Below are 72,089 nucleotides of genomic sequence, written 5' to 3'. Positions count from 1 at the left end.
ACTTTACTTACACAAAAAAAAAAAAAAAGAACTAACAAACAACAAAACTACCGGGGTTAAAAAGTTTTCACTGCTCCCCCAGCCAAAAAATGTGTAATCCTCGTCTTTTTCTTTCAACTTATACAGGTTTCCTTTAGTTTTCCCATTGCATTTTTCTTTTTAATGAGAAAAATAAAAAATCCCTATATATAAAATATAAGAAAAACAAAAACAAGAAAAAAAATTTTATCGTACACCTTTGCGGTTACTATAACCATAATAAGATAAATACCATCTAACAAATTTCTTCAACCCGGTTTGCAAATCGGTTGTCGGCTTATACCCGAATTCTCTTTGGGCCGAACTGATATTCGCGTGTGTGAATGGAACGTCACCGTTTCCAGGCATATCCACGATATTCCTTTTCGCTTTCACCTTCAAATGTCTCTCCAAAATATTCACCAATTCCGGCACCTTAACCGGCGACGTGTTGCCCAAATTAAAGATTCTATACGGAGCAGGCCCCCGTTTCTTCCCACCAGACCCGGTGCTTTTCCCGGATGTATCCAACGATCCCAAACAACCTTTCACGATATCGTCAATGTAGGTAAAATCTCGTGCCAAATCAGACCGATTCTTTCCCCGATACATGGTGATCGGCTTCCCTTGCAAAATATTTCTCGTAAACGAAAAATACGCCATATCAGGCCTTCCCCATGGACCGTACACGGTAAAAAATCTCAAGCCAGTAATTGACAGACCGTAAATATGATTATAAGTGTGGGTAATTTCTTCACCAGCCTTTTTGGTGGCTGCGTATAAACTAGCCGGCTGGTCGGTCCGGTCCGCTTCAGAGAATGGAACTTTTTCGTTTAAACCGTAAACCGAACTGGAGGATGCCCAGACAATAGCCGGCTGGGGATTTGCAGACTTGCAGGTTTCGAGAAGCATGACAAGACCGGCTACGTTGCTATGAACGTAAGAGTTAGGGTTTTCCATGGCGTACCGGACCCCGGCTTGAGCGGCCAAATGCATCACGTGAGTAAAAGCCACCACGTCGAAAAGCTTAGTCAATAGCTTGGCGTCGTTCAAATCACCTTCAACGACCAAAATGCCATGGCTGTTAAGCAGCGATTTCCTCGCTCTTTTCAACGAAGGATCGTAATAGTTATTGAAGTTGTCAAGGCCAACGACTCCGTCTCCGCGTTTTTTGAGGGCAAGGGAGACGTGTGTACCAACGAAACCAGCCGCTCCAGTTACAAGAACGGACATGCCACCAGAACGGTGGATCTGAGCGGAGTTACGGACATGCTTTTCCCATTGTATACCACCCCAGGAAGCAGAGAAATAGCGGCTACCAGAATCAACGAAACTCTGGAAGCTCAAATACGACGCCGTCAATGCGATCAAGAAAAGAGCCCATAAAAACATGGTGCTGGTTGAAGCGAAGCAACGGTGGAACTGACGGTTCATATTGTGGGCTCTGTCGATCTTGAACTTTCCTGGCGTCGACGGGAACAGCTCATCCTCCAAAGACGGCATTTTCATACTATTATCTATTTCTAAACTTTTTTCTTTTTCCAAAAATTATTGATTATCAGAGAAGAAAGGGCTACGGGGAGAACTTTTTTAATATATATTTTTGATTTGTAAAAATGATATATATAACAGATGCAGAAAAAAGGGAGGCTAGTTTTAATTTTTCCTGCACCTGCTAATGGAGGGAAGGTGAGGAAGGCTTATATAGAGTGGTCACCCACAAAGAAGCGACAAGTATACGCGTGAACGCGTACGGCCAGATTGAATGGGAGATGTCAATCGAAAAATAACCTTATTCAAAAAAAAAAAAACGTATAAAACTAAAATTTACTTGCCATTTACTATTAACTGTGTATCATGTTGCAGTAGTAAAAAAATTACTGTTGTTTATTTATTATTATTTTTGGGAATTTGGACAATAAATAGATTACTTTTATTGTACGCGGATTTGTTTGAATAACTATGATTGACTTGCTCATTTTTTTTAAGTTACTTTTTTTGCTTTTTCCACGAATAATGCAAGGACGAATGAGAGATAAAGGTTTTTAAAAAAATATTGGTGGGGGTAGTTTGGGAATGTGTAAGTGAGAACATGGGACCATGATATACTTTTTTTTAAAAATAATAATATATCTTTTTATCGAAATGTGGCCAAGAAAGAAAAAAAATTGGAAAAGTGAAATTTGAGAAATTAGTTTTTGTAGGAATGGACCAATTACCGGAAGAAGCGGTCTTGACTGGAAATGTAGATAGGTGAGAGAAACGAAAAAAGACTAAAAAAGGAGGAAAAAACAGCGGGGCAATAGCCCTGCGCAACGGGTGGATTCGGCTGTCTGGCCTTCGTTGGTCATGTGGGAATTGGGCGGTGACCCTTCTTTATTATCAATCTATTTTCAGTTTCTTTAATTTGTCTTCTGTTTTTGGTTTGACTATATCTGCAATTTTCTTTAATTATGTATAATAAATAAAATTTTCCTTTCGCTTTTGCTTCAGTGAATTGAATTTCCGGATGCTTCGTTTAGTAGGTTTTGGATAGCTTGGTTGGCAAATTGCGGTGGTGGGGTCCACTTAGAAAAAAAAAAGGTAAAATGGATGGCAGATGATGAGCCTGCGTGATTATATTCATCCGCTCATCTCTGCCTCTCTCTCTATGCTCTGCTAATGCTCTTTCCCTGTTACACTGGTGCTCCCCTTTGGAACTTTCCTCGATGCTCGCCTTTTTTTTTCTTTTTCATTTCATTTATTTTGCATTCAAAATCCTTGTTTGGTAAATATTTTGCTACCTGTGCGATTGTCAGTTTTCCTTTTGAAGTAGTTGCATAATTGGCATAATGGTAAATACACGTCTTTGGTTAAAATAGTTTGATTCAAATATTTCCTCCATGCATGTCTGGCGTAGTGGTTTTTGCGTAATTGGCATAATTAAGTTAGATGTTTGATACATACTCCCTTAAAAGTATATTTTAAAAAACCAATAAATGAATATTATAAAAAAATACGTAACATTCTTTTAAACTCGCAATGTATGAAATTCTTTCTATTAAATATTGGTTTTGAAACTCTTTTTTCTAATTATATATATAGTAATAGCTTAGGAAAAAAAAGGTAAAACTTAATCGATCATTAAATATTATTATGTTAGCTTGAATGAAATCAAAATAATATATATAATTTTTAAAAATAATAAAAAAGATAAACATTCAAGCATTAATTTGACTTAACAATCTAAATATATATATTTTAAATAATACGATTTGAATTTTTTTTCTCAAATAAAACTAATGAAATGCATAAATTTATTTTTTCTTTAAATAAAAATGCAAAATTTTACTTGAAGCTAAACCAAAAGGTACCGAACTCCTTAGTAACACAAGCCATTTGTGAGTCATAAATGTATCAATTGGTTTAATTTTGATAAGAATACTGATGACCCAATTCGAAATATTAAACAATTTCAAATAAATTGAAAACAAATATTTTATTGACATATAAATAATGAGTTTAAAAAAGAGTTTAAGAGAGAAGAGATTCGACTCGACGACAAGGTTTTTACTCAAATGCCCTAAATGCTTATATTGGATTTAGGAAGATTTGGCAAATAAAAAATGATGTCTCATTATGCAAGTTGACCAAAATTAATAGCATTGTTTTGGGCAGCGTCAGAATCAAAATAATTGCTATTGCTGAATTTTATAATAAGTGGTCCAAATTGGAAGTTTAATGTGGACATGTGGCTCAATTTATTATCCAAAAATTCAATTATCAAAAGCACAAATTGTTATATTACGTTCTTTCCATGGGATCGTTTTCCACTAACTTATAATTAGATGTGAAGGTATTTGTCTCAAAAGTAATCAGAGTTTCTTTTTAGAATAAGTCTTGAAATTCTTTTTTTTTTTTAATCTTAAGTTTGATAGTTCCACGATGTAAAGGTTCTATCTAATTTTATCCTTGATTTATTTTTTCTTTGTTTTTTTTTTATATAAAATTGATCTAGTAATTATAAATTATCATATCTTGAGAATTATTTTATTACAACTATAAATTCTATTTAGGTACATAATTTAGAAAAAAAAAGATAAAAAATGCCGATTTAACAAGACGTCAAACTAATTAAGTATCCAATTAAAATTCATTATCTCTCTTTTCATTGATTTTTTAATATTAAAAATGGACTCATTCATGAACAAATTAATTTTTTTGCAAAAAATAGGGAAATCTTGTTTTGAAAGAGAATAATAAGGTTAAAACAATGTGTAGTTCTTTTTTGAGTGAATTTTTTTTTAAGGGAAAGACATAAATATTTCTTATTTTATATTTATCATATATTTTTTAATTTTTTAATTGAATTAGTGTTATTTGACTCGTAACATTAAATTCAATAAAAAATTTTATAAATATGAATACTAGTTTTAAGATCCGTGTATCATTGTCTAAGATCCGTGCATCATTGTGGCTTTATTTTTAAAAAAGTTTTTGTATTAGTTAAGCAATTGGGATATAAATGTTAATTGTTATAGATATATTGATTAATTTTAAAGAATTTTAAAACTTACAAATAAATTAGCACTTTTTTAAAAATAAATGCTGCACAGCCTAAGAATAAAAAAAAATTACAAGTCTTCCGTTTTGTGGCCTAGTGGCCACAGTAACCTTTAAGAAGATATAAAAATTTTAGTTTCGAATCAAATCTTCTCCTTTATAATAAGCCTTATCTCCCTTGAAGTAAAAAAAAATTACAAAAATTACTTTATTTTTATGAAATTATAAATATAAATTATAATCATAATCAAATATTACATTATTGAATAATCAAACAAATAAATTAATCAATAAATTAAAATATAATAATTTAAATTTAAAATAAAATTAAACTAAATCCATTTAAAAATAAAAGAGATAATTTGATATGATTCTTAAATATAACTTTTTTCTTCGATAATATTGGAAGATGTATAAGGGGTGAATTGTGCCCTGTCAAAAGGAAAAAATAACATTTCAAAAGGGAATATGTCCCTACTTTAAATTTTTTGGGGAGATTATTAATTACTTGAGATCCTAACCATATTTTAAAAATATTTCTGAAATTACAAGATACAAAATATTTTTTACTACTTGTTTTAGGAACTTTGGTAGTTTGGTTATGCTTTTTCATTTATATAAATAATAACACAGAAAAAAGAATGTTTTCTATAAAAAAAACTATAAAAATACGTTAAGCACAAAATTGAATTTTATTTTTATATTCCTTTATAAATTCCAATAAAAAAAAAAAAACACTGATGTAGATATTTCATCAACTCCCACTTCTGCCACCATTTACATTATGCAATGTTATTGAATTACACATTTAAATATGCTACCTTTACAATTGATGCACCATCTAATTTAAGTTTTGATCAATTATTCCATGCACCTCATTCCTTTATTTATGCTGAAATATTGAATGCACACTCGAGTTTCTTCACTTAAGCATAAATCAATAATTAACTTTTTTTTTAGAAACCAGAAGCAAAATGAAGTAATAATAATGAATAGTCAATAATTACAAATAGTTAATACATATATCTATATATATATGTATATACAAATATTTATTGGTATAAAATACCTTGGCAATTACGAAAACAAAATCATGATTAGTGAAAATAAATTGCAGAAAGTCCGCGAATGATGATGTTAGATGGCATTTGATCCCCCATTAATTACTGCTGTGCTGTCTAACTTTATTATTCACATGGCCACCTAAACCTATGCTCACTTTCCATCTTATTTCTTATGATTATAAATATATCAAGTTGCCTAATATTAATATTTAATTGAAATTATATTTAAATTTTGTAACTTTTTTTTTCTTTTTAATGAGAAAAAAAATCATTTTATCCTTTTCTATTTTTCTTTTAATTTTCTAGGTATATTTCCTAATTTCCTTTCTAGTTGCCGGTTGGAGCTCTCGTACTGGGTGCAGGCCTATTTTATTTATTTTTGGGCTCAATTCTACGAGTCCAACAATATTCGTCAATCGTCATATTCTTTTTGGGCTGGAAATAGGCTCTACGTACTCTTTTTTGTACTTAATATTCTTTAAAATTTTTTTCTGTCAAAAAAATATTCTTAAATTTTTTATATTTCAAATTTGTTTTTCATGATCTTTTTTTTATAACCTTTTGATATTAAAAACCAAGGAACATAAATTCAAAAAAAAAAAAAACCATTGAACATAAATTTTATAAAAAATTGAATGTTTTAAGCTAAAATATCCTAAAATTGAAATGTTTTAAACTAAAATCTTAATCTATCTTTTGAATTATTTGACATGATATTAAAGCTGACGTTTGAATGTTGTGAATTTGAATAAAGCTATATGCGTAATGTCATCTTTAATTAGGAGAGTTTAAGGGTAAATTAGATAGTTCAAAAAATTCTAAAATCCAAACTTTTCTTTTTTAATTGTGGTGAAAGTCAAATAATGATGAGGAATTATTTTATGTGAAAATGAGGCATCCATTTCCTAAGAATTTTGAGTACTTTAATTTTGTGGAGAAAGGTACATATGCCATGAAATCAATGGGAAAGATATGAGGTGGGTAAAATATTTTTTATTTTCATTCTTAAATTTTATATTATATTTATTTTTATATTTATACTCAATGGGCGTTTAAAATTTAACTTCAACCCCATCCTTAGTGTTATTTAATAGATACAGGTAATCTCTATATCCATAATTTTTTTTCAAAAATAAAATAAAATTATATTTTTTATTTTTTTAATTTTAATTTTGTATATTTATGTAATTTTTTATAAATATATTAATATAAAATTTAAAATAAAATATATTAATTTTAATTAATCAAAATAATAATATATATTATTTAATAAAAATTTTATTTACTAAATATAAATAAATATATATATAGGGTATGAAATAGATGTTATATTATCTGTTTTCATCTTTGTATCATAATTGATAAAAAAATTTAAAATTATACCCATTTTTATCTCTTTTCTCATAATATAATATATATTTTCGTTTAGGTAAAAAAATAAAATTTTCCATCGAATATGAATAAAATTGACAATGTCATATACCATGCCATAGGAGAGCCTTGAATATTTCATTTGCACTTAATTTTAGAAGTTGGAACACTTATTTTAGTTTTATCAAGACAAATGGTCCATCCCAACTAAACATAGTGGATGTTGAATTGGATTATTTTAGGTGATCATCCAATTAGACTTCTTGTAACAGGTTGCTGTCATTTCTGTTGCGAGCTTGTGGCTCCGGCTCGCCTTTATCTGCAACTCTTCATCCTCATTTTTTCTTTATAATTACTATCAAATAACTTTTTGCACATGATATTATATGTTTAATTCAAAATTAATAAACAATTAAAACGAATTTAGGATTTAATTCAATAAATTTATAAAATCTTTTTTAAAAGATGATATTTAACATATTTAAAATTTAAATCTTAATACCTATAATTGTTTTTTTATTTCGAAATTACAATCTTTTTTGAAAAAAATTGAAACGGAAAAAAATATATTAAATGATCCAAATCTGAAAAATGGAAAGATAATAATAATGTCGTAGTATGTAAATAACGAAAAACTTTCAAGCAAAATTCAATAACTTATATTTAGAATAACTGTATTTTTCTGACTTGTTAATTTGCATTTCTCCACAAATAAATCAAATAAAATCAATGTAAAGTTAGATTATACTTGCACATAGTGAAACTTGAGGCCTACCTAACACCTATATTTGGTGGGAGATTTATAGAAGATTAAATTACACTTGTAAAGAAAATTATTGTCATTAGTCCACGTTAGTGCGATCCACCTCCACCCCATCTGTCTCCACTTCTAATTTCTCATAATGTAGAAATAAAAAAAAAAATATCTGGGTAAAAAAGAAGGAAACTCGTTGAGATTGGGTTAATTTGTTTGATATTATAATTGAGTTACAAATCTATAATTGAAATGTAGTAGCAATGTTTAGAAAGGTATAAACTAGTCAATTTACATATAGGTAACTCGAGTTCGACTAAAGTTTGATTTATTTATTATCGAATTGATTAAAACATGAATTAATTTAATAAAAAGTTAATTTGAATTTGAATACTTTATATTTGATTTAAGAGATTCACAAGCATAATTAAAATTTTTTACTTTTCAAATATAGTTTAATATATTCAATATGTATATATATATAAATAATTAATAAAAAATAAAAAATATTTATTATATTAATATATCTATTTATAATTTTATTGAATTTAATCAAATTGAGTAACTTAAATTAATTACGAATTGAATTCAAATATAAAAATTGAAAAGTTGGTTGAATTTGAATTGTCTGAATTTTTTACTCAAATTGAACTTGAATCGTGATAATGTATCAATTTAAACAACACATAACAAATCTTAAATTTTTAGATCTAAATTAAAAGTTGGCTTGTGTTATAAAAGTGATTCTCATCTTATGGTTTTTGAAATAATAATTTTGTAAACCATAATTTTGCAACCCAATTATAATTCCAAACTGAAATCTAAAATGACAAAACTGTTCTTTCATTAATTATCAATTGATTATCAATGAGTAAGTTTTTGTCTAGACAATTGGACAACAGAATATGCTGGTAGAGTGATATTTTTAAATTAATGTACAATTAATTAATTAATTAATAATTGGCTTATTAGCTCAGTCGGTTAGAGCGTCGTGCTAATAATGCAATGCGAAAGTTGCAAGTTCCAAACCTGCATGGATCATTTTTATTTTTGCTTCATAAATTGAATAAATATATGGGCTACTTCAATTCTAAACTAAATAAATATGAGATGCTTAAGTGTTAGACAATGTCTTGGAAAGGTGCAAACAATATTACGAGTTCAAACAGTCCACGATCCAACTTGTCTTTTAACAAAAATATTCTATGACTGCTTATATGATCCAGCCTTATGTGAATAATAGATTGCTTATAACGTTTATTGATTTTTTTTCCCATATGCAGTTAATTTGAAAGATATTACAAATTAAAAGGAGGAGGAAAGACACAATTAAAAAGTGAAAAAGGAAGATTTTGAGCTGACAATGATTTTTGCCATGGCAATTGACAGTTTTTGACAAAAGATTCTTACCAACACACAAAAGAAAATAAACTCACCATCCACTTATTTATTCATATTATATTTATAATGGTGATGACTGCTTCAGACTTCTTTTTTACTTTGACAAGCAAACACTACTCAAGATCTTCCATTTGTGGACCTGGAACCTAGCCTCTTCCACCTGACCCGGCCCTTGACCCCGCATAAGATCCAGCTGATGAACCCGCTTCTGACCCTGCTCCGGAGCCTGAACCAGAACTTGAACTTGATGAAGATGAGCTAGAACTAGAACTGGAACGAGAACCAGACCCAGAACCTGAGCCAGCACCTGCACCGGAACCCGAACCATTTCCGCCAAGCCCAAGACCAACTCCAATACCCACACCAAGCCCAATACCTCCCAGATCTATGCCAAGGTCTTTTCTTGCCACTCGGTTTTCAGAAACAGAGGCACAGGTTGAAACTAGCAATGCAACAAGTGCTAAACACTTCCAATATTTAGCCATTGTTGGAAACCAGCCTACCTGGGATATCCACAAATGATCAAACAAGTTTCAAAAAACTAGATGATAGATAGGTACGCAAGAGCGAGGGAGGAGCCATACCTATTTATAGCGGTGTATGTAGTGAAGTTGGTTGTAGAGGATAGTATATGAAAAGTAGTAAGCGTGTAGACTGTAGCAAGAAAGAAGTGGAGATGAGGCGCATGTCCTTTGCTTTGTTGTTGGAGAGGTGTGATGTGGTCAATTTTCTGAAATCTGGTTGAGCCAAAATTTCTCGTGGCTGAAAAAGGCTGAGAACACTGGGAGTAGTGGCGATTGCTTTCGGACACTCAGAGTTTGGGCACGTTATCATGAAGAAGGTGCCGACCCATTAATCGATGTCCCCACTAGCTAAAGTGGAGAATGATTGGCTTATATATACGGCCAGCTTTATATTACTAATAATAATATTATAATAACTTTGTTGCTTAAACGTATATGCTATAAACATGCAGATGAATTAATAAAGAAAGTATAATACAAGGGGTGAGAATTAATAAAGATATAGGAAAATTAGAATATACTGGAGAATTCAAGATTTAGTTAGTGTGTTATATACGTGATAAAAAAACGTATAACTAAGCTGTAAATGAAGTTCTTAAATGAAATTTATAATTTTTTTATTAAAATTATCTAACAAAAACGTTAATAAAAAATTCAAATTAATAGATTAATAGAACTCAACAAGAAGACTAATAATATATAAAAAAAATGATTGAAAATATTATTTATAATTTAAATTTGATCAATACTGATTTTATATTAAAAATTCTGTTAAAATTTCAAAATTTTTAGTAAAAATATCTATCTAAAAAATATATCAAAATTTTAAAAAAAATTTCAAAACTTATATAACAATATCTTTCAATCTATAAAATTTTGAGTTTTAATTTTATTAAATTATTTTTAATAAAAAATTTCACAAACTTCTTAAAAAACTTGTCTAAATCTTTATTGTAACTAATATGAGAAAATTATAATACCACTGGCTAGCTAACTACAGCACAAGATCCACTTTCCAAAGTTCAAAACTTTGATAATAAAACTACATACATTTTTCAAACTAAAACTAGTAACTCGAGAATTAATCTTTTATTCACTTGGAGTACGTACTTCATTCTCATAATAAAACTTTTGTTTTACATCTCCTAAATGAAGCAAATAAAGGGAGTACAGAAATAGGATTGTACAATAAGTTTCCCTAATTTTTCATCTTTGATTTTTTTTTTTATACATATTTAACAACTTCCAATAGCATTATATTTCTCTTCATTTGACATGGTAATGTGCAATCATCGTGTTTATGGAAATGTGAGTTTGATTTATATTTGATCCACCGGCTATAATAGTACTTGTATTAATATTGTATTTACACTATTTTAAGTACAATATATAGAGTACTCATAGAGTTTAGGTATAGGTAACATATAAATTAAAACATAAATTAACATAATTTTTTGAGAAAAAAAAAAGATAAATTAAAAGTATTGGTTATCGAATATTGCCAGCTGCTCTATATATATGTTTTAGTTGGACTAAAAATTCTTTTAGATGGATGATGAGAATAAAAACAATAGTGATATTAAAATTTGTTGATGTAATGATAAGATTAAAATTAATAATAAAAATATATATTTGGAAGTAAATGCATTAATATCGATAAAATTAGATATAATAATTGGCCGTAGCAGTAAATAAATATGGTTAGCTTGTCATAATTCAAAAATATTCTATTTTCAATTTTACAACTGGAGGGGTAGTGGGTTTTTTGCCCCAACTGTATCGTTAGGATGTTACTCAAATATATCCCCAAGTATGTGAGAGAAAAATATTAAAAAAATTTTTGGATGTAAGCGTTGGAATCCAAATAAAAATTATGGATATATTTAAATGAACGGTAAAAATTGATTATAGTAAAATTAAAAATAGTAATAAAAATTATTTTAACAGTCATTGAAAAAAAATTGCCTATAATTATAATTAAAAAATTTCATAATAAATTTATATTAAATAGATTTAGCTCAACTGCATCACGCACTAAAAATGCGATGCAATCCAAATCCCCCACTAAATCAATAATTTACACTCATGCAAATACTTGGATGATATATGATGGTTTGGACGGAATTCATGAGGTTATTTCTTCGGTGAATTAACGCGTAATAATTAAGAGCTTAAACCGTTCTAGAATCAGATTATCTTTTTTTTTTTTTTGGTGGCATTATCGTTTAGTTCAGTTGTATATAAAACCGATATGGAGAAAATATTAACTAAGGAAAAGCGACGATGGAGAACACAATACTACTAATTAAGACTTTTAAAACCATGCATTAGCCTTCAACGTACATAGTAGCATATATGCCTCAAAGAGGTGGGACTCATTCACCATTTATTTATTCCTACACAGTACTGACATTATTTTATTTGCATGTTGAATTTTAATTGTCACCACCCCTGCCATGACCCTCTCCATAGCCATCTCCTTCGCCATAACCTTCACCATTGCCTGCACCACTTCCCCTGCCAGACCCCTGACCATATCCCTCACCATGGCCAGAACCTGACCCAGAACCACCTTGGCGTCCCTGGTTACCACCTGACCCAGACCCAGCCCGAGACCCAGCATAAGATCCGGCATATGAGCCTGCTTCAGAGCCTGCATCTGACCCAGAACCCGAGTTCGAATAGGATGAAGATGAAGAACTTGACCTAGAACTGGAACCTGAGCCTGAACCTGAGCCAGCCCCAGCTCCAGACCCAGAGCCACTACCTCCCAGACCCAGGCCTACACCTGCTCCAATCCCAACTCCTACACCACCAAGATCGATACCCAAGTCTTTTCTTGCAACCCTGCTCTCTGACACAATAGCTGACATGGCAAGGAGAAAAGAAATCAAACCTAGGGACTTAAATACAGCCATTTTGTTTTTGTCACTCTTGTATAAGAGGAACACTAAATCTCGTGGGAAGATGTAAACTTAGCAGATGCAAATGCTAATTGAACACTTCAATCTCTTATTTTCTGGGATAGATTGCAGGCAAAGTAAGCTATTTATACAGTTCTTGATTTTAAGGTTTTGGACATTAATTAATAAAAAACGTGTGAAGTTCGAGTTAGTGGAGAAATTAACAGGAGGAGGTCATTAGGTTACAGGACACGTGTTTTCATGTCACCGACCCATTTGATCTCCACTCAACATAGTGGAAGTATGAATGGCTATTATCATGTTGACTACAATTTTTCTGGTAGCTTCTTCAATTATTGTGGGTGGGTAATTAGCTTCCTTTACTGCTGCAGCTGGCTAGCTCACGATCCTTTAGGAAAGGCGAAAAATAAAAGCTCATTATTAGGGCTTGTGTTTAACTGAAAAAGATTGGATGTAGTTGAAGATATAAAGCAGCGCATGCGCATCCATCGCCATGATGCCAAAAGTTAGTGATTTTAAGGATTGCACGCTAGCTAGTTGATGTAGCAAGAAATTTAGAAATGGTCGATCTTACAAATTCGAATTGGCTGTGCATCATTTGTCTCCATGCTTTCCAACTCCAAACCCTCGGCAGAAGTTTGATGATTTGATGAACATGAACACTTAATTTAGCATGTCTTTAATATTTAGTGTTTTCTTTGTCTAATTCCACCGACTCTTTTACAATGTAATTTTATGCTATTAATTAGCATGATTTATGTGTTACTTTTAATAATGTTGATCCATCTTAGACGCTGATTAAATCTTTATTGATTAACAGATAAATTTCTCTAAAAGTTTAAGTACATTCTGCTTTTTACATTAGTTTGACATTAAGCCACGTGTGGCGGTGGCGGAGCCACATACAAGTGATTGGGATCACCGAAATTTCAAAAGCCTTTAAAATGTGTTTAGAAAAAAATTTTAAATTGATCCCATTGACTTGGAAATATTGGGAGTCCATGTATAATATTAAAAATTTTTTATTAAGACATACAGAGGGTTATTATAAAAATTTCCAAATTTAAGATATCTTTCACAATTTTAATATTTAGTGAATAATAAAACTCATTAACCGGTTTGATTTTTGAAATGAAAAATTATTTTTGCTTTTGTTTTATGTCAAATTCAGATAAGGAAACACTACAAAAAAAAATTTATATATTGACGCTTGGTTATATTGACGGTCAAATTATGTCAGTAAAAAAAAAATTTTACTGATGGATTTTTAATACCGTTAGAATATACTTTACCTTTATCAACACTTATATATTAACTTTTTTGACGATATATAACTATTCGTCAGTATAAATATGCTATATATTGATATTTATCTATACTAACGATCAAATTATGTAAGTAAAAAGTATCTATACTAACGAATTTTTGTTACTGTCAGTATAGACAGTGCCTATACTAACATTTTGTAAATTTGTTGGTATAAGTAAATTTTTTTTGATAATATATAAATATCTATCAGTATAAATATGCTATGTACTGACGGTTATAATAGCTGTTAATATAAGCTAAAAAAATATTTATTCCTAAATTTTTTAAAAGATATTAATTCATAATATTTTCCTCTAATAAAAATTTTCAAAAACTATAATTTGATAAAAGCTATAATTATTAGTAAATAAAATCTATAACTTAATTAATTTTAAATGATAATAAGTTTTAAAAAAAAATTGTAAGTATTATATTAATTAATAAATTTATAATTAAATATTAGACTAAAAATTTTTTAAATTTAAATATTATATTAATTTGGTTTCGATTAATATTTCAGTTTTAATATACTTTCATAAAAGTTTAAAATCATTCTAGATTGAAAGTCAAATTATAAATAATCTACATATATAGTAGTATTTATATTCATATAAATATTTTTCTATGTTATTTGTAAAAGTTTTTTTATAAAATAATAGTTATTGTTTATTGTATTAGCAGTTTGGGATTTCAAAGTTTAAGAAAGGAGAATGAATTTTAAAAATGATCACAAGGTGTTTGACAAAAAAAAAAAAAAATGCCTTCAATTTTTTGTAAGAGAATATTCAGGACGTGTTCTAGGCAAAAACATTTTGAATATTTCAAAAAAATTATTGAAGGCATTTTTGATGTAAAACACCTTGAATAATCCCTTCTAAATGAATAATTCATGGATTATTGAATGCGTTTTTGGTCAAAAATACCTTAAATAATCCATGAATTATTCAAAGTGTTTTTAACTAGAAATGCCTTCAATAACCCAATTCAATATTTTGTTAGAGATTATTCAAAGTATTTTCTGGGCAAAAACGCATTTAATAATCTCTTCATAAACGCCTGAAAGGGATTATTCAAGGCATATTATCACAAAAATATCTTGAATGATCCCAATAAAAAAAAGGAGATTATTGAAGGTATTTTTGACAGAAAATAACTTGAATAATCTTCTCAAAAAAATTGAAAGAGATTATTCAAGATGTTTTTTTACCAAAAATGCCTTGAATAATCCACTCAAAAGAAATAAGGGGATTATTTAAGACATTTCTGGCCAAAAATACCTTTAATAATCCTATTCAACTTTTTTGTAAGGGATTATTCAAGATATTTTCTAGGCTAAAACACCTTACTTAGTTCCCTCATAAAAATTAAAAGAAAATTTTGAAGGCATTTTTGGTAGAAAAAGCCTTCAATAATCTCTTATAAAATTTTTTTAAAGAATTATTTAATGCATTTTTTTCCACAAATACCGTGAATAACTAGATGCCAAGATTTTTTAGAGATTATTTAAGGCTTTTTCTGGCAAAAAATGCCTTCAATGATCCACTGTCCTACCTTATGTTCTCACGTCTTGGGAATGAAAACTTTTTTAAAAGATATAAACTTACTAAAACAAAAGTAATGAAAATTTTGTTCCCACCATCCTTACATTGCCTTTCAGTCCTTACTTTGCCTGAAACTTATCTCGTCTCACTCTCCCATGCTTTTGATCTTTTTAACTTTTAAGGTAAAATCCTTGTTTAAATTTTCAAGCTTTAAAACTTTGTCCCTTTGCAATTGTGAGTTATTTTAAATATTTTTATTTTTGTTTTGAGCTACTTTCCTTTTATCCTCTACCTCTCTCTTGCTTATTCAATTGAAACTGATCTTGGTTGTGCTTATCCTAAAAATACATAAGTTTAATTATAAAGGTACATTTGAAATATTATTCTTAATGAAAATGTAACATTATGCTTACATAGTCAAATTTTATTTAGTGCTAAAATTAAATGCTATTGTTTTAATTTAAGTTTTTAAATTAAATATAATTTTATTTTTAGGGCAAATCATCTTACATTCTATGGATAAGGCGTGGATAAATCTTATGTCAAGAGTCAATGAAGAATACATAAAAGGAGTCACTAGTTTTTTAGACTTTTCCTTTGTAATATCATATGAAGATGGAAAATTTTGATACCTTTGTGTTAAATGTGTCAACACATTTAGAGTTTGTAGGAGAGATGCATTTGATCACATAATATGCAATGTTTTTCTTAAAAAGATATGTTTGATGGCTATTTCACGAGAGATCTTGGATGTATGTTTACTTACTAGAACAACTAATGATGAAGAAAGAAGGCTAGATTCTAACATCTAAGATTTATTACATGATATGATGGTTGAAAGAGCTATGAATGTTGATATGGGTAACATACAAGCTGGAGATACTAATAGAGAGCAACATCATGGTCATAAAATTGATAGTGACAAGTTTTATAATTTACTTAAAGATGCAAAGAAGAAACTATATCCAAATTGTAAAAACTTCATAAAGTTTTCCTTTGCAATCTATTTTTCTATATTAAGTGTTTTAATGGTTAGATAAATAAATCTTTCAATACATTATTATAGGTTTTGAAACTTGCTTTACCAAAAGGTAATACATTGCCAGGGTCTTTTCAAGAATTGAAAAAGATGATTTCTGTTTTAAGTTTGGGATATGAAAATATCCATGCTTATCCCAGTGATTACATGTTGTTTTGAAAAGATAAGGCAAGTGAAAAAATATGTTCAAAATGTGACGTTTCTAGGTGAAAAGATAGCTTGAATGATGTAGAAAGTGATCCACAAGCTATAGTATTAGAAAAAAAATGCTGCTAAGATTTTGCATTAGCTTTCTTTAATTTCAAGACTATAAAAGGTTATTTATGTCTTTAAAAATTGCTCCCTTGATGACTTGGCATGAATATGAGCGTACTAAGGATTGAGGTGTAAGACATCATGTAGATTCTCTAGTTTGAAAAGAATTAAATTCTTGATATCCTAAGCTTTTTTTTAATCCTCGTAATTTTTGTTTGAGATTAGCTTCTGATAGCTTTAACCCTTTCAAAACTATGAGTGTGACACATAGCACTTAGCTTATTATATTAATACCTTATAACTTACCTCTATGAATGTGCATGAAATAGTCGCACTTTATTCTTTTCCTACTTATTCGTGATCCAAAAGGTCCTGAAATAATATAGATATATACCTATAATCTTGGTAGAAGAGTTACAAGAACTTTGAGAAATTGGTATTCAGACTTTTGATGCTTTAAAAAATTAAAAATTTTAACTGCGTGCAGCATTAATTTGGACCACTAACAACTTCTCTACATATGCCAAATTGTTTGGATGGAATACTAGGGGAGAGTATGCATATCCTTGCTGTGAATTTGATACTGCAGCTAAGTTGTTACAACATGGTAAAAATTATTGTTACATATGCCATCGTAGGTGGTTACAACCTAATCATAGGTTTCATAATGATAAACACTAATTTGATGAGACTAGAAAATTTATAAGTGCTCATTCACCACCATCTGAGAATGAAGTGTTGAGAAAGTTAGAACAATAGAATGTTAATGAAGATGGGCCATGAAATAAGAAGAGTATTTTGTTCACATTACCTTATGGGAACATATTCTATTGCATCATAATATTGATATGATGTATATGAAAAAGAATATTTGTGACAACATTCTTACTACATTGATTAGGCAAGGAGGGAAGTCAAAGGATAATTACAAAATGCAACTTGATCTTGTAAAAATAGGTATAAGGAGTGTTTTTCATCCAAAGACTTGTCCTGACACTAACACCTAATACTTGTCTCAAACTTCATATCAAATAAGCATAATTAAAAAAAAATTATTTTTAAAGATTCTCAATGAAATGAAAACTCCAGATGAATACTCTTCAAATATCTCATGTTATGTATAACTTAAATAATGAAAACTAATAGGGCTCAAAAGTTATGATTGTCATGTCTTAATGTAAGAGTTTATTCCTATTGCGATATGATGGTCTTTACTTGATAAGGTGTGTTTGGTTATTATTGATTTATGTGCTTTTTAAAAAAAATTTTGTTGTAAAGTTCTCCAAGAACATAAGCTTGAATTACTTGAGTCTCAAGCTGTATCAACATAAAAAAGCTCAAGGTTTTACATGTATGACTGATATTTAGGATTTGAAAGAAATGGAGCATTTTATTGTTAAGGTAAATGATGATGCTAACTTATCGGTGATGGATCTTACTCTTTAACTTGATTCATTGGTAGCATGGTAAGAATGCCTAGCTTTGCACCAATTAATTATACAAATTGACATGAAATATCAAATGATAAGTAGGAAGAAATATGAAAAACATTAGAGGTATCAATACGATAATGTTTTAGTTTCTAGTTAATGCCATGACAATAATCTTTTAGTTTCTACTTAATAGTAGTAATTCATATAATATATATTGACATTTTCTTTCCAATTACCTTTTTCAAATTGTAGTCAAAGTTTGAATTTCACAAATCTGATTCTAATAAGCTCATTGATGAAGAAATATTTCACAAAATTAAGTCTTGGGCACTAAGAAACATAGGTACTAAGTGGAGGCAATGGAAGAATGAACTGAAGTCTAAATTTTATGATGAACATAAGACATCAGAGGAAATAGCTACAAGGTTGATGATTCTCGAGTAGACAAAAGTCAATTCTTATTTTTTGCTGCACATTGGTTGACTAATAAAGCGAAGATCAATGTTTACAAAATATACTATTTACTTGATTTTAACACTATAATAATAATTACAAAGTTATTATAATATATCTTTTTTTATTCATTTGTTTAAAGAAACAAAGTGAAACAAACAAAACAAATCGCTCAAAATTAGATGAGCCTTATTGCACAGGAACAAAATCATTCTCGAGGATCATTCAAATTTTGGTACATATATCAATTTTTCTTGTCACACTCAGTTAAATGAATATAAAGTTTACTTTTTATATATGCGATGTTATTACAATAATTAATGTTGTACCTTTGTTGAAACAAGAAGCTAATGAAATTCCACCGTAACGTGTGGAGGTGTATATTCTTTTTTATATATGTAAAGATGAAAGTGTTGTGAATGACAAGGCAGTTGAAATTATGGTATTTAATTTAGTTATTACTTACTTTTACTTATGTTTTGTTTCTTTATACTAAAATGTTTGTTTACAATTTTAGAAACTTATGAAATAAGGTTTTAGTGAAACTAGTGCTCAAAATTCTGAAGGGAGTTTATGAAAATATGATGTTTATTCAAAAGTTAAAGAATCGGTGAGAAAAGGGCATGTTTGTTGCATAGGTACAATATGTACTTCATCTAAACAATATGATCATTTATCTTCTGAATTGGTTTAGCATAAAAAAGAGGTACAAAAGTTGAAGGTTGAAATTAAAAACTTGAAAAAAACTTTAAGTACTATCTTATCGGTACTTAAAAGATAAATTTTTAATGAGAATATGGATATCTTGAATACTATTACTCACATGATGAATAAAGAGATATATATATAACATCTATTTAGTTTATATATATGTAAATTATTATCTTATTCATGAATCTTGAACCTTATTAAAATTTTTTTTGAATTAATTTTAGGTTTTTGATGCTAATAGTGCTCTAAAAATCATACGTGAACTTTATCGTTCTTCAAATTTAAGTCATCAATCTAATGAAAATGAAAATGATAAACTCGTCATCACATGATATATATATATATATGTGGAAATGCTTTGCTTGATACTTATTTCTTAGATAGAATATCAAAATCAGTTTTGAATCTAAGTTTTGAATCATGTAATTATGAGCTTGAAACATTATCCATCATCTTTGCCATAATCATTAAATTACACTATGATTTAAAGCCTGTTCTTTTTCTATTGAAAAGGCTTTTTTGCATTTTTTTTCCTTTGAAAAGGCTTTCTTATGATGTAAGCATGCTTTATAGTTATAGACTTGAATGTTATAGTGAAAATATTTGTTTAATGTTAGTTTTGTTAACTAAAATAATTTTAGGTTGGTTTAATTAAGTTATTATTTGGAATTAAACTAAAAGAATGAAAATATTACACATGCAAATTAGGTTATTTCTTGTTCATTTATGCATTACACTAATGAATAAGATGTTTATAAAATTATTTCTAGTAGTATATGAATAGATGATTTCCTTCTTACCTTCTATATATATAAGATAATTTACAAGAATTTTAATTAAATTTTTTATGCTATATAGATGCTTCTTTATAAAAATCCATGATGGGATCATTTATTTTAAGAAGTTATTTATTTACTCAGAGCATTATGATTGTAAGGAAATTTGGATTTGTTTTGGATGTTATGCACTTTGTTAAAATAAAGCTATTGTGTTTTGTGATGCTTGATTGGTATATTGAATACTATTAGTGAGCTAGGTTTATTGGGCTTGTTAGTTATATGATGTAGCTGTATTTGTTGACTTTTTAAAGATTTGTGATATTTTTTATGAATTAAAATATTTTGGTTATGGAAAGGGCTTTTAATAGATGCATGTATGTTTTTTCTTGTTAAGGTGGTTTTGCAATTATTTGTTGTTTACAAATTTTTTAAGATTATCTTGTTCAGAGTTCTATTGATGTTTTAAAGTGATAAAATGATCTTTAGGTGTCTGGTGGTGCAAGCTTATAATTGTATTTTTTAGGGTGATGTGATGTAACTCTTTATATATGTTTGTTTTATAAATGTTTGTTTTATCAGATTTGGTACAATGACTTTAGTTTTTCACTTATACTAAGTTTGTGGATTATAAACAAGTTACTTGTAGTTTCAATGTTATTAAATATCTTTTACTTTATTATTTTTTTTTGTTTATATGAAAACATATCATATTATGATTATAAACAAATTACTATTAATAATTGAAACTATAATTTTTAAAAAAATTTACCAATGTCTTAACATTTATATTGACGTATTTGATCGTTAGAATATTTCAAACGATACTAACAGTCTCCAAAATATAATAAAAAATTAAAAGATATAAGTCTATACTGACAATCTCTAACCATTGGTAAAGGTAAGAAAATTAAAGCATACAATTCTATACTGATAGTCTCTAACCATCAGTATAGTTAAAAAAATTAAAAAATATAAGTCTATACTGATGGATACTAAACATCGGTATAGATAAGAAAAATTATAAATTTATACTGACAGGCATTAACCATTGATATAGGTAAAAAAAATTAAAACATATAAGTCTATACTGACGGATGTTAGTCATCGGTATAGATGAGAAAATTAAAACATACAAATCTATATTGATAGGCTTTAAGTGTCAGTATAGGTAAAAAAATTAAAAGTCTATACTGACGACCATAATCGTCGGTATAGGCAAGAAAAATTAAAATATACAAGTTTATATTGATGGGTATTAACCGTCTCTAAAAAGTATAACGGTGAAATATACAACAGATACTATATCAACATATATATATTTACTGACGGTCTTGAACCATAGGTATATCTTTGTAAGTTATTCTGACACATTAAAAATCATTAGTATAGGTCTATACAGATAAAGGGATATATTGAAGGTTAAAAATTCATCGAAATACACATTTTGACTATCGATATAAGGTTTATGGTGCTATACTGATGGATTTTGGGGTTTTATCGACTTTTTTTTAGTGATACTATATGTCAGATTTCTTATACTGAAAAAAGCTTGTCTTTCTAATCAATTTAAAATTACAATAAATATAAAAAAGCTTTTGGCATTTTCCATATCGACAACTTGTTAAAGAATCTAAAAACTTACAAAGTTCATTGAAAAAATGGAGAGAGATGAAAGAAGAAATGTTTAATGTAATATTTAAATTTAAATTTTTTTTAATATGATACATGGATTATGAATATGTTAATTAATATATTATTCATCCCTAATATGATTAGTTTCAAATGATAAATGTGGTAGATAAATAATTCTTTAAATAGCGAATTAGTTAATAAATTCATAATTCAAATATCATATTAGAGATTTTTAAAATTTAAAAACCAAATTAAATATTTCACTATAATTTAAGAGTCATTCATAACATTAATATAAAAATTAAAGATTAAGTCAAGAATAAGACAAAGGTTTTGGGATTTATTTTTGGTGCATTTAAACAAAATCAAAAGAGAGAAATTCTACACTAGAGGCATGTGGGCAAACTTTTCAAATGCTAATTTCAAATTGGAAAATTATATATATATATATATTAATAATTACTTAAAAATAAGTCAAAATGTTATATTTATTATTAATTATTTCTTAAGTTTATTTGTGTAGATCGATATAATTCAATGTTTGATATTAAATTTTGGGTGTTTGTTAGAATGTTGAATTGCATGTTTGTGGACATAGCAATGTAGTTACTTTATAATTTAATTACAATTAAATTGGTAGATAAATTGAGTGTTTGTAGGTTGTTAAATTATTAGACGAAATTAAATTACAGTCATGTCTCCATTGAAATGCATTAACTCTCATGTTTGCATCTACTATTTTTATTTATTTATTTTTTTAAACTAACTAACAAAGATTTTTTTTTTTTTTAGTCTGAGATTTCTTGGTGTTCGGTAGTCATTTTGGGCTTCCATTAATCGGAGTCGAGCCGGGTCGGATCCCATAAAGGGGATAAGCTCTCCTAAGCCTGTTTTTTCTATTTATAAGATTCGAAATCAAGATCTTATTCAAAAGAAACCGAACTCTTTATCACTCATTCCAATAGGCATTAATAAACCAATGAACAAGTTATATACATATAGTAGAGCTTTGAGTCTTCAACATGTATTTCCTTTTTGCAAAAAAGTTCCTATTTTAATCAGCTAAATATTGTAATTCAAAGATACCACTTCTAACTCACATTCTGATAGATAAACAGGACTCTGATTTTATTTTTCCTATTGTGTAATTAAATTAGCTAAATTCCTTCATCTCTTATAATCATTTTTTTTCTTAGCATTAATTTATAAAGTTTTTTCTTTTTTGCTTTTGTTGGTATTTTTTTTTTCCCTTTTTCTCTTTTAACTACCTCATTTTAGCATATTATTCTTTTAGTTGGTTACTACTTTTATCATGTGAAATTTAAAAACTACCCGTTTGACCTAAATTCCAATTAAAAGAAAATACAATATGTCTTTATCATTTTTTTTTTGTTTCATAAATACTATATAGACGGTTTTAATCATTTTCTAATTTATGCTAATAAAAATTTAATTACAATATTATTCTATTTATGGTTTTAATACATTTTTATATATTTAATAATATTATGTAAGACTTTAATAACATTAAAAAAATGTTATTCGAATCCATAAAATAAATTTTGGTCATTGGAACCGAGTATTGAAATTTTTTTAAGCAAGCAACGTGTTGCCTCTTTAACTCTTTCTTCAACTTTTTTTTTTTTTTAATTTTTTTCCCTTTTTTCCAAACTCATGGCTTGACATAAGCAAGAAAAAAATTACAAAATAGAATAATATAATACAAATATTTATCACTTTATATAATAATAAAATAATTAATAAAAATTTTATTATACAAATATGTATAATATTTTGTATTATGGTAAAAAAATTAATTAAAAGAAAATTTTAATTTAAAAATAAATAAAAAAGAGTATGGGCAATTAGTTGACAATTACAAAAGTGATACGATATTATAATAAAATTATTTAGCAATTAATATCATTAAAAAAGTTAATTAATGAAAAAAAAGTCAATTTTTTAAATTGATTTTTTAACTTTTTTTTCTTTTTTAAAAATCTTTTTTATATTTAATAAATATTTTTTAAAAGTACGACTTACATTACACAAAGTTTTCTCTTTTTTTTTGCAAGATTTTAAATTTATGTTTTTTGAATTATAGTTGATATTAAACATATGTCGTGTATATATTTTTTTATTATTTTCTTTTCTAATATAATTAATAAATATTTTTTAAACTTTAAAATCTTTTTTCTTGTCAACTTAATACCAAAAGTAAGCTATCTATCAATTTATTTTCTTCCTTTTAAATTTTTTATCATTTATTTATTTATTTTTTTAAATATTTATATTAAAGGTATACTATGTATTTACTTTTTTCTTTTTTTATATATTTAATAAAATTTTTTTTTAGATTAAAATTTTTTTTTGTCTCGCTAACTTAATATCAAGAATATGTCATGTGTCAAGTTATTTTCTTCTTTTTAATTTTTTTTATCATTTTTTCTATTTACTTTTCTATTTTTTTTCTTTTTAAGTATTTATAAATTTTTATAGTATTTTACCTTGAGACGAGTCAAGTGGGTATTTGATTATTTTGTCCTCAAACAATATACATTAAGATGGATCGAGTTTTTTTAAAGATAATTAAGCTTGGATCAAAAAGTGTATTTAATGTACTTTGTCTTGATCCATTTCAATGTATATATAAAATATATATTTTATTATTTATTTAATTATATATATTATATTAATAAAATTATTTTTTTATTTTAATTTAATAAATTAATATTTTAAACTCACTGTGTGAGTTTTTCCCCCCTTTTTTTCCTTTATTTTTTTAATTTTTGCCATTAATTTTTTATTGAATAAATTTTATGAAAAAAATTGATCAATTAAAATATTATATATCATTTTTTTGTCTTTTTTATATTTTTAATTAAATAAATTTTATAAAAAATTAAAATGAATAAAGATTATGAAATAAAATATTTTTTTTTTACAAAAGCGCAAAACTTTGATCAAGGTTCTCCGTAATCTTAAACTTGTTTCAACAATTAGACCTGACAATTTGTGTTTTTGTATTGTATTTCATGTCGTATTTGCATATCTAATGATATGATTTATTAAAATATGAATACGATACGAATTATAAAACGTGTTTAAATCTTAAATATAAATATGACACGTTTAATATATATATTACACGTAACACGATACATTAATATATGTATAATTAATTCGTTTAAATATGATATAAATAAATATAAATAATATGGATATATATAAATAAATACGACTAACATGAATATATATGAATATACATGTTTAACATGAATATATATAAAAACATGATTAAAATAATAAATAATTATAAACTATTCTTCATTTACAATTTAATAAATTTGGTATATGACATATTAAAAAAAATTAAAAAATTTAATACCCATTTAACATGTATTTAATATATATTTAAATTTAAATTTATATTACATAACTATATTAATTTTAGTACCAAATTCAAAATAATAAACTATTAAAGATTAAATAATAAAATAATAACATATAATACTAATATTAATATTAATATTATATTTATATTATTAATATAAAAAATAATTTATGATTATTATTAAATGAATATGTAATTAAATATTTAAAATAATTTTTATATGATATTAAATAACTAATTAAGTATCACAATAAAAATATTAAAAATTAAAATAATTTTTATATATTTATATTAAATTAAAATAAATATAAAAAATATTAAATGTATTAAATATATTAAGTATATACTCATATGATAAAATTAAATTAAACTTATTATTTATATTATGTTATATGTTTAATTAATTAATGATACAAATTATATAATATCAAAATTTATATCAACACAAATAAATAAAAAACACATGTATAATTTTTTATATCATTTATCGTATTATAAGTTCCATCAACGAGAAGCCAAAACCAATGCTTACGTCCTGTTTCGCCCACCGGGCTGGGTATGCCTCGGCTGATCTCGAGGCCGCTTCTTTATAAACTCCCATTTGCTTTCCTTTTTCTTTTTCTATTTCTTCGTCAGCCCGGTTTCAGACTCTGAAAATCTTGGTATCAGAACAATTGCTTTTGAATCTCAAAGTTTGATTGATAGAAATTTGGTGGGTGAAGTTTGGGCTTTGCCTGGAATTTGAAGGTGGTCGACAACACATTTGATTGAGGAAACCCAATGTCTCCCATCATCCCTTTCTCACTCCCCAACCAAAAGGTTATTTGGTCATTGCAGTTCTCTTTCTTTCTTTCTTTCCTCTTCTTCTTTTTTTTTTAATATTCAATCAGGGGCATTGTTGGTTTTGTAAGTTTAGTTTAGTCTTATACTGAAATTTATTAATTAATGCAAAATGAAATAATCGATCAGCAAACTTGAACAATCAAAACCTTCTTCTTAAAGAGAGGAAGTTTATAGAATCTGCATTATTGTGCTTGCTCTGGGACAATAATTACGGAACATAAATTTTCTCACGTATAGGAAAATGGAATATTAAGAAATGGTGGAATTTCTCCTTTTATTGCTTTAAAGATGGTACATATTTGAAATTATAGTTATGCATAAAGGGAAAGGTTTGAATGTGGATTATGTATGACAATTGCCGCATTTGTTTGATCTATGGCCGATTGGCTTTCATGCCTTCAAGAATATTGAATTTTAAAACCATGGATAAATAGATGAACCCTGTGGAGTTCTTCCCAGCAGGTCTGAGCTGGACTCTACCGCAATAGCACAGCCATAAATCAGTGTCCTTGCAAATCAGGGGAGATTTTTAACTCTGTTTTTAAAATGATGTATTGGCCTTTGCTTGTGGAATGAGGCAGCATCAGTTAGATTCATGCTAAAATCAAATTGCATTTATTCTAGTCATAGCAAGAGGGTAAAATTTCGGAAGGATTAGGTGAGTTAAGGGGTGATTGTTAAAATGGCATATGTAATTGCTCGGTTTGGCTATTAACAGAATGGAGCAAGACTGCCATAATACAACATGATTTTGCATGGAGAAAAGATTGGACTGTTCTTTTGTTGGCTAAACATGTTGCTATTAATTGTTATTGATGTTTGCGGTAATCTCTTTTGGAATGGCCAAGTCAAGAAGGAATGACCAAGTAATAATATTATATTATTATTTTTATGTTTGGGTAATTGTTATTGAAAGAGTACAGTAATTAGAGAAAATAAATATTATTATTGATAAAAGCAGTTTTGGAGATATAGTAAATTATCTTCAGTAATGATGCATGTAGATGACTCCACATGGTGAGAAGAACCTCAGTTTTTTTCTACGTAATGATGCATCATACTATTTTGTCAAAAATCAACATCTCCAAAATGCATTTTAAATGTGGTTTATAATGTTGATAAATTGCAGATGGAAAGGCTCCATTTCCCTTGCCATGATAGCAAAACTGTTCCACATTTTGTGTTTATCTAAGAAATTTGCAATTCATGTTGTTTTTGCTAGATGTATTATTCAGTTAAATTAATCCTACAGCAGTTAGAGAAAATAAAAAAGGACATTCTTCCTTTTGCAATCTATATCAGGGCTTCTCTTTATTTATTTATTTATTTATTTTCTTTTTACATTTGTTTTTTCTTTCTCTCTTTTTGGGAGGAGGGTTGCCATGAGGAGGTGTGGGCTCAGCATTGCAAAATTTTGTTTCTATTTAAGTAGAATATGGTTGTAGTAGGGTATGCTCTTTAATTTCTATCTTTTATGACATGCATGGTCTTGAGGCCTGTGACTGATTCTCTTACCTTTTTTCTTTTTTTTTTTTCAAATAAGAAGGTTAGGTACCCATACCTAAGGTGTATATTCTCCAGATTACTATTTAAGTGTGACCTAGTCTGAGTGGGTTATCAGACTGATGGCTTCTAGACAAATCCAATCATTGTATGAGGGACGTTCCATTCAAGCTCCAGGTGTGATACGACATGGTCCACTTGCTGGCTCAGGTCCTCGTGCTGCCCTTGGGGCTCTGGAGTCACTTCCTCCACCTGAGCTTTTAGAGAACAAGATTGCTTGTCAGGCTGCAGAAGTTGAGCGACTTGCTGTGGACAATCACAGGTTGACAGCTTCTCATGTAGCCTTAAGGGAGGACCTTGTTGCTGTTCGGCATGAAGCGCAGAAACTTAAGGAACACATTAGAAGCATCCGGACTGAGAGTGATATTCAGATCAGGGTTCTGCAGGAAAAGATTGCAAAAATGGAAGCAGATATTAGCGTTGGTGATAGTGTGAAAAAGGAGTTGCAACAAGCACATATTGAGACACAAAACTTGGTCAAAGCCAGACAAGTGTTAATGGCCCAAATTCAGCAGGCCTCTCAGGAGTTGCTGCAAACTTGTGTCGATGTTAAGAGTCTGCCAGAGTTGCATGCTGAACTTGAAGTTTTGAGAAAAGAGCGCCAGAGATTACGGTGAGTCAAACAAGTTAAATTGTTCCTTGGTGTCCTGGAACCCTTCAGTAAATATTAGCATTGAAAATTTTTGTAGCAATATTTGCTATTATTGTGGCAAAATGTTTTATTATTAATGAAAAGGTCTTGTCAAGAAATACCAGAGGACTAAGTGCTGCATTTGTTCATTCAAATCAATGCAAATTGTAGGACCTCATTTCTCATAAATCTGATTTATTTGCTTTCTTGTTCATCCGAATGTTAAATTGCCTGGTAACTGTTAATAAAATTGGCATGTGAATGTGCTGTTCATAATTATTGCCCCATGCCCCAGCTCCAGCATGGCATTCAGCTTTAAGTAAATGGCTGGAACAAGATGTCTCTAATGAGCTTCCATCCATCTCATCTACATTGTGCTCTAGGATGGCACCAAATTTTTATATTGATTACTATAAAGTTCATTCTATGATCCCAGAGTCATTAGTCTTGCAACATTTTCCAAATGTTCAAGCGAGCAAAATAAATATGTTGCGCACCTCAAGGTCTCTTTGTTTCATGTTTCATTGGTTGTATTTTTTACCATAAAGTTGCTAAGAAGTTTGCTCTGATTATTGTTTTCATCTGTTTTATGTCTAGTGTTACATTTCAGTTTGAAAAAGGTTCAAACATTGAGCAAGTGGAGCAAATGCAAGTTACGGAAAAAAATCTAATTGGGATGGCAAGAGAAGTTGAAAAGTTACGCACTGAAGTGTTGAGTGCTGAGAAGAAAGTGCATGGTAACTTTCCTGTAGAGATGGTGGTTATATTAGTTAGGGTTCTGGTTGCTTCTTTTCTTTTGTCGCTTCCTCTTCCCTTGCACTGCTGCTGTGTTCTGTAGCAACAAAAGGTCCAGTACCATATGCTGGTGGCTACATGAATCCTGGTCCTTCACATGTGCCACCTTTTCAAGTTGGCAGCACCTACTTTGATGGATACGGGCAGCCTGTAATGCCGGTGGGTCTTGGCCCAGCAGAGGGCAATATCCCATATGGTAATAGTGCCAATGTTCCAGCTACTACTGCTGCAACCGGCAGTCAAGCTGTTCCTGGTCTGTTTTGGTAGCACCATATGATCCATCACTTGCTCAGAGGTAAACAAGGAGAAGCTGCCATGTGAGCTGTTCATAATCTATCTTGCCTTGGTCCAGTATATCCGGTTTATAAGACACAGTGAGTTAATTAGGTTTCTGTGAAAGCTATAAATTGTTAGCTTTACACTGTTAAATGGTTGTCAGCATTTAACAAAGCATCATAGATCAATATCAGTAGTTACGATATGGTCATTTCTTATTTCTTGCAAATTAGGGTCTCAGAACCCATTGCACTTTTAACAGTTGTTCAATTGAAACTGTGGATGTATGTATGTACCCTTAAGAATCAAGAATGAAGAGTGGTGATGCTGCAATTTTAATCTTGTTTGGATATCCTAAAATCTTTTGTTACCTATTACCACATTTAGAATTTATTACCATGTATTGACCTTGATTGCTTTTCCAATTTGAAGGGATATTTCTGCAGGTTAGATATTTGGTTATATCATGAAACTATTTATTCTTTTTTGGTACATAACTTGAATCTGCTTATAGAAAATTTCCTTAAGATAGTTCTGCCCTAAAGTAAGAAATGGCAATTCATGTATTAGTATTTGCAAATTTCATATAAAACATATGTAAAATACGAAAATTATTACATCATAATTCGTATTGACATATAAAAAATGAAACACATTATTTTTTGTTTTTGTTAAATTAATACTATTTTTGTTAAAATTTTAAATCATATCATTTTTGTGTATTTTTTTTATCATTTTTTGTATTGAATTATCTTATCATATTTAAAATTACCAAACTTAGTTGTGCAATCTTACATGTGAACTTTAGGACTTGGAAGCTATTTGGAAATCCACCTGTTTCAAGTAGGGTTCAATAATCTTCTTTTACTCTTAAAAAAGGGAAAATTATTCCCAAAATTCTTTGTGGTCATAACAAGGTTACCTAAACAATTTAGATTATCGACTAACTTTAGCAGAAGTTAATTGGTAGCTTTGTACAAGAAAGGATGGCCACAACATTAAATAATTTTCATTATTTTGAGTCTAGGCATCTAGCAATTAAAACAAAGTTGACCAGATAAAATCCTAAACATGGAAAAGAGAAAAAGATTCATCAAAAAGCAAATGAGTCAGCCCTTCCGCTTTGCTTTAAGATACATGAAGCTCCCACATTGTTACGAGGAATAGAGATAAATGAGAAGTGATAAGTAGCACAGCCATGCAAACTAGAAACACCCCAAGTTTCAACCATTTGCTCTGCAATGTTCTGATATAACCTCGTCTACAGGTTTGGCAATTGTAGCATAAAACGTCCCTTTCGTTCTTCCATGAATCACAGTCGGCATTATATGAATCAGATTCATTTTCCACTTTATCATTCCTTTTCCAAAAGGTGGCATTCACATACTGCATGTGGCACTCTTGAGGTGGTCTGCAACATCCAGACTTTAAAAAATGACACGATCAAGTACAAACAGAATTAGTATTTCTCACAAAAAACAAAGATGTCAACTAAATTAATACTTAAGAATCAGTTTGACATGTAAAATGATGATACCTCTATCAAGGATAATTTCTTCATATTGAAATCATATGATTTGAGCTCCATTGATGTCGTGGCCAAATCTTGGCAAAGGCCAGTGTCATAAATGCAATCTTTGATGTTGCTCCAAAGACTATTGTCATGAATTTTCATCTTGAACCACAATGGTGTAGCTGGAATCCTTCTGTTTTCCGTGTTGTTAGCCCCAAGGAGTGCAAGACCGACGGTTAGCATCACTGTCAATGGCACTATAACCACAATAATTCCCACCATCGGTAACCGAGTTCTCAAGAAGATCAGAGCACCATTGCAAATCAAGAAGACACAGATCAAACCAATGCTGATCCCAATCTGCAACCTGGGCAACTTGAATAGCCATTCGCAGTCATAGCTTTTGATGTATAGCAGCCAGATGACCGATGCGAGAACTGGAAGAGAAAAAACAAATGAGGCCACAGATAATATACCTGAAATTTGTTTCACTTGAAAAATTTTTCTTGGAATAATATTTTTCTTCGTGTCCTCAGCTTGTTTTAGTTTCTTCTCTTCAATTACTGCCACTGCTACAGCTTCTGGTGGATTAGCATTAGCATTATTATCTGCCATAGTATTAACGAAGAACAAGACTTGAAAGAAGAGATAGAGACTTTGCCCAGATGTTAATTTCACATTAGTACTGTTTATTGCTCTAGCACAGTACCCCAGCTGCTTTTAATACTACTTATTTTTTGGGGATAAATCTTCTCATGTGTTTTTACCAAGTCTTGATATTTAATCTACTCAACGTACGGATATAGTTGGAGAGAAAATAGAAAGAATGGAGAGATAACAGGGAAAAGTTAGGAATCTGTTTTTTTTGAAATTAACTATATACATAGATATGACGTGTGTGTATACTTTGATGTTCAATAATATGATCAAGATTCTAACAACTCGTGGTAAAATTTATAATCTGTTCAAGAGGTAAAGTTATTGGTCTTAACATTAATATTTTAAGCTTGAACTTTACATTTGTTTTTATGTTATGTAAAATATAAAGTTGGTTCAATTGGTAAAGTTTTTCTCAACATTAATAATCTTAAGTCCAAAATTAGATTTAATAATTTTAAATATGATATAAAAAAATATAAAAAATATATTAAAGTAATACTGTTTAAAATTTTAATAAAAATTATATAAGTTTAATGAAAACAATAACATGTATTTTATTTTTGACATATAAATACGAGTTATGATATAATAAATTTTCATGATTTACATTCATTAAACACGAATGAACGAATTATAGAATCTATTTGAAACTTACAAATGATTTATTTTAGTGTTATTATATTAGTTTCAAATTTTGTAAATGGATTTGTCAGTGTTATCTAATGTAAATAACTTTTAATTTTCTTATGTTAACACAAGGATGAGAATAACCTATATGCCAATAAATTTTCTTGATTAAATGAAAAAAAACCCCTGAAGTGGTAAATTTACAAGGAATTCAAGGGGCCAAGAATATACGATTTGATGATATTGATTACCATAGGCATATGCTCTTGTTTTTGCAGAACACTTCATCTCAAAATTAGAGTTGTATGCATGGGCCAAACGATCTGCCATGCTTATGGGCTGAGCCTGTCTACAGATTTTATACGCAAGCTTAGGTTGGTTCCTCTGAAAAATTATTATATTAATTAAAATAAATTTTAATTATAAAAAATATTTTTATATTAATATTATACTATATTAATATAAAAATATTTTTTTCTTTATCTAAAAAAAACTTTAATTTGAATGGACTTAACTAATGGACTAAACAAATCCAACTTTAAATTAAACTTTTACTGATATCAATTCGAACTGATTCCTACGCAAGAACACTTTCATTCATTTTTTTTTTTTTTTTTGCAAAATATCTGATTTAATTTGAAAATTTTTTTTATTGACAATTGTTTATTATTATAATAAAAAAATAAATAATTTTATTAAATAATTTTTTATAAATATCACAATAATTAACCGATGCTAATCACCAACATTGAATGAAATTGATTATTTTTTTGCCAATAAATGCATTTGATTTACTTATCTTTCTATTATAATTAATAATTAATAATTATAAAAGGAAAATGGTTTACATATTTTAGTATAATTTATGTAGGATTTGCTTATTTGAGGACGTGGTGTGTTCTTATTGGTCATAGGACGAACCGTAGAGAATTAACTGGTCCTTTTTGTAAGCCTATTTTAAGGTCCCCCGTCAAGAAACGTTTCCGAATTTTTCTTCTTTGCTCTCCGATCGGATCAGTCATGGCAGACGAGGTAACCTTCATTTTCACTTTCATTTTCGCTCCCCCGTTTATTTTCCAATAAACTTCCAGAAATAAAAAGAATATCGAAAAATTTTGTTTGTAGAAATTAAAATTTCGTTAGCGATTTCCTTAATTGATCTCAAATTTATTCCCTGTTTTCTTATTTATTTAATATGGGCGATTATTTTGTTTTTTGTTTTTAAAAATACTCTCTTTTATTAAATTTCTAGGTTTTAGTTGTGAAATTTTCATTGCTTGAACAAAAAGGAGAATACTATCAATTTTGATCAGAAAGTTATTGCTTTAGGGGAAACAGAAGAAGCCTTTTACATGTGATAGGTGACTTAACTTTTAAGCTGAATATTATAGAAGTTTACTGCCAAAAAATTGAGAGATGTTTAAATCTGAAGGGGTCAACCCTCATTGTTAAAGAATTTGTGTGTCAAAGTAGAATATTAAATTCTTTCTATGTTGCTGGTAATTGTTGTTTATTGTAGTGTAGCAAGTTCAAATCCTTTTGTCCTATGAAAAGGAAATTAGTTTAGGAATTAGGCGATTGTAGTTTTGCCTTCCAGGTTGTTTTGCCTAATTAATCTGAAACTAGGATATAATTTGAAAGGCAACTCCAACAGTCACTACTTATTTGGTACAAAAGCTTGTCTCTGCTACTCTTTTTCACCTTTATTCTATGATGATAAGATATAGAGTAAGTGTTATCAAGGCCGAGCTCTTATGTTCTCTTTATAGCAATTATGAATTAATGTGTCGCAAGGTAACTAATGAAGACACTGGAGAGATTATATACTTACTTATAGATAAAGTAACAAATGATGACATTAAAAGTCATACTGTAGTAAGCGTTATGCCATTAGCAGCATAAATTCTGAAGTACTTGAAGAAAACTGGATTAGAGTAGTGGACTTATGCTGCTGAAAGTTTATCTAAAGGGAAAGTAGGATATTTTAAAAGCAAAAAGTCAAGTTTAAATATAAAGTTTTTTTTTTTAACTTAAATATATCTCTTGATTTCTTTTCTATACTGATCTTGAATGTATAGAAGACAGATCAGAATAATTAGTATGCCTTTTTTAATATCTTAATGAAGTTACTTTCATGTATTTCTTGGATCATCTATGATTTGAGGAAGTTTAAAGGCTGTTCTGGTATTGTGAACAATGTCTGTGAACATTAATTGACGGTTGGGGGGAGGCCAACTTGACAGTTGCTTTTGAGGAACTGGTAGAGTTTGGTAAATGACTGTTCTTGGGTTTAAGGAGGTAATCTGGGGATGGTTGTAAATGTAAACAATGCTGGAAAATAATAAGAATAAATTATATAGGCTTTGGCCATACGAATCACACCAGAGGTTGATTTTATTGGATGATCTAATGCTGAAAATTTTCTCATAGTAATTCTACCTTTCAATAAAAGATTACATATAGAACCTGACACTCCTGGGCGAGTAAGAATGAGCACTCTGAGTGCAATTAGCTCTTTTAACAGATTCTTAGACTCTAATTAGGAAACCAACCGATTGACAAACTAACAAAGTTGACTTAAAATGACATACCTAAACTATAAATAAAAACTAAATAGCATAAGGGAAAGCCCAAAATAGGACTCTTTGGCATGTAGAGCTATAATTTCCAGGAAACCAGAAAATTATGAAATGTCATTTCCACCTAAAATGGTAGAAGACAGAATGGAATGAGAACCTGCAATTTTAACACAAATAAACATAAGGCTATCATTCAAAAGAAAATAATAAAAACCTGCTGAGTCTCCAACTAATCTCTCATGATTGGACATGTACCAAATTTAGGGCTGGGTATTACAAGCTACTTTAAGACTCCTCCTAACCATCTTTGGAGGCTGCTGCCATATGCTCCATCAACTTGTTTGTGAACTATGAATCTGAAGACACTTTGATTCTGCAGTAAGAAATTTCAGATGCCCTATTTATGGCATTTGGAAACGGCAATAGCTTGTCTGCTTCTCATGGAAGCCTGTTGGCTGCTGCAAATGCTATATGCGTATTCTTTCCAGTTGGCTTCTAAAGTTATGAATGTTTATTTTCATTCTAATGCATAATTTCTTTGAATGATTAATGTGTAACCTCTGCAGGATGATTTCAAATTCATCTCTTTTGCTTTGATAAATGATTCTGAAGTGTCATAGTTGAATGTTTTCACTTTGAACTGATAAGTAACAAATTCACTTCAAGTTATCATCTATTAGTCACATTTCTTCCACACTATCCTTTTTCCTTGTATAGTCCCAGATTGAACTGAAAACAGCCCCAGCTGACTTTCGTTTCCCTACAACAAATCAAACTAGACATTGTTTCACCCGCTACATTGAGTTTCACAGGTACATTGCATGTTAATTTTCAAATTCTGCTTATTAGAAAACTATCAAATGTATTTTTTTAATTTTAAAATCAAATAGGTGCTTGGCTGCAAAAGGTGAAGAGTCTAATGAATGTGAGAGATTTGCCAAATACTATCGTTCTCTTTGTCCCGGTGAATGGGTGAGTATAGCTAGTTTTTTATATTATCATAAGTAAACAAAGTTTGCCTTGTTGCAATGTAATGTTGCTGTATTTCTTATAATCTTTATAATCATGTGCTCATTCTTTGGCTTCTAGTACCAAGTTCTGTTGTTCACAAGATTAAGTATGCCTTGTATATTTCATGGTGTCAAATGATACATCTTGTGACATGATCTATGGTTTTAGATACCAAATGATGCATACACATTATAATAGTTGTAAGTAAGGAAATAAATTATTCTGACGTTCCATTCCATATGTAAATTATAAGTGCTTGTTTTTCACTCTAAATGCTCTATATTGTGTTTATGTGGAGAATATAGATTTTTGCCCCTGTATTTGTTCCTAGTGATCAGCAGTAGACCTGGTAAATCTTGTTTTCATGTAATGTCTCGTGTTGTGTTTGACATGTGTAATGACATAAATTATTAAAACACGAATATGACACGTTTAATATACGTGTTACACGCAACATGACACGATTAACACGTGTATAATTAATTTGTTTAAATATGACACAAACAAATACGAATATACACGACTAATATAGATATATACGAATAGACATGATTAACACGAATATATACAAGAACACGAATAAAATAATAAATAACTATAAATTATCCATCATTTATAATTTGATAAATTTGGTATATTAATAATATAAAAAAGTACTTACATATTAAAAAAAAAAAATTTAATACTCATTTAATATGTATTTAATATATATATATTTAAAATTTAATTTATATTACACAACTGTATTAATTTTTAGTATCAAATCTAAAATGATAAACTATTAAAGATTAAAGAATAAAATAATAATGTATAGGACTAATATTAATATTTATATTGTATTTATATTATTAATATAAGAAAATAATTTTGTAATAATTATTAAATGAGTATCATATTAAATATTTAAAATAAATTTACATAATATTAAATAGTTAATTAAGTATCATAATTAAAAAATTAAAAATTAAAATAATCTTTCTATATTTATATTAAATTAAAATAAATATAAAAAATGTGTTAAACATATTAAATGTGTACTCGTATTACAAGATTAAATTAAATGTATTATTCGTGTCGTGTCACGTGTTTAAAAGAGTCAATATATATACAACATGAATTTTGTTGTATCGAAATTCGTGTCGACACAAATAAACACAAAATACGTTTTTTTTAAACTTAAACGATTTTTTTGTATCGTTTTCGTGTGGTATTACTATGTCGTGTCTGAAATTGTCAAGTTTAATCAGCAGAAGTTCTGTATCATATCAGCATACCACAATATCTAAGTGTACTTTACAATTTGTTGATAGGATCATGATTAATATTGCTGATGATGATAATTAACAATATAAAAGAAGGGTCTACTTGAACTTTTTATTAATTTATGGACAGTTCCGTAAAGTTATCAAGATTTTAGATTGTCGGTAGGGACTTATTTACTTCTAATTGTTCCTATTCTACTGTGGGTCATATGTTGACATAGAAGGATAAGTGATGAAAGTCATGAAACTAATATGTGATTTATGTGAACTGAATTTAGGTTTAGGATCTCTAGTGCTTGTATCAGAAGATGAATAAGTTGGGCATTGTGTATTAAACTCATGTTTCTGTTCTTAATATTTTGGATGTCACTTATTGCTGCAGGTTGAGAGGTGGAATGAGCAGAGGGAGAATGGTACTTTCCCGGGACCTCTGTGATGGCAAATTGGAAATAGGTGATCCTTCTCTGGCATATGGAGAACTCATATTTTTATCTTGATTTTGTCTTTAGCTAGTTTCCGTGTTTATCCTTGAATTTTTTGAATTAATAAGCTACAAATGGAGATTTGTTGAATTTATTGAGCATTGATGCACTATGGTCGATGAGCCAGTGAAAAACTGGAATGTGCCCTGATGTTTTTTTCTGATTTCTTAATTCATGAAACTGCTTTTCAGCAGATTGTTTCATCTTGATTTACAGTTAGTGGTGCGTCATTGTTTGTTTACGTGAGCCGCAAAGTCAGATCCAAACAAGGCTAGTCAAGGTTGAATACCATTTAATCCAAAAGATGAGTATACATGCATACATATATATATATATATATTATATGAAAAAAAATCGATATATAGTTTTTGAATGATGATCATAAAATTCAGTTAAACTTTGAACCTTGAAACCACGAATTCAATGGCAGGTAAAGACATGCTTGTACTAACAGTCAAACACAAATTACACAAATGGAAGCTCTCAAATGAATATTGAGTTTTAAATCTCAAATTATTGAGGTTATTTTTCATAAATCTGCTTTCTGTTTTCAACGTTATTGTTAGAAAAAATATTACTTTTATCAATTTTTTTTATACAAAGGAGGTTGTGATATAAAAATAAAATTACAAGTTTCATATGTTGATATTTGAATTATATATTTATTAGATGTTATTTTTTAGAAGTGATTATATGAGTCAATTTAGTTAAATTTAAGGTTTATCAAAATTTAATTCATATATATTACATTTTTTTTCCCATTTAATGGTAATATAAGTTCTTCAAACCATGGAGGGCGAAATTTTACTTTAACCATAAAAAGCTTACTTTAAAACTGTAATCTCTTCTATTAAAAAAAATATAAAAGTTTATTTTTAAACTGTGATCTTTTTATCATATATATATATATATATATGTTTATGCTAGTCTTTGATCTTGGATTAATTGAACTTAAGATGAGTTAACAATGATGGGGTGGTATATATGTCTGACCATGTAGTCTTTGACTAGTCAAGCCGTGGTTACGAAGAGTTACGTTAATTATTTATCCTATGAAAATTTAAATTTTAATCTTAAACTTGGATTCTGCGTTTCAGGCACAAAATTTACTACATTCTGTTGCTTTCAGCATTACAAATGTCGGCGGTGCAAATAATTGGAATGTTCTTTAATTCTTAGTCTTCCAATGGAAGAACAAAGTAATAATAATAATAATAACAGAATAATTGTTTTTTTGTCCTACATGATTTAGGGATGCGGAGGGATTGGTTTTGTTCCAACTCAAGCTTTTCTTGCATTTTTTAAAGCTTTTTGTCACTAAATCAAGAAGCGACAGGCAATGATATTAGAATAATTTTACTATATGGTAAAATCTTCTTCTCTTCGCCTTGTGATGTAGCAACCATGTGTAGTTGTTGCCGGGCTAAAATTAAAACGCGTTACAATGTAGTTTGAATCTCAAATAACACTTGAGGCATCAAATTTCTTAAACCTAAATAATGTAATTCATTTATGAATGAGGCAGTTATAAAGTAAATATTTTTTCCTTTTATTATCTTTTGTACCCAAAAAAAGTATATACTTTAAATTAAGGGTATAATCGATTAAATTTGAGTTGATACAATATTAAGTTTGAATTCGAGTTTGACTTCAAATTCAATATTCGAAACTCAAGTCGAATTCGATAGAATTTTATTTTTTTAACACGAGCTCGACTCGAAATAAAAATCAAATTATTCGAGTTCATTCGATTAACTTCGATTAATATGTAAAAATAAATTTAATTTTTATATTAAACAAAAACTTAATTATTTATACTTGAGTTCAAATTTGAGTTCGAGATAGTATATCAATTAAAATAATTAAAATATATTAAAATATAAAAACTCGATTAGGCTTGTGAGGTATTCGAATCGGGTATAAGAAAATTTGAATTAAGCTCGATTGATAAATCGAATTACTTGAGTTTGAACTCGATTCGATAATAATTTAGTTGAATTCAAGTTTTATTTAAATCGAATCCAAATAACTTATAAGTATTAATGAATCATTTATACTCCTATTTTAAATTCACAAATATTAAGATTTATTCTCATTCATTAATAGCCTATTACACAAGTATTGTATTCATGAAAATAACCAAAGTTTCATTAACAAGAGAAATTGAAGATTTTTTTATTTTATTTTATGAAAAGGCCACGAGTGCCTTGCTACCATGCCATTATTACACAATTATTAGATTTAGAAATGTTATGAAATCCCCTAGTTCTTTTGGATATCGTCTAAAATTGTAAAACCATGGAATCACGAGACCAAAGGATTTATTTGTGATTGCTTGCTTGATGTTTTCCAAGGAAAGATCTTTGAATTTCAAGTAGCTTTTTTTTCTTTTTTTTTACACTTTCAATTCCATGTAAAAGGTTTTAAAATATAACAAAATAATTTGTTCAATAATGTTAAACTTTGACAATGTTACAGCAGTAAAACAATTTGAAACCTAGAAGAGAAACTTTCGCAAAATTTTCCTAACGTAGGCATTACTAAAGATTCCTTTTTATTGTTGATTTGTAATTTTTTTTGTTATTTTACATTTTAAAACCCGTAATTTACTTTAAGACAAAATTTATTATATTCTTACATAATGATACATTTATTGATAATGAGATTAATATCAATAAAGAACTATTTGTGAGACTCAAAAATCAAGATAATCCTACTAACATCAAGATAGTCCAAATTAACATTAACAAATGGAAACACATTTATCATTTATCAATTGAACTTATAATTTGACTCTATCCATAATTTTTTTGTCTATTAATTATCAATATATTCATTGTCATCTTTTATATTATATATGTTCTATTCATGAATTGTAAAAATCATATTGGTAAATGATGATTAAAATTATATTAAGAATGAAAAATAATAAAACAAGAGGCAGACCCTTGAATTAATCCTTGTTGATTAAAATTTTAAGACATCAAAATTGGAAATATTTCCTTTTAAGGAGGAAAGCGAGTGCACGGTAGGAGGGTGACTTGATCAAATCAAACACCAACCGTGTCAGTAAGGCAAATTAAGGTGACGCGTAGTTTGATTGCGTATTGGCAATTTTGATTAGGAAAAGCTAAAAATTTTTAACTAAAATTTAAGAAATTTTTTATTAAAAAATGATTAAATAAAAATTAAAAGTAATAAATTAAAAAGTTTTAGTTACATAAATTAAATATATAAATTTTGAAAAAATTTTAATAAATTTTGATATATATTTTTAAATAGATATTTTTAATAAAAATATTAATAAAATTTTTATCGTTAAATAAATATAGATTAAATTTAAATTATAAATAATAATTTTATATATTATTGATATTTACATTAAATTTTATTAATCTATTAATTTAAATTTTTTATGAAATTATTTTTAAAAAAAATTCATAAACTTTCTTGTAGGTTTTTTTCATTTTAACTTTTGGTTCAGCGGAATCAATTTTAACTACGAGGTAAAAGATAAAGATTAAAAATCATAACGGATAGGATCGAAATAAGTTTTACTTGCTCTGAACTCGATTTTATATATATAAAAATTAAATCTAATTTAATTTAAAAAATTTTTTAGTTTTTAAATTCGAATTCAATTTTATTCGATATTATAAAAATTATATTTAATTTGAAATTAATAAAATATTATTTTTAAATATAAAAAATTATTTTTTAATATAAATATAAAATTAAATAAATATATAAATATATAAATAAATAAATATTTAAAAAATAATTTATATATATCAAATCAGATTTAATCGAATGTATCTAAAATTTGACTTTAATTTTTTTTTAGTATTACTTGATTCAATTCAAAATTTAATTTAACAAAAAAATTAATTTTATAAGATTGAATAGCATCAAAACTCGTATTACCAGATACGGATTGAGTTGTCAGGATGCAGAGTAAGAAGAGTAATGAAAAAAGCGAGTTTAGGCTTAGGTCTAAGTTTAAGGGCCGCTCGTGTTGGGAAATGCTATCGTCATTAAGATCTGTAAAATAATACGGTAACAGATTTTGACCAAAGCGTCGCCAATACAAAAAAAATAATTACACTCTGTCCACCTATTTGTACTTTGTTACGTACCAACTAACCACAGAGATTTTACGATCAATATATTATCAACTTGTTAATCGAACTCCTTCTCCAGGCACTCATATGTATACCCCCAACGGACTCCAGTTTCTATCCAAATTCAATTTTCCTCTTTTAGTTTTTCTCTCTCTAATTTTCTCTTAATCCAAACGAAAAAAAAAAAAAAAAACAGAGAACCAACCCAAAGCCTGAAAGATGTTGTTACGCCTGAGTAACAACCTAGTGGGACTCCTCAACTTCGTAACGTTCCTCTTCTCGATCCCCATCCTCGGCGCCGGCATCTGGCTGAGCCTAGCAGGCGTAACGGATTTTGAACGATTTTTAGACAAGCCCTTTATCGTTATCGGAGTCTTCCTCATGGTCTTCTCACTTGCGGGACTACTTGGTCGTCAAGTTGCTCCTCATCGTATTCGGCTTCGTCTTCACTAACTTTGCTTCGTGGTGACGAATAAGGGGGCGGGAGAAGTGTTGTCCGGGAAAGGATATAAGGAATACCGACTTCGGGATTACTCAAACTGGTTGCAGAAAAGGGTTACTAGAGACAAGAACTGGAATAAGATTAAGAGTTGTTTGTCTGATCGTAAAGTTTGTACTAATTTCCATAATAAATATCTTAATGCTTCCGTTACGGAGTTTTACCAGGCGCACTTGTCTGCCGTTCAGGTATTTTAGTTTTTGCCCACTCTTTTTTTTTCTTGTTTCTGAGATATGGGTTTTTGTTTTGGTTCTGTTCCGTCTATCTACTCTGTTTAAAAATTTAATTGGTTTTGTTTACCGTCACAATTTTAACGAATATGATTTTGCTTTCTGCCCGTTTTGGGGTCCATGAACTGCAATTTATTGTTGTTGTTGGCATAGCCACTTTGATTTTTCTTTTCTTGTGTTCTAATAATGCGTTTTATTATGTTATTGCAGTCTGGTTGCTGTAAGCCATCAAATGACTGTCAATTCACCTAAGTTGGACCGACTAACTGGACTAAACAGAATGGCGTCTTCACCAATTCTGACTGCAAGGTACGGGATAATGATCTTAATACTCTATGCTTCAAGACAACCTCAAGCGTTCTTGGAAGAAGGTGGCTGTTGTCAACATCGTATTCCTCATCTTCCTCATCGTTGTCTATTCTGTTAGCTGCTGTGCTTTCAGAAACAATGGGAGAGGCAATGCTCCTCCTTCTCCTCCTCATCACCATCATCATGATCATCATCATGACCATCATCATGGGTGCAAGGCATGAGGTTGTTTTCGTTCTTAGTTTCCTGTTTTGGATATTGGATGTAGGGTTTAGTTTATTGGTTTGCTATTATTTTCTACAGTACTGTATTTTAGTTAGTACCTACGTTCACATTTGGATCTTTTATTGTATGGTTTTCGGTTCATTGTCTTGTCTGCTTGTTCTTTGAACATTTTGGATCATATGTGTCATATATGATCGTTTGTATGTGTTAGAAAATTTAAGAAAACAAAATAATAAGAAAAAAGAAATATGACTTTGAAGTGTGAAGAACACTATCTTAAAAGTAATTATGCTTATTTGATATAATAAAACCTTAAAAAAAATTATTTAAATCAGAAGTATTAAAATTAGTCAAATAGAAAGGTATTTTTATAATAAATGAACAGTTACCAATCATGAAATTCTGTATAGTCAAGTTTTCTTGTTTAGATATGTTTATTTGGATCATTATGTTTTTCTTTGTTCAAACATGTTTATTTAGAATAAAAATAAATTTTCGTAATAATTTGAAATAAAAAATAAAAATTTTAAAAAATTAAATCTATTTACTAAACAAGCTCAGGTGCCCAAGTGCCTATCATTGATTAATAAAATTATCTGACTTACTAAGAAAACTCCTAACAAGCTCAAATGACTTAGCTTACTCCAACACTTAACTTAATTACTTAAATAATATGACTAATCTCTTTTAAATTACATATAAATGATCTTCCTACTGAATATGAGATACACTAAATTCTAAACTACTAACAATCCCTCATTAGTTTAGAATATTGGTGCTTAATCTTTAACCTTTAACACAAATAAATATTATGAATACAAGAAGATATTTTTCAATTTAAACCTTCAAGTAGTGTATATCCCTTAGAATTCTAATGAAGTTGATGTGTTCGTAGATTAAACCTCAACTCCTAGTGTTAAAATTGAAAATATAACACACAATATTTATTTAATATTTTGTCAGAGGTTTATAACCGCTTTAGCACATTATGGCTATGTGCTTATTGTTATTCATAAATATTTACAAGAAAGTTTCAATTTTCTTGTTGAAGCGGTACTACTATTTTTATATAGGTGGAGTTTCTTATTTATGTCTCCATTGCTATAGACATTTAATTATAAACTCCATTAAGAGTTCAATTTCATCCTTCATTTATGTAATGGCTTACACTAGTATTCCAAATATTTAGAATAGGTTGACTATTGTTTATAGACACATAACAATAACTTGTTGTTACCTATTAAACTTTGTAATTAGAGATTACTATTTCAAAGTTAGGTTCCCATTGTTGGTGTTTAAAAAGAATTTTGAACCCATTCCACTTGTGGTGCTTCTTACCAAATTTCTAAATAGTGCCTTGGTAAGAGAATTTGCTAAGTTGTTAATAGATTTAACATATATTATGGTAATTACCTTATTTTTTTATTAGTTTTTTTTATATAATCATGTTTTAGACTAATATGTCTAGATTTTCCATTATAAATTTCACTACAAGCTTTAGACATAATAGCCTCATTATCACAGTACAAGGAAATGGTTGTCATTGGTTGTGGCCACAATTCTATATCCATTAATAAATTTCTTAGTCATTCAGCTTCCTTGCCTGCTACAGCTAAAGTTATAAATTCAGATTCTATAGTTGAATGTGAAATGCAAGTTTGTTTCTTGGATGCCCAACTAATTGCACCACTTCTAAGAGTAAACATCCATATTGAAGTGGATTTATTGTCACTTATACTAGTGATTTAACTTGTATTTGAATATCTTTCCAAAATAGATAGATATCTAAAATAAAATAAGCCAAAATCTTTAGTTTTTTTAAGATAACCTGGGCTATCCAATGACTTATACTAGGCTTACTTGTATATCTTGATAACTTGCAAATAACAAAAGTTATATCTAGCTTAGTACAATGTATAGCATACATAATACTTTCAATCGCACTAGCATATTTAAGTTGTGCAATTACATAACCTTGATTTTCTGTTAATTTTATACTTGTATCATATGGAGTATTGGCTTATTTTATATTAAGATACTTAAACTTATTAGGCAATTTCTCAATATAATGACTTTAATTAAGTACAAAACCCTTGTTATATCTCTTAACTTTAATTCCCAAAATGATATCAATTTCATTTAAATATTTCATTTTGAAATTAGAAATAAGATACTTTTTGGTTTCATTTATACCAATCATATTAGTACTAAAAATTAGCATATGATCCACATAGAGACATTATAACTCCATATTCTTTAGTAAATTTTGAGTAAATGCATTTATCTACTTTATTATGTTTAAAACCATTGGCTACTATAGTTGAATCAAACTTTTCATGCCATTGTTTGGGAGCTTGCTTTTGCCTATAAAGTGACTTAATTAATTTACAATCTTTATTCTCATTATCTAGAAGAATAAAACTTTTTGGTTGCTCTATGTGTACTTATTCCTTTAAGTTACCATTTAAAAACACTGTCTTAACTTTCATTTGATGCACATGTAATTTATAAATGGAAGACAAAGCTATAAAAACTCTAATGGATGTTATTCTAGCTACTGGAGCATATGTATTAAAATAATCTATGCCTTCATTTTGTTTAAAACCTTTTGCAACTATTCTTGTTTTAAAAGTTTGTATAGATCCATTTGTATTATATTTCTTTCTAAACACCCATTTACATCTTATAGGTTTAGAACCTGGAGGTAAATCTATCAAGACCTAATATGATTGAGTCTATTTCATCATTAATAGCTTATTTCCAAAAAACAACATCTCTTGAAGTCATAGCTTCATTAAATGTTTTAGGGTTTTCATCTACATTTAGTAGAATTTGTGTTTTATTTCACACTTTGGTTATATTTCCTTCTACTAGGAAGACAATAAAATTTGGAGAAATGAAATCAAAAAGCAAAAGATTCTCCTTTTTAGTTCTTTGGCTCATTATAAGTTCAATAGAATCATTACTTTCTTTTTTTTTTTTTTGTGTCGTAGGAACCATTTCAATTTGTTTCTCTATATCAATTTCAGTATCACGTATAAACTTATTTTCAAAAAATTCTACATGAATAAATTCAACAGTAACATTAGTATTTAAATTAAGAAGTTTATATGCTTTTGAATTCTGTGCATAACCAACAAAAATACTTTTAATACCTTTAGGTCCTAAGTTTGATTTATGAGGATTAGGTATTTTATAAAAGGCAATGCACCCCATACTTTAGAGTAATCCAAATGTGCTTTTTTGTCAGGATTCCAAAGTTTATATGGTGTCTTCAAGAATTTCTTTAAAAGAATTGTATTATGTATATGACATGCTGTTAAAAGTGTTTCTCCCCAAAGATTTAGAGGTATTTTAGCATTTAATAACATACTATTTATCATATCAACTAAGGTTCTATTTTTTCTTTCGACTAAACCATTTTGTTAAGGTGCATAAGGGGTTATTTTTTGATGAATAATTTCATTATCTTCATAAAAAAAGAGAAAACGAATCTAGAAAATATTCACTACCCCTATTAGTTCAAAGAAATTTTATTTTCTTCTCCATTTGATTTTGAACAACTGATTTATATTTTTTGAATTTATCAAAAGCTTCATCTTTTATTCTTATTAGATACCAAAAGTATAATGGGATCTATAATCTATAAATGTTATAAAATATCTTTTTTCTCCCCTTGTTAATAAACCATTTAACTTACAAATATTAGAATATACGAGTTCTAATAATTATGTATTTTTTTCAACTTTATGGAAAGGTTTTTTAGTTATTTTTGCTTTGATACAGATTTTACATTTAATGTCATAATTTTTTTGATATGTTATATAACCATGCTTAGTCATATAATTCATATAAATGTCTTTATCTGGCATGCCATAAAGAAGAAGAGTGCTCAACAATATAAGCAAAAACATTATTTTTTTCATTAACACTTAGTTTAAACATACCATCATTGAAATATCATTTTCCAATGAATATACCATTTTTGGACACTATAATTTTATTAGACTCTAGTATAATTTTAAAGCCTTTCTTACATAATAGATTTGTAGATACAGGGTTCTTTCTAATCTTAGGAATATGAAAAACATTAAGTAAAGTTAGTTTTTGTCCTGAGGTGAATTACAATTCAACTATTCCTTTTCCAATCATTTTGGTAGGAACATGGTTTTCCATAAGGATGTTTTATGATCTTTTTTATTCTTTATAAGTCTTGAACTACTATTTGTTGCTGCAAACGTGAATTTTTGCACTAGAATCTAACCACCAATTAGAAGACTTATTTGTAGTAGCTAGATGAACTTTGATGATCATTTCAATTTGCATGTTAGTCACCATTGCAACAAGTTTATTAATTTCTTACTCAACCAGATTTGCCTTATTTTTAGAACTAGAACCAATCTTAATTCCAGCATTTTTAAAATTGTAATCTTTAATTAAATGTCCTTTCTTTCCATAATGGAAACACATTTTATTCTTGTTAAATTTGGATTTTTTAAATCCATTTTCTTTTTACTTTAAAATTGTTTTGAAATTTTTCAGAAAACTTATGAGTTTTCCTAGAATTTTATCCGCTCATATAGTTTAAATTGGAACCTCTAAGAAAGAGTGCATCTTTTGCATGATTTTTTGCTTCAATCTATATGTGAGTTTGAAATTTTTCAATAGTGAAAGTATCGGTTGAATGTAAAACTTTCTTCCTACATCTATTCCAAGAAGGAGGAAGTTTTGACATAATAGTTCCAACTTGAAGTGAATAAGGAACCTTAATTTTTAACTCACTTAACTTAGAAACTAGAATTTGTAACTCGTGACTTGGTCCATGATTGGTTTGTCATCAGTTATTGAAAATTCAAAGTATTTCAAGGCCAGAAACTTATCAGTACCTTTCTTTTTGTTCATGTATGTTCAAGAGCAGTCCATCTCACTTTCGGTGTTTTCATATTTCTATATAGGTCATAGAGGCGATCATATAATGAAATCAAATTATAACCTCAATAGACTAGTTCATCTTGTTCACGTTTGCTTCTTATTGCCTTAACAACATCAAAATCTTCAGGAGTTGGTTTTGGAATTAGTTCCAAATTTAGATCAAGTACATAAAACATTTTCCATGCAGCAACAAAAAAATCATTTTGTCCTTCCACATAGTGTAGTTTGATCCATTAAAATGATCAAGTTTGATTACATCTTGATTTTGAGAATGAACCTTCATGCTTGATTCCAAATCCATAGCAACAGTAGGGACAATAGTAGATATTTTATCTATAATTACCTTTAAATTGCTAGACAATTTAAGAAAATAGAAATAGTAAGAAAGAAAAAATATAGCTTTGAGGTATGAAAAACACTATCTTAAAGGCAATTATATCTATAGAATACAACAAATCTTTTTTTTTTCCTTAAATTGAAAAAATTGAGACCAATGCTCATTTGATTTAATTTATTTTAATGGATACCACATCATTTCCTATATATATATATGTTATACTTTGTATTCATTAATAATTTAGTAGATTGTAGACATCGAATTTTATTTAATTTTATTAAAATAAAATAAATAAAATAATTAATTAATAAAAAAAAAAAACATTGGTGTTGTGCACCGTACCATGAACACCCTTACCCCTCTACCATACCCTGTCAAGACCCACTCCCTGCCAAGACCCAAACTTGCCTCTAAGCACCAATTCCCTGATCTCCATAAAAACACCCTAGCACTAGCCTCTTCATAGGATAGACATCACCACTAGGCACTAAACTAGAACATTGGCTAGCCTCTGTGCATGCCAAACCCATGCACCAGTCTTTCCGTAGGGCACTAGCACATGCTCTAGGCACTCTACCAGAAGACTCGGCCTTTCACCCAGCTAAACCCTCACCCAAGCACTCACGACAACCTTGACCTTTCAAATGGGTTCCAGCCTCCTTCATCCTTTCATTTAGTCCTAGGCTCCCTATCAATAAACAAAAAAAACCATACAACCTAAGGGCACCAAAGGCATAACCCAGGCCCTGGACACCTAGTGATGATACCCTTAGAGCCTTCGACACCTTTCATTCACACCAACACCAAATAACAAATTACACCCTTACCAAAATCCTAACCAGTCTTGGATAGACACCATCATAAGTAGACTTGTTCAACCCAACCTTAGAACCACTAGCACTAAGCACTGGAACGACACCCAGATGACACATTTACATCAATTTCTCTCGCACACCCTCACTACCCCCCCTCTACCCTACTTGGTACTCAAGCCTCTCCACCTTAGCCTTGTTCCTACCAAACACCACCCAGCCTCTATAATAACCATACGTGCCCCTCTTCACCCTACCAGCCCTACTCTGACCTAACCCCAATAGTACCAAAGCCCTACCTAGCATAACCTCAACCCATAAACACCCTATTTCAACCAGCCACAACTATAAAAACAAAAAAAAAATCATAAGCAAAATATACACAGTCCTTACAAATTTCGGTGAAGAACCTAGTGCCAAAAGCCAACTTAAAAAAAAAAAAAACTAGTTAGTTCACAATAAAAAAAAGAAAAATAAAAAGAAAAAACTTATGGGGTAAAGAATCGATTTTGATAGTGTGGGCTGGTTATCGACGACATCGACTAGGAGAGAGATGAACCTAACACTGAATAAAAAAAAAGGGTCAGTTTTTATTTTGGGAAGAAAAAAATGGAAAAGAAAAAAAAGGAAAAGAGAAAATGAAGGAGAGAAAGAAAAAAAAGAAAATGAAGAGTGGGTCATCGACACTAATGGCGATGGTAGTGCAAGAAACACCAAAAATCAGTGGGGTTAGAAAACCTTTTGAAAAGAAGAGAGTTTTTTTTTTTTTTAAAGTGGTTTTGAAATGATAAAAAAAAAAAATTAGGGAATTTATAGGGTAAGAAAACTTAAGGAGTTTTATGTCATTTTGAATTTTATTATTGTTATTAATGCACATTTGGAACTTTTAAATTTGTTAGAATAAATATTTATTGTTTTTATAATAATAATTAATAAAAAATAAAAGCTAAAAAATAAATAACACTAAATAATGAAAATAAAGTCTGATTTTTTATATAATTCTACTAAAAGTTAAAATAAACTTTATAAAATAATATATTCATAATAAAAAACTAATTAATGATTATAAAACTAACAATAAAAAATTATTATTAAACTTTAATAATTTTTAAATTTAAAAAAGGAAAAATAAGCAAAAAAATAATATAAAATTATTAAAAAGTGTAAGAAAGAAAATTTTTATCCGAGGACGAGATTTAAAGGTATTCCAAGTAATGATGCCTATAAAATCTCTAAGAAGACTTTTTTCAAATACTATAAACTATTGGAGTATTTATAAAGAGTTTTCAATGTAATAAAAAAATTTTTTTTTTTGCTATAAAATAGTAAATAAAAATTAACTAATTTGTTAAAAATTAAATGATAAAAAATGAGAAAAAAATTTTATCCAATGATGAGATTTTAAAAGTATTTTGAGTAGTGATGCTTTGCAAAATCCCTAGGTGAGAAGTTTTTTTTTTTTTTTTTAATATTACTAGTGTATTGGAATATTTATAGAAAACTTTCAATATGATAAAAATTTTTATTTCTTCAAAATTTTAAATACATAAAAAAATAATAAAATTTCTAAAAACAAAATAAAATGTGTGCACCAACATATTATCATTTGCATTGCATGCACAACATAGTTCTTTACAAAAAGTAAATATAAGCCTTCGAGAATGAAATTTTATGGTTTTCTGAAAAGCGATGCCTACGAAATCTGTAGATGAAAAACAGTTCTTCTAATATTATTAATATACTAGAGCATTCTATGAATTATTTCAATAAAAAGGGTTTTAATTTAGTTTTCTTGAATAAAATAGAACAACAACAACAATAATAATAATAAAAATAATAACAAGAAATCAAAATTTTGATAAATGAAAGAAGTTAAGGAAATTCTTTTTCAAACATCGAATATAAGACTATTTTTGTCAAAATCAAAGGATAACATGTTTTTAATTGGTATCGTTTTAAACGGAAGCTGTGGGTGTTCTAATCTTTCCCCACGTATAACCAATTTTCGGACCCTACCTATTTCGTAGATCCTAAAATTATCTTTTTAATAAATTTTAATTAATTTGAAAATTTTATTAAAAAGATATGTCTTAATAGGTGGCTAATCACACCTAGCCAAAAAAGATTGGTGATGACTTCGTTTTTCATTTTTTTCATTTTCATTTCCAAATTCTTCAAGCGGTTTCAAAATCGTTATAACAGTTTGGTGACTCCATTAGGGATGCCATTTTTTTTAGAGTCAAGCTAAAATTAACTACGTTTTATTGTTAATTTTGTAAACAAGTCTTCATTGATATTTAATTTTAATTTCCTAGATTTCAATCTTATTTTTTTTCAATAAAAAAATAAAAAACTAATAAAAAATAAAAAAACAAACTGAAACCAAAAAGAAAAAAATTTCACTGGCATTTTTTTACTATGCTTTTTGTTTTGTTTTTTTTTTTTTAATTAGGAGACATTTGTACACTCGATAACACGTTGTACTTCATGCATGAGCTCTATACTTAGGCTTCGTCCTTTATAAGAGAAAGTAAAGTACCTATGTTTTCGTGAAGTGCTAATCTCTGTAATGGTAAGCAAAATACTTCCACTCAACTTAAACCCTTTCTATTCATAGCCTATAATGGGTGAGGATTGGGGTATCTTTACTAGTCCAGTGTGGATGCTAGTGAGGAATAATTTGAAAACTTTTAAACAAACAAATTCTCACTCAGCATATAGTGAACCTTAGGGGACTAACTTTTAACGGGGCATTGCCTTTTTTGTAGAAATAACCTGAATATGCAATAAAATTTTGAAAAAGAAGAAATAGATAATAAAAGAAAAACATTTCCTTAGAAACAAAATTTTCTTTTGACATGTAGTTCATTCATTTGGTGATTATCCAAAATATGCATTTTCATAAAATATTTTAGAATAAAATAATTTTTTTTAGCATTATCCAACAAGCAATTTTTTTTTAAATTAAAGGTTTTTCTTAAATTCTTTGATTATTGGCTAAATAAAAATTAATTTTTGAGTCGTAGTTATTCTGTGTGATAAAAAAAAATGTTTTTCCTTTGAAATTTTTTTTTAATGTTGTTTCATCTTTCACATTTTCATACATTATAATAAGATAATACATGTACCTCATCCCATGCGCATCACAATAAGATAATATATGCATTTTATCCCATCCATATCAATAGATAGTACATGCATTCCATTTCATGCATATGTATCCTATGCACATCTTAATTGGTAGCGCATGCACTCTATCTTATTATATATTTTAAGGCAATGTTAATCTCATTAGGCCAACACAACACATGCATTGCATTCCATATAAACATATCTCATGCATACGATAAGTCCATCAATTTCATATAAGTATATTGCATTAGTCATAGGTATACATGCATTGCATTTCATATCCCACCATACTTGTAACAAAACATTACATTCTTTTTATACACATTCATGGATGATGAAATTTTTATTATTTAGGGCCTTGTATCCATTGTTTTAGACATATATACATTTCATGACATTCTTTAGTCATCATATTCATGTATTCATAAACGTGCTCTGTGTGTCATGTAAGTTAGAAATTGTTTTTATGGCATTCATTCAATAAAGGTAATGATATAAAATTTTTGGTCTAAGTTTTGAAATATAATGTTTGTCTTGATGAGAGTCAGAATGACAAAAATGAGAGATCAATTGGAAGCAAGAATTAGTGTATTAGAGTTGAATTAAGAGGAATTTTGGCTCGAACTTCAGGAGATGAAACAACAGATGGCTCAATTGATAGAATGGTTAAAGGTAGTGGTGAGGTTAAGTTTGTTACTACTCAAAGATCATTATCACTTCTATTTCCATTAAATCAAAATCAACTGGTTCTTGTTAGTTTTAGAACTTTTCCGAAGCATACTAAGGCATTTGATGATTTGACTAATGACCAAAGTTTGAGCAAGCTTAAGAGAAGAATAGGTGAACTGGTTACACAAATGACTGAATTCAAAAGTCTGATTTTCAAAATGGAGTCACCTGGCTTCAAACAAGCATCACCAACTATCTCGAGTCTAAACCCGCACTTAAGTTCTTTTCATGACTACTTTCGACCTCATTTTCAAGAATATAAGATTAGGCCCCTAAATTTTATGCAACCTCTGAGAAGTTCACACTTGAATCCACATCTACCACCTCACATTTGAAAACCACTTATTCAGCATGTTATCCTATCACAACCTTTTTAGCATAATTTTTGACCTAAGGTTTCCCACTTCACTCCAAAACCAACTATACCACAACACCAACTATACCATAATTTTTTTAGCAAAGCAAATCGACTATAGGAAAAAAAAATCTCACACCACCAACACCAAAAGAAAAACCCTATTGACCCAATACCTATGTCCTACATAGATTTATATCCATTTTTTTTTATAGAAAAAGACCTCATTGGCTTTGTCTTTATTAAACCCTTTAAACCACCTTATCCCAAATGGTACGACCCTAATACCAGATGTGAATACCATTTTGATGTTATAGGCCATTCTTTGAAAGATCGCATGTCCTTGAAATATAAGGTACAAGGATTGATGAAAGTTAGATATTTGAGTTTTGATGCTAAAATAAAGTTAGTTTTTTACAATAATCCTTTATTGATCCATGTCGAGATAATAGATAATACTGTAGGCAATAGTAAGGTTGGCTAAGATGATGAATAAAAAGTAAAAGTTTAAAGCAAATGGTTGTCATCCCTAAGAATTATAGTCAATTGCTTTTGAATTTCTTAGGCAAGGCAAGGGGGAGTAAGAATGGGTCTAGCTTTTTGGCCCTAGTTCTATGATGTTTCATGATGTGTAAACTTAAAACTTTTAGGAATGAATGAAAACTTCTTTTGACTTAAATTTTCTATGAATGGATGTCTCTCTTTACATTTAATAATTGTATGCCTAAAAGAGCCTATGAAAAAGAGTGGTGGTTGTAAATATGTTTTCATCGAACTTTTAAGGTGGAAGGAATGTCTTTAGATAACCCAGCCTAAATATAGGATGGAACTCAAGCTCTTCTTCAACAATAATTATAAAATTTGACTTGCATATTAGGCATTATCTATTTGAATTCATTATTTTCATGCCAGCTAAGGACATGGAATGGTGATTATGAATATACTTTCATCAAACCTTCAAAGCAAAAAGATATATTTTAAAGTTTTAATAATTGAATTTATGTCATAGATTTTTGGCTTTTGGTAATTAATAAAAGGGTCAAGGATAGTACATCATAAGAAACAAGATCAGTTAAGTCTGCACACTTATAACACTCAAGCTTATACCAAAATCATGAACAATGAAGATACAATCAAATAGATAGAGTGAAAAAGGCCCAATGAGAGATCAGTAAAACAGTTATTGAAATGCAATAAAATATGGATAAACAGTTGACAGAATTAAAATAGATATTAACAGGGTTGACAAAAGGAAGAGGAATTTTTAAAACACGTAGGGCAAGGGAAGAGACAGCTGTTAAAGCACCATTGAATCCATCTAGGTTCACATATGTTCAAGACCCTCATATGCTGCAAGCACTTTCAGCAACTTATCAACTTTATACTGGCATTTCTACCAAGTTACCCTCAGTTTAGATAAATGTCAATCTCAGGTCTACTCCTTACGACTCCACTGCTGTGCCTAATGTGGATGATCCTAAAAAATTGAAAAAATTGAAAATGGTTTTAGATCCATCAGGAGATATAATGATGAAAGATAAGTATGACCTATTAGAAGAGAGATTGAAGGCAATTGAAGACCGTGATGTATTGAGAATGTTGATGCCAGTGAACTTAATCTAGTGCTTGATCTTGTCATTCCATCAAAATTTAAAGCCCCTAATTTTGAAAAGTATGATAAAACGAAGTGCCCCTTAACACATATCATCATGTACTACCAAAAGATGATAGTCCACACCCATGATGATAAATTGTTAATCTATTACTTTCAAGATGGTCTAACTGGATTTGCAGTAAGATGGGATGCCTAATTAAACCAAAATAAGATTTTCTCTTGGAATGATTTGGCTAGAGCCTTTCTAGCACAATACAAGCATGATAAAGATATGGCACTAGATAGGTTGTTTTTATAAAACATGAAAAAAAAATCAGACAAAAATTTTAAAAAATATGCACATAGATAGAGAGACATGATAGCCTAAGTACAACCATCCCTGTTAGAGAAAAAAATTACTGTTTTATTTGTCAATTCCTTGAATGCTTCTTATTATGAAAGAATGATCGAAAATGTCTCTAAAAATTTTACTGACATGGTGATTTTCAATGAAATTATAGAAAATATAATAAAAAATGGCATGATTAAGTTGAAAGAAGCAATGGATGTTGAAGAAGGAAATATATCAGAAAAGAATGAAGGGGAGGTGCAAGCAGTTACAATGGAAGGGCACTTACCTAAGAACTTTATCCTATACAACCCTTATCCTCTTTATCAACCCATTACCTTGTCACAGATAGTATCTCTCAAAGCCCGTATCTTGGCCAACCAAGCTAGTATTTGGGCCTTCCAGCAAATTTCCATCCTTAAATAACCATTCACGATCTTGAACCCACCACTCGACCAACAAAAAATAAAAAAACTAAGAAATGATCAAGAGAACTATCAATCCCTATTTCTCACCTTTAGTCTTTACTAATAGAAGGTCGGTATCTCACTTTTGTACCTTCAAAAATAACACAAAATCTATTGACAATGAGTCATGATCTAATGGCAAGTGTGATTATCATATAGGGATAATCGGTCATTTAACTAAAAAATGCAAACAGCTGAATGAAAAAGATTCATAATCTCATCAAGAGTGGTATTCTGACTCCAGAATCGATAGAACAATGAAAGTTGAGTCTGTCCAATTATGAAATGTGAGGAATTAAGATGAAGAATGAGGTCTCGAGTTTTGAAAAATCAAGATAGGATGATTTTCTTTGAAAGCTTTGACCTTTTATGTATGACATGTGTACGGTGTCTTTAAAGGTCATTCAAATTTTGTTTTTATGCATTTGTTTGAATAAAAGCCCCACATAATTAATTTTTAAAGTCATAAAATGAAAAGTGCTTTGTAAAAAACAAAAAAAAAAAGAAAAAAAAGAAAAAGAAGTTTTCTTTTGTAATAAAAATAAAAGGATTCTTGAAGGAAATGGCAATTATTATTAAAAAAAATCTCATCCAACACCTTCACACCTCTCCTTGAATGCTTGTATGTTTCTACCCTTTTAAATAACTCTACTCACCAGTTATAGTTCGTTAAGGGGCATGAACTTCAACTTACGAACCTTATCATCTTTGATATATTGAGATAATGATCTTTTCTAGGGTAATGAACAAAAAAAGCCAATTTTGAAAATTCATTTTAATTTTGAAAAGCAAGCAAAATATCTTTCAAATGTGTAATTGGTAGTTTAATATGTGTTAATATTTTTTCAATATGATTGGACCATCTAAATTCTTTCAATAACCATAGACATGAAAATGCTTGAATTTTCTCTCTGAAACAACCCTTATTTCATGTCTTAGGACACATTGAATAAAAGAAGCAGAATTCCTTTTCACCTAAGATAATTTGTTTCATGCCTTAATACCTTTTCTCCTTCTCTCACCAACAAATTGCCAAACAATTTAGAACTAAATGAGCCTATTTGAACTGTGCAATCAAATTTGAAACATCTTATGTAACTTGGTTTCACCATCATAAAAACCTTGAGTGAAAAACAAGATTAGGTATCAGTCATAATAAAAAAAATAAAAAATAAAATGATGCCTTTTATCTTCTTATTCAATAATCTACTTTTTCAACTAAGTGATCATGTTTGAAATAACGAATGATCATTTTTTTTATGCTTCTCATATAGAAAAATTATTTACTTGGTACCCATTTAAGCCTACTAAATTTTTTGTTCTAAAATGAACCTCAGCTAAGGGTCATCTTCTACATTAGGGGCAAAATAAAGACATCTTTGAGAGTCCAACTTCAAGAAAAGTGTTTGATATTGAAAGTGTCTAACATGCACCTTGGAGATGAGAATCTGAAGTAAAAAATAAATAAAAGCATCAGTTAGAATCTTAAATAATAAGAAGACAGAATTCAAGAAAACATATTGCTAAAGTTGGAGTCAAATGTTTAAAAAAAAAATTAAAAAAAAAGAGCAAAGAAAGAAAGACACATGAACTTTCATCCAAAGAATGCTTTTTAAGATCCTTGACCTAATTACCTTAATAATATATTTTGAGCCTATTTATCCATTCTTTTAGAATGCTGAACCTTGGTCTACATTACATACCTTGAAAAGTTTATTTTGATTGAATGTGGACACTTGAATTAAAGAGCTATGTCATTGAAAATTTATATATATTTGTTGGAATATGGTAAGATTTCATCAAGTTCTTCATTGTTAGAAAATATAGCTCTAAGGTTAAAAGTAAAAAGGATAGTTTAGAGCTAAAACCATTTTTAAGACCTTAAAATAATTTTAGAGTTCTAAAGTTCTATCTAGAAGAAAAAATCTCGATGCAAAACCTTTTGAAGGGTCAGTATTCATTAAAGATTTTGCATTTCATCAAGCAATGAAAATAAAAACCAATTTTTTTCTCTTTTCAAATCTTATTCGAAAAATAATGACTAGTTTTAACACACATTGAAGTATCATATTTTCAATAAAAGAAAAGTGTTTTAGAAAATTATCTTTTTTGTAAGCCTAAGAGAAATCCTTGCAACCATCATCAAGCCTTCCATGAGATATGCCCACTAGTGAAAAGAATTGAATTATCGATTACCCCTATCCATAAGCATTCTAAATAGTAATTATCAATTTTCAAGAGATTCAGAAGTCATGAGTTTTAAATTTTTTCATTAATTGCAAAGATACTTTATGTAGGGCAATTTTGTGATAACTTTTAAAAAGTTCAAAGATTATTTGAGCATTTTATACAGAATACTGAGATCATTTTTAGTGAAAAGTAAACATTGAAAATTTGAATAGAGATATTTTAAAACAAGAAGCAAAAAAGTTTTCACATTTGCGTCACTTGCATTTGTCTTCACATGTGCATCATGAGAAAGATATATGACTTGCATGTTAAAAAAAAAAAACCACATTTGCATGTGCATTATGAGAAAGATATTTAACCTAAAAAAAATGGTGGATATTTATATTTGTATCACTTGCATGTGCATCATGAGAAAAACATTCACATTCACATCTACATCATAAAATAGACATTCGTAGTTGCTTTACTTGCATGTGCATCATGAGAAAAACATTTGCATTAACATCTAAATCATAAAAAAAGGCATTTGTATTTTCATCATAAGAAAGACATTTGCATCTAAATCATGGCATTTGTATCATAGAAAAATGTTTGTAGGGGTATCTACATGAAAAGAACATTGACATTTGTATTATGAAAAAAGTCACCTGTATTTATTTTACGAGGCAAAAAGAGAGAGTGAAGTCTATCATGAAAAAGAGTAGAGAAAGATAAGAAAAAAAAATTTGATAGGAGACCAAAATGTCAAAAATATTTGAAAAGTTGAATGAAAAATGATTTGCAAAAAAGCAGAAGGCTTATTGGAAAAAAAATGAAAAAAATGAGATGCAATACAAGATAGGACTTAAACCTAGATCAGTTGACACCTAGATTATATTTTAGTCTAGTTTAGCTAACACTAAATCAAATTAATTCTAGTTTAGCTGGCACCCAGATGATGACTAAGTCCAGATTAGCTGACACCCAAACATAATTGAGATTTTAAGCCTAGTTTAGCTATAATAGTTGAGATACTAAGCCTAGTCAAGCTGGCACTCGGGCAAAATCTATAAGACTTTTGGGCAAAACATTTTAAATTTTTAAAATTTCAATGCCTCTGATACAATTAGTACTTAAAGATGTTGAGATTTGTAAGATTTTTGGGTATAATCTATAAGATTTCAAGGTAAAACATTTTAAAATTTTAAAGTTTCAATGCCTTTTATATGAGGAGCACTTAAAGATGTTGAGATTTATAAGACCTCTAGGCATAATCTATAAGACTTCCAAGTAAAAACATTTTAAAATTTTAAAGTTTCAATACCTCTGATATAAAGAGCATTTAAAGATATTGAGATTCATAAGACTTCTGGGGATAATCTGTAAGACCTCCAGGCAAAAGATTTTAAAATTTGAAAGTTTCAATGCCTTTAATAAGAAGAGCATTTAATGATGTTGAGATTTATAACACTTCTAGACATAATCTCTAACACTTTTGAGCATAATCTGTGAGACCTCAGGGCAAAACATTTCAAGTTTTCAAAGTTTTAATGCCTCTGAGAGGAGGAACATTAAAAAATGTTAAGATTTGTAAAATCTTCAAATATAATCTCTAAGTCTTCTAAGTAGGATTTGTAAGTCTTTCGAGCTGAATTTGTTTTAGTTTTAAGATTTGTAAGACTTACAGGCATGATCTCTCATTTTATTTTCAAAAAGATATTAAGTTTTAATGCCTCTAAGACAAGGTGCATTGAAAAATATTAAGATTTGTAAAATCTCTGAGCATAATTTCTAAGTCCTCATGACAGGATTTGTAAGTCTTCTGAGCTAAATCTATTTTAGTTTTAAGATTTCTAATATCTATCATTTTATTTTCAAAAAGATATTGAGTTTTTATTTAAAAAAGTTTTCAAATTTATTTTCAAAGATCAATTTATCTTTTAAAATAAAATAAAAATACTAAAAATACCAAAGATACCAAAAAAAATTTGAAAAATTTTAAATCGTTATTCCAGACAAAATTGTTGTCTATGTCTTTATCTTATTCTTGATTCTCAGCAAAACAAAAAAAAAGAACAGCTGTAGACACAGATTTTATCCAAATTTTTAAAATTTTATTAAAATAAATAAATAAAATAATTAATTAATCAATAGAAAAGAAAAAGAAGATAGTGGTGCTGTGCACGACACCACTAACACCCTAACCCTTCCACCATGCCTTGCCAAAACCCACTCCTTACCAAGACCCACACCTATCCTTGAGCACCCATTCCTCGATCTCCATAAAAACATCTCAGCACCATCCCCTTCATAGGATAGACCTCACCACTAGGCACTAAACTAGAGCACTGGCCAACCCTCATGCACGCTAAGCCCACTCACTAGTTTTTCCTCGGGGAACTTGTGCATGCTTCAAGCATTCTTCCGGAAGACTCAACTTTTCACCCAGCCAAATGCATGTCTAGGCACTTACGATAGCCTCAGCTTTTTAAATGAGTTCCAGCCCCCTTCATCTTTCCACCTAGTCCTAGGCTTCCTATTAGCAAACTAAAAAAGCCACACAAACCAGTGGCACCAAAGGCATAACCCCAGGCCCCGAACACCTAGCGAAGATACCCTTAGAGCCTTCAGCACCTTCCATTTACACCAGCACCAAGCACCAAATTGCACCTTCACCAAAATCCCAACCAATCTCGAATAAACACCATCACAAGCACACATGTACAACCCAGCCCTAGAACCACCAACACTAAACACTAAATGGCACCCAAATGGCACACCTACATCGACCTCCTTTGCACACCTTAACTTACTCCCTCAACCTTACCTGATGTTTAAACCTTTCCATCTTTAGCCGTATTCCCACCAAACACCACCCAACTTCTATAATAGCCACACACATCTTTCCTTACCCTAGTAGCACCACTCCGACCTAGCCCCAATAGCACCAAAGCCTTACCGAACACAGCCTCAAGCCATAAACACCCAATTTCAATTGGCTACAACCATAAAAAATAAAAAAAAAATTCACAACCAAAATATACATAGTCTTCATTGATTCTAATGAGGAACCTAGTGCCAAAAGCCAACCCCTCTAAAAAAAACCCAATTAGTTTGTAATAAAAATAAAAGAAAAAAGGAAAAAACTTGTGGGGTAAAGAGCTGGTAGGTCCAGGTGGTTACCAGTGGTAACGACTAGGAGAGAAGAGAACCTAGCGTCTAACCAAATAAAAAAGGGAAAGTTTAGTTTTGATTTTAGGAAGAAAAAGGTGAAAAAGAGAGATAAGGAGAAGAGGAAATGAATGAGAAGAAAAAGAAAAGAAAAAAGAAGAAAAGGTTACCAACATTGATGACAATGATGGTGTAAGGAATGTCAAAAATTGAGGGGGCCGAAAGAACCTTTTGAGAAAAAAAGAGTTTTTTTTTTTTTTTTAAAAGGGGTTTTGAAATGATAAAATAAACTTAGGAAATTTATATGATAAAAAAAGGCCAAAATAAAGCCATTTCGACCCAAGACCCCCTTAGCCCAATTGGTTAATCGAATCTTGATCGGTTTGATTCAAGAAATTTTTTTTAATTTTTTTGATTAATTTTTGTTATTTATATATATTATTTTATGTCTTTTTGAGTTTTATTATTATTATTATTAATACATGTTTAGAACTTTTAAATTCGTTAGAATATGTATTTATCATTTTTATAATAATAAAAAATAAAAAACATTAAATAATGAAAAATAAAGTCTAATTTTTTTATATAATTCTACTAAAAGTTAAAATGAATTTTATAAAATAATATACTCATAATAAAAAAAGAACTAATGATTATAATATTAATAATAAAAAATGATTTTTAAATTAAAAAAAATAGTCAAAAAATAATATAAAATTATTAAAAAGTGTAAGAAAAGAAAATTTTATCTGAAAACGAGGTTCAAAGGTATTTCTAGGGATGGCAACAGGGCGGGTTTTTACTCGCCCTGAACTCGACCAGATTTATATATATAAACCCCGAACCCAATCTGATCTGATAAATTTTTTTATTTTTATATTCGAACTTAACCCGACCTAACATTGTATAAAATCATACTTAACCCGACCTAAAATTAATAAAATATTATTTTTTAAATATAAAATATTATTTTTAATATAAATATAAAATTAAATATATATAAATTATAGAAATATAAAATTAAATAAATAATTAAAAAATAATTTTTTTATATATATCAGGTTGGATTGTGTTGAGTTTGCCTAAAATCCGATCCTTACCAACCTTGATTTTTTTCTACTATTACTTGACCTGACTTGACTTGATACTCGATTAAAAAAAAAATAAAAAAATCGATCATAAGAGGTCGAGTCGAGTCAGAACCCATCGAATTCGGGTTGCACTGCTTTCCTTAAGTATTTCAAGTAGTGATACCTACAAAATATCTATGTGAGAAGACTTCTTTTCAAATACTATCAATATATTGAAGTATTTATAAAGAGTTTTTAATACAATAAAATTTTTTTTTTCTATAAAATAATAAAGAAAAATTAACTAATTTGTTAAAAATAAAATGCAAAAAAAATGAAGAAAAAATTTTTATCCGAGGTCGGAAGTCTAAAAGTATTTCAAGGAGTGATGTTTTCGAATTTCCTAGGTGAGAAGTTTTTTTTAAATATTATCAGTGTATTAGAATATTTATAAAAAACTTTCAATATGATAAAAATTCATCTTTTCTTCAAAATTTTATATAAATAAAAAAACTAATAAAATTTCTAAAAACAAAATAAAATGTGTGCACCAACATATTATCATTTGCATTGCATGCACAACATAGTTTTTTGCTTATTAAATCCAAGCCTTCGAGGATGACATTTTACGATATTCCAAAAAGTTATACTTACAAAATCTTTAGGAGAGAAAGAATTCTTCTAATATTATTAATGTATTGAAATAATCTTTAATAAAAAGATTCTAATTTATTTTCTCGAATAAAACAGAACAACAACAATAATAATAAAAATAATAACATGAAATCAAAATTTCGATAAATGAAAAAAGTCAAGGAAATTATTTTTCAAAGATCGAAAATAAAATTGTTTTTATCAAAATCAAAAGACAATAGGCTTTTAATTAGTACCATTTTAAACGGGCGTTGTTGGAGTGCTAATCCTTTCTCACACATAATCGACTCTTAAACTCAACTTGTTTCGCAAACTCTGAAATTAGCTTTTTAATAACTTTTAATTAATTTTAAAATTTTATTAAAATGATATGTCTTAATAGGTGGTCAATCGTATCTAATTAAAAAAAAATGATGACGACTCCATTTTCTTTTTATTTTTTTTTTATTTTCATTTTCAAATTCGTCAGATGATTCTAAAACCATTACGACATAGATTTATAAAAAAAAAAGGGTTCTTCCAAGTCAAGCTTATAACTAGTCTGCAGGGACTCATCTATCAGACTTGTCTTCATGGTTGATATCTGATCATTTTATGATTCTAGATCCGTTTCTTTATTTATTACTTGAAAGTCTTTTGCTTTCTCCATAGCACAACATATAAGCCACCAATTAGACCAACTGCACCTATCCGGCTGAAATGAAACAGAAACAAAAATGAACCGTAAGAAATGCTATACGGGAAGACAGCAAATAAAAATAAGAAGAATTTAAACTTTCTGGAGATCAATTCTCTGATCCAGATGCTTCTGGACTCTGGAGAAATAGCAAACTCATATCAAATGATCATGTTCTTAAATGTTACCTACCCGTATAAATTTCCTCGTGCAAGAGCAAACCAGCCAATACGGTCACAATGACTGTACAGAAAGGATTGAACATGGCAGAGAAGAGGGGACCCCTTTGCGCAATGCACCAGGCTTGAACGAAGAATGAGAGCCCGGCTCCTAAGATTCCCTGTTGATATGCCAGTATTCCTGGTTGGTACTTTAATAGGATGTAATTTGTATTTTCTAAAAATGAAAAGAATTCATTTTATCAAACTACATACTGCAAAGAGACAACAAACAAGCTCAAAACTAGAATGAAGGGTCCATGCTTCCAGTTGTGGCTGTAAAAACGGTGTAACTGCTGCTGACTGCAATGTTCCGAAGAAACGCATCCAGGTTGATAAAGAAACGTCACCAGGATAGCTGGCTGTAGCAGGAACCTTTTAGAAAATTTTAATAATATTAGTGATTGAAATGTCAGACAAGTGAAGAGAACTATTGGATCCAAATACCTGCAAAATCAGCCAAAGAGACCAGCAAGCAGCTCTTCCACGAAGAAATAGACAACCCATCCAAATAATGATTTTACTGGTAAAATTTGTGCATTCAGTAGCTTGGGGCTCCTAAGCAATGCCATGGAAATGGCTGCAGTGACACAGATACCGTGCCAGCTATTTTGGCAACACTTCTCAAGCTCCTAATATTCACCTTTCCTAATCTATAGAATTATAGAACAAAAAAGAAAAGGTAAATGATTTTTATGTGATAGCTGAGAAATTAAACATACTTATTTTGAGCAATCACGTACACAACAATGGATGGCATTACAAAAGTGATGGCTGGGACTAGATTGCCCGTGGCGCTTGCCATTGATGAAGTTGCCAAATATAGACCCTCATAGTAGATATTCTGATTGATTGTCACCCTGTGCCAGGTCAGTGCAAAAGAAAGAACAACTGTGTAAAAGCTTTGACCTCAAGAAAATGAAACTCAAATCCATATTTATATATATACGTTGGAAATCGGAGTACCTGGTGAGATTAGCTATCGGTGCCACCGCCAAAGTGGCGACGGTTTGCCTGTAAACTACAAGGACTCTAGGACTCGTTCCTTGCAACATAGCTGCTCTGGTGACGAGTGCAACGCCTGCATATCCGAACTGTAATCCAAGCATGGCCATTGCGGGCTTGCAATCTTCCCACCCAGCCATCACTCTATTTAATTGACAATGACTTTGTTTTCTGTAACACCAACAATATTAACATGTATATGTGAGAGAGACGGAGATAACTAAGAACAGCAAATCAACCGCAGGTTTGTTTTGTTCAAGTGTGCTGGCAAAAGTTGTAATTATCCTGGGTATGAAAGAACTCCTGATAAGCCTGACTTTGTAAATTGCATATATTTATAGAAATATATATCCAGGTAATAATGCTCAGTAATAAAATTAACTAGAGTGCACCTAGTGAGTACTATAGCTTATCAATACACTCATTTTATAAAAATCTTTTATTAATAATATTGATGAATTGAACAAAATATGAAATTCTACATAAATATAAAATTAAAATTATATAAGGAAACCCTCAAATACTTGGGCCCAAGTGGTTATGAAGCCCTCCCATTCTAAGAAAAGATTATTTGCAGGGCGGGGATCAAATGTCCCCCCTCCCAACCAAATATTACAAATAAACAAAAGGCTGCGTATATAAGCCGTCTTTCCTAATTTTACAAGGGATTGTTTGTTTTTTGTTCTTTGAAAGGGGATAACCTTCTAGCTTGATTTATTGTAGAAGTTGAGGTAATCCTGTGGCAATGCAATCCATCAAGGGTGAGCGTTTTGTCATGTTTCCATATTCTCCTATTTGCCCCTTAACTTCTTCAAATTCTTTAACTCAATGCTTCAGTTCTTTCCAAAACTCATTATAATATAATATTTTAAATTCTTGTATAAATACCTCACATTGTATTGTATCAATCCTTGGGCGAACATGGGAATGGCCCTCCTAATTGCAAATCGTGGGTTTCCTAGATGGATATGTAAAACAATTAATGAGCCAAACCTCTGACTCATTTCTTTTGCAATAAAATATTTAATTATTCGGACAGAATTAATTATCTATTTAATTATATAACATTCTTTTCAGATAATCACAAAAGAATAAAAAAAAAAGTAACATATAATGAAAGGTATGGGCTTGGATTTGTATCAAAATCTGAGAACAAAAGAAAAAGCCCTTAATGCTCATGTTTGCTGTTTGCATGTGGCAAAAGCTGAGAATTATTGTAGCTTGGCAAAGCTGACAGAGATGAAACGTGGATTTTGGTCTCTGTTGGCAGTGAGACTCTGCATGAGATGAGAGGACATCATTCTCGCAGAGAGTGGAGTTTTGGTAATAAATAAAAATTAAGGAGACAGTCAGATAGTAGAATAGAAAAAAAAAATGTTCTTCGCAGGAATCTGCAAATCTTTGTCACCAACATTGACTAGTACATGCATATTCCGCTCCTTTGTGTTGTTTGAATTACAGCTTAACCACCATGTTTAAACCTAGCAAAATATTCTCGTTTGTCCAGAATTAATTAAATAAACCAAATTGATAAAAAGAACTCCTAAACCATTTTGCAAAATCTAAAAAATTTCTATCCTTTTACGACATCTAATCATGTTCTAATTAGAGTCTTTAGTTTAGCTATAGCCATTTGGAAAATCTAAATGCTAAGTTTTTGTTTCTATGGATGATGCAGATAAAATTAATTATTACAGTAGTAAAATTAAAACTAAAGGTAGAGATATGCGTTTAAAAGTAAGGTGCATTGTAGTTAAAAAAAATGATCATTAAAGAATTAGATTATAATTTTTATATAATGAAAATTTTAAATTATTTAATATTTATAAAATTAAAAAATAAAATAAAAATCATTAAATTATTTTAGGATAAATAATAATTTTATTAAATAATAATTATAAAATTAACAAAAATAATAGTAGTTTATATAATAATAAATTTATTTATTTATTTGTTTATTAAAATAATATTTTATTTATTATATTTCTTAATTTTTAAATAAAAATTAATTCAAAAGGACATTTTTGTATTTGCAACATAAAATAAATGACAAAAAGGGAAAAAAATGAAAAGTGAGCTCCAATCCACCAACCAAAATTCATCAGTGAATAAATCTATACCCCTATATATAAAATTAATAAAAATAATAGTTTATTATATAGTAATAAATTTTATTTATTTATTTTTTTATTAAAATAATATTTTATTTATTATATTTCTTAATTTTTAAATAAAATTAATTCAAAAGGACATTTTTGTATTTGCAACATAAAATAAATGACAAAAAGGGCAAAAATGAAAAGTGAGCTCCAATCCACCAACCAAAATTCATCAGCGAACAAATCTATACTCCTATATATAAAAAAGATCCCGAAAGATCCTTAGACTCACACATGTACTCATTTTTTTTTTCTTTCCTTTTCATGACTTTTTCCTTTTCTTCTTTTGCTTCTTCTAAAAATTTTTCCATCTTTCAAACTACCCCATCAGTCTTTTCTCTTTCTTTGTTGTTTTCTTTTCCATTGCTCATCATGCCTTTTTAAAGTTCAAAAATCTATAGAAAATTCCCTCTTTCAAAAGAGCTTGACTGTTCCAACCAACCCATTTTAAGAAGTCTATAGTTCGATCAAGAAAAAGGAAAAAAATACTCACAAAGAAATTTTGGGATTTTAGACACAGTTAAGCAAGTTTTCTTTAATTTTCATGGCTTTTACGATTGAATTATTAAATAATTTAAAAATTTTTTGCTTTATTACCAAGCATTGTTATGGTTTGCAAAGATTTCATTTATGACTTTATGATATTATTATATAAATTAATTTATTTTCTTTTTATTGTAATAATTGATTGCTACCCATAATAAATTTTTACTCTATCCATGTTGTATACATGTCTGTTTATATTTTACAATTTTAAGATTTTCCCTTGCATACATTAGTGGGTTCTAAACTTGGTTTACCAAATTGGATAAAAACCAATTGCTTTTTTTTTTTTTTTTTTTTTGTAATATTATTAATGTCTCATTGGAAATGCTGTTTTTTTAAAGCCTATCATACATTGATTGCTTGAAATACTTTTTCAAGTACCAATTCAATTTTATAAAAGACATCTTGCATCTGAAATAAGGTATGTTGCTATATAATTTAAATTGTTTTGTTAATGATTCTTGATTTAATTGTCATCAATGACTATTGTTTAGGGCGTATTGTAATCTAATATAGACTTGTTAAGTACCAAAAGCATAATATTTGACTACTGTTGATCTTTTTTACTTTTATGACTCCCAATAGCTTGTTTTTGGCATGTAATTTGATCTAATAAAAAAATAAAAATATAGATAATGGTAACAAAAGAATCTAACATGCCATGAAAGGGTAGTTAGGAGTTTAAAAAAAATTCTTTTTTCAAACTGTTAAACCATTTACCATTGTCTATTATGTTAATTACTTTTTGTAATATTTGTAATCCAATATAATGCTTATGGTTCTATGATATGCAAGAGTATAACTATTTTTAATTGATAGTCTAATAATGATTGTCTATCCAGAATTGCCTTCATTTCTCTATGTAATAGAAATGAATTTATATGTTTTAAATGGTACAAATTATGCTTTGCATATGAAACCATATAGTGAACTTAGTTTATAAACTGCATTTCAACCAATTAGTTTTAGTTAAATTGTTTAATAAGTTTGGCTTAAAATAGAGTTGGTTTACAATCTTTGATATTTTGTTATTATTGAATACTATAATAGCTTGCAAATCACTTTCAGAAAACTTGCCTTGTATAAAACTGAAATCTAAAACAATGGCCTCATTCGATCAAGCACCATTTAGCAATATGAAAGCTAGAGAAAAGATACTCAAACAAAGTACACCCAATGTGACAACATTGATAAAGGCATTGGTCATAAGTAAGGTTGGTATTGTCATAACAGTTTTAGGATCACTAAATGAAAAGATTTTAAATCGAGAAAAATGAGAGAGTCGCCACCAATCTTTTTTAGGGTGGGATTGGTCACTTAAAAAGTTTTTCCTTTTAATAAAACTATAAAATAGGTTTAAAGTTTAGCAAAAAGATAATTTTCAGTCTAAGAAAATAGAATTGGGTTCAAGAGTCAGTTACACGTGGGGAAAGATTAGCACCCCCACATCACTTATAAAAATTGATACCCATTAATCATGTATTGTTTTCAATGTTGGATAAAATGGTTTCAACTTGAAATTTAATAATAATTTCCTTCATTTTTTTGAAAAAAATAATTTTATTAAAATTCTTTATTTAGGAATATAAAGAAAATCTTCAAGTTAAAAAATTATCTTAAAATTCTCTAACATCTAGGTAGAATCTACAGATAACTCTTTTTACTTAAGATTTGCCACAACATTTCTCAAAATAAAAATAGCATTCTTTGTAGATAACAATTGTTAGTGACTCTTTAACATCTAAATAGAGTACCAAGAATTATTTTCTTTATAATGTTATTTTAGTTTTATTTAAAAAAATAATACTTTTCACAAAAATATTTTATGCAAAAAAAAATGATGATACTACAATTAACTAAAAAAAAAGGTAAAAGTCATAAACATGCAGAATGAATGCAAGTAACAATAAATGAAAGCATATATGCCAATAGATGATATGCATGATGATGAGATGCTATTTTGAATTCAGGTTCTTAAATATAATGAGATCATTTATACTCCCCAACTTCTAGGCAAAGTTTGAGTATGACTATTTATGTTTAAGATCCCATTTTTTAATTTTTTTTCTTTTATTCTTGTGTTTAATCACATTATTATTCGAGCTAAGGAAATCACATTATTATTCGAGCTAAGGAAGTGTATGAAAAACTTAACAAAATAAAATTTTCTAAATACTCCATCTTTTAGGTGACATTTGGGAATAAACTATTTCATATGAGATATTTATACGAATTCTTAGAATTTTGTGATGGTTTTGTTTAGGGCTTAGGTCGAGGTTTTAAGATTTGAATATTTTTAGGTGAAGATTTGGGGTTGTGAGCCAAATTTAGGGTTTGGATTAAACTTAAGGTCTTGATGGATTCTTAAGATTTAGGGTCTTATTTTAAGGTTTCAAGGTTTCAGGGTCCTGGGTTTTAAGGTTTTGATTTTGGGATTTCAAGGTTTCAGGGTTTAAGGTTTTGAGTATTTAAGGTTTAGGGATTTAAGGGTTTTGAGATTTCAGGGTTTAGGGTTTTGGGTATATAAGGTTTAGGGTTTAGGGTTTTGAGGGTTTTAAAGGTTTTAAGGTTTTAGGGTTTAAAGGTTTCGAATTTTAGGATTTTAAGGTTTTAATGTTGAGGGTTTTGAGGTTTTATGGTTTCAAATTTTAAGGTTTAAGGTTTTGAGGGTTTCAAAATTTTTTTTATTATTTTATTTTTTTATGAAAAAAAATAAGATTTGCCAATAACTCAAACTTTTTTAATTATCTTCAAAATTGAGGTGGACTTTTGAAGTAAGTTCGATTTTCATAATTTTTCTTTTTCCTTAATAGTTTTATCTTGATGCAACATGATGTAGAACGAATGATGCAAAGGCGAATTAAAAATTAAAACAGCCAACTTAATCCACGCTATTTTCTTTCAATTTTTTTCCAAGCTAAAATAAAAAGAGGAAAGCAATTTTGTTTATTATGTTTATTTGTAAAAGAAATATTTTTTATTTTAATTTTTTAAAATTATTTTTAAATTTTTAATTTTTCATTATCTAGACAGAATTAAAAATTTCAAAATACGAATTGAATTTCCTTTACCATCTAGGTAAGGTTTCCAAAATTCCTTTATATATATATATATATATATATTTATATATAGACACCTTTTATAAAAAAATATTCTATTTAATTTCCATAGCTCTCTCTTTTAAAACATTTTTAAAATGATGTTATCATCATTCACTTTCAAGAAATTGTGTTTTATTACCAATGATTTGGATCTTCTACTTGCAAAAATTTTTTAGTAATAAAATGAATGAAGAATAGATAAATAAATAAGTAGTTGAATTAAATAAAGTAAAAAAATGTACCAAAAAATAATTGGACTAAACCCAATTTAAAGTCAAAGGCTAAATTAGTGAGTTGATTAGGCTTGGATTATTGAATTATGGTTAGTGATGGCAATGGGTCAGGTCGGGGTGGGTTTTTGCTCGCTCCGAACATGATTTGACCTGACCCGATAAATTTTTTATTATTTTTATACCTGAATCCGACCCGACTTGACATTTTATAAAATCATACCTGACCTGACTCGAAATTAATAAAATATTATTTTTAATATAAATATGAAATTAAATATTTATAAATAAATATATAAATAAATATAAAAATTAAAAAAAATAATTTTTGTATATATATCGGGTCGGGTAGGACGGATTTGCCTAAAATTTGACTTCAAATTTTTTTTTATGTCACCTGACCCGATACCTGATTTTTTTTAAAAAAACCTATCTTAAGAGATCAAATCGAGTCGAAACTCGTCGATTTCAGATTTTTTTACCTTCTCTGATTATGGTGCAATCCAGGGATGGGCTTAGAGTATAAGATGAAGGTAAGCCGGATCTTAGTAGGGTTGAAGTTAGAGTAAAGAAGGGCTTGAACCATGGGTGGACTAGATCGGGTCTAAGAGCCTATGAGTTAGATCGATCTGCCTTTTTTTTTTTTACAATACTATAAGTATGAAAAAAAAAATTAATTCATTTCATCTTCCTATTCTTTTAAAAAACCAACTTTCTGCTTTATTAAAAAAAAAAAAGAACAACTAGTCATTAACCCTATTTTCAATGCTTGTTCATCACTATCATCACCACTCTATCGTCACTGCCACCATGAGTTGGTGACCTCTTGACTTTCCAAAAAAGTTAAAACGCTTTTCTTTCCTTTTCTTTATTTTCGGCATCAATTTTAATCAAACATCGTCAGATTGCCTTAGATCTAAACCCAAAATTAGTGGCTTCAAACACAAAAACCATCTTCTCTTATCATCTGATTCTTTTAATTTTTTATATGTTTTTCATCCTTCATTTTCCTCTGTTTCCACTGTCATTGATCATCCAAAAGATCCATTGCCACTTTTCGCCTTTCTTTTTTTTCTTTTTTTCTAAAGTCAATGCCGTTCTTTTTTTCAATTGTCGATTCGGAGCTTCTTCATTGTTGTCGACTCCTTTCATCTTTTTTTTTTTTGGTTCTTCTAAGTGAGGATTGTGGAAACTTTTTTGTTTTTGTTTTTGTTTTTTTGGTTGGGCTCTTTTTAGATAATGGATGAAATACGATTGGCTGAGGTTCTTAGTTGAGGTTGGTATGGGCTCTGGTGTGTTTGGTTTTGATAGTGATGCTAAGGTGTGGGACAGTGTTGGGTCTCGGCTAGGCGTAGAGGTGCTGGTGGTTTAGGTGTGTGCAAAGGTCGAGAATTTGATGAGGGTGAGGTTTGGTAGGCAGAGGCTAGTGGTTATGTCTTTTACATTCAAAAATACTGGGGTAACTTATCAAAAGGCTATGGTGACATTTTTTCATGATATGATGCATAAAGAGATTGAGGTATATGTGGATGCTATGATCACAAAATCTCAAAAGATAAAGGACCATGTAGTTAACCTTAAGAAAAGAAAATTTTTGCTCAAGTTGAATCCATC

General features: G+C 28.9%; 5 protein-coding genes and 3 pseudogenes across 7 annotated transcripts in view; 3 read left to right on the top strand and 5 right to left on the bottom strand.

Moving 5' to 3' along the window:
- The window catches only part of LOC111286292 (UDP-glucuronate 4-epimerase 1), a 1,797-nt gene extending 95 nt beyond the window's left edge, over positions 1 to 1,702 (bottom strand). The window contains exon 1 of the mRNA XM_022876191.2: positions 1 to 1,702. This exon is cut by the window's left edge and continues 95 nt beyond it. Within this exon, the coding sequence (XP_022731926.1) occupies positions 226 to 1,527 (1,302 nt within the window). The 5' untranslated portion in view covers positions 1,528 to 1,702 and the 3' untranslated portion in view covers positions 1 to 225.
- A 7,275-nt stretch (positions 1,703 to 8,977) lies between these two features.
- LOC111285825 (glycine-rich protein) lies at positions 8,978 to 9,747 on the bottom strand. The gene has a single exon (XM_022875442.2). The coding sequence runs from the start codon at positions 9,633 to 9,635 to the stop codon at positions 9,297 to 9,299; it is 339 nt and encodes a 112-aa protein (XP_022731177.1). The 5' UTR covers positions 9,636 to 9,747; the 3' UTR covers positions 8,978 to 9,296.
- A 2,226-nt stretch (positions 9,748 to 11,973) lies between these two features.
- LOC111285959 (glycine-rich protein) lies at positions 11,974 to 12,705 on the bottom strand. The gene has a single exon (XM_022875684.2). The coding sequence runs from the start codon at positions 12,590 to 12,592 to the stop codon at positions 12,110 to 12,112; it is 483 nt and encodes a 160-aa protein (XP_022731419.2). The 5' UTR covers positions 12,593 to 12,705; the 3' UTR covers positions 11,974 to 12,109.
- A 12,954-nt stretch (positions 12,706 to 25,659) lies between these two features.
- On the top strand, positions 25,660 to 29,597 carry LOC111285542 (protein FLX-like 4; annotated as a pseudogene). Its single transcript, XR_016342925.1, has 4 exons — positions 25,660 to 25,962; positions 27,533 to 28,162; positions 28,778 to 28,917; positions 29,019 to 29,597. The product of XR_016342925.1 is annotated as a protein FLX-like 4 (transcript).
- A 647-nt stretch (positions 29,598 to 30,244) lies between these two features.
- On the bottom strand, positions 30,245 to 31,464 carry LOC111286666 (tetraspanin-15-like). Its single transcript, XM_022876768.2, has 2 exons — positions 30,789 to 31,464; positions 30,245 to 30,676 (listed from the first exon to the last, which is right to left on the bottom strand). The coding sequence occupies exons 1-2, from the start codon at positions 31,377 to 31,379 to the stop codon at positions 30,380 to 30,382; spliced, it is 888 nt and encodes a 295-aa protein (XP_022732503.2). The 5' UTR covers positions 31,380 to 31,464; the 3' UTR covers positions 30,245 to 30,379.
- Positions 31,465 to 32,935: 1,471 nt separating this feature from the next.
- LOC111285597 (cytochrome c oxidase subunit 6b-2) lies at positions 32,936 to 37,588 on the top strand. The gene is made up of 4 exons (XM_022875118.2): positions 32,936 to 33,083; positions 35,348 to 35,442; positions 35,521 to 35,602; positions 37,286 to 37,588. The coding sequence occupies exons 1-4, from the start codon at positions 33,072 to 33,074 to the stop codon at positions 37,337 to 37,339; spliced, it is 243 nt and encodes an 80-aa protein (XP_022730853.1). The 5' UTR covers positions 32,936 to 33,071; the 3' UTR covers positions 37,340 to 37,588.
- Positions 37,589 to 41,458: 3,870 nt separating this feature from the next.
- On the top strand, positions 41,459 to 42,962 carry LOC111286057 (tetraspanin-8-like; annotated as a pseudogene). Its single transcript, XR_016343339.1, has 2 exons — positions 41,459 to 42,193; positions 42,446 to 42,962. The product of XR_016343339.1 is annotated as a tetraspanin-8-like (transcript).
- Positions 42,963 to 63,075: 20,113 nt separating this feature from the next.
- Positions 63,076 to 64,721, bottom strand: LOC111284387 (WAT1-related protein At4g30420-like; annotated as a pseudogene).
- Between the last annotated feature and the right edge of the window lie 7,368 nt (positions 64,722 to 72,089).

The sequence above is a fragment of the Durio zibethinus genome, chromosome 6 (assembly GCF_047325235.1).
Source record: "Durio zibethinus cultivar Kanyao isolate XHJ-2024 chromosome 6, ASM4732523v1, whole genome shotgun sequence".
NCBI classification, from domain to species: Eukaryota; Viridiplantae; Streptophyta; class Magnoliopsida; order Malvales; family Malvaceae; genus Durio; species Durio zibethinus.
Note: the sequence above shows the minus strand (reverse complement) of the source record. Positions and strands in the feature narration are given on the sequence as shown.

Bases quoted from the DNA above. Each gene is read 5' to 3' on its own strand.
- LOC111286666 (XM_022876768.2), bottom strand. From the start codon at position 31,379: ATGGCAGATAATAATGCTAATGCTAATCCACCAGAAGCTGTAGCAGTG. The intron at 30,677-30,788 runs GTATCATCATTT...CATTTTTTAAAG, and splicing joins AGAAATTATCCTTGATAGAG to TCTGGATGTTGCAGACCACC.
- LOC111285959 (XM_022875684.2), bottom strand. From the start codon at position 12,592: ATGGCTGTATTTAAGTCCCTAGGTTTGATTTCTTTTCTCCTTGCCATG.
- LOC111285597 (XM_022875118.2), top strand. The intron at 35,443-35,520 runs GTACATTGCATG...AAAATCAAATAG, and splicing joins CGCTACATTGAGTTTCACAG to GTGCTTGGCTGCAAAAGGTG. The intron at 35,603-37,285 runs GTGAGTATAGCT...TTATTGCTGCAG, and splicing joins CTCTTTGTCCCGGTGAATGG to GTTGAGAGGTGGAATGAGCA.
- LOC111285825 (XM_022875442.2), bottom strand. From the start codon at position 9,635: ATGGCTAAATATTGGAAGTGTTTAGCACTTGTTGCATTGCTAGTTTCA.